Source organism: Mustela lutreola, chromosome 2, assembly GCF_030435805.1.
Source record: "Mustela lutreola isolate mMusLut2 chromosome 2, mMusLut2.pri, whole genome shotgun sequence".
Lineage (NCBI taxonomy): Eukaryota > Metazoa > Chordata > Mammalia > Carnivora > Mustelidae > Mustela > Mustela lutreola.
In genome coordinates this window covers 100,205,606-100,277,694 of record NC_081291.1, presented here as the reverse complement: position 1 = coordinate 100,277,694, position 72,089 = coordinate 100,205,606, and the positions used below count along the sequence as shown (strand labels likewise).

At 38.3% G+C, this 72,089-nt stretch overlaps 2 protein-coding genes across 4 annotated transcripts; one reads left to right on the top strand and one right to left on the bottom strand.

The window, feature by feature from the left end:
* Window positions 1–16,582: 16,582 nt before the first annotated feature.
* COPB2 (COPI coat complex subunit beta 2) lies at window positions 16,583–56,364 on the top strand. Of its 2 annotated transcripts, XM_059162772.1 has the most exons (23): window positions 16,583–16,731; window positions 27,871–28,008; window positions 31,286–31,372; window positions 31,759–31,885; window positions 32,747–32,895; window positions 34,742–34,888; window positions 35,728–35,827; window positions 36,881–37,023; window positions 37,272–37,471; window positions 39,090–39,200; window positions 40,900–40,988; window positions 41,073–41,179; window positions 42,484–42,627; window positions 43,263–43,393; window positions 43,668–43,875; window positions 45,608–45,718; window positions 46,707–46,921; window positions 48,383–48,475; window positions 48,568–48,748; window positions 48,912–48,980; window positions 49,130–49,201; window positions 49,449–49,592; window positions 54,943–56,364. In XM_059162772.1, exons 1-22 carry the CDS (start codon window positions 16,729–16,731, stop codon window positions 49,542–49,544), a joined length of 2,721 nt encoding a protein of 906 aa, XP_059018755.1. In that variant the 5' UTR covers window positions 16,583–16,728; the 3' UTR covers window positions 49,545–49,592; window positions 54,943–56,364. The 2 variants fall into 2 exon arrangements, with proteins under 2 accessions (XP_059018755.1, XP_059018754.1); XM_059162771.1 differs by lacking the exon at window positions 54,943–56,364 and having other exon boundaries at window positions 49,449–49,825.
* MRPS22 (mitochondrial ribosomal protein S22) lies at window positions 50,328–71,539 on the bottom strand. Of its 2 annotated transcripts, none has more exons than XM_059162774.1 (8): window positions 71,334–71,539; window positions 59,674–59,837; window positions 58,431–58,595; window positions 56,203–56,346; window positions 55,801–55,884; window positions 54,395–54,540; window positions 51,439–51,547; window positions 50,328–50,462 (listed from the first exon to the last, which is right to left on the bottom strand). In XM_059162774.1, exons 1-8 carry the CDS (start codon window positions 71,503–71,505, stop codon window positions 50,367–50,369), a joined length of 1,080 nt encoding a protein of 359 aa, XP_059018757.1. In that variant the 5' UTR covers window positions 71,506–71,539; the 3' UTR covers window positions 50,328–50,366. The 2 variants fall into 2 exon arrangements, with proteins under 2 accessions (XP_059018757.1, XP_059018756.1); XM_059162773.1 differs by having other exon boundaries at window positions 59,674–59,840; window positions 71,334–71,538.
* Between the last annotated feature and the right edge of the window lie 550 nt (window positions 71,540–72,089).

Genomic DNA, 72,089 nt, shown 5'->3' with positions numbered 1-72,089 from the left:
GATATTTGGGTCTTTCCTTCAGGTTTCAAAATTACCATTGAGCCCATCATACCATCTTTTCCTCCATGTTTTTGTTCTATTCATATTTATTCATGTTTATTGTCCTATTCATAATTATTATTATTATGTTTGTGGGTGGCTATTAGACACCACACTAAGCAGGGTTCTTGGTTCAAAATAACAGACATCAGTTCTAGCATTGATGAAGCACAGGGACTGGGGAAGAAGGCCTAACCTACCACAGAATCTGTTTGTTCAACACAGTACTATGGCCTCTGCAGGAGCCATGAGTATCAGGCTTCTGCATCTTGTTGGTAGACTCTGCTGCACAGGTGCATGCCCTCTATGTTGCTGGACTTAACCATGAATTATCACCAGCTGACCAGCCTTTCAAGATTCAGCATAGACAGGAGCACATTGTGAGTTGTACTGAGGTCACATGGCCATGCTTGAACTCAAGCTGCCAGAGGATGGGGAATTCCCTCAAATAGGAAGGGTATACAGACAACCAAAACTATAATACCCACTGTACATGAGTTAGAAAAAAAATAAAAGTAACCCCTCCCATGTGATAGCCAAATTTAAAAATAGATATTTATATATACACATATATTAATATATAGTATATAATATAATACCACATGCATGTATAAGTATTTTTTGGAAATCAATCAACAAACATTTATATATAGTAGGTTTGGATGTCCCAGTGAAGATCTTATATTCAACTCTTCAGTAATAGAAGACCAGCAGGAAATCTTTTTTTTTTCCAAGTTTTTACTCCTTTTTATTGAGGTATAATCATCACACAACATTAGTTCAGGTGTACAACACAATAATTTAATATTTGTATATAATGTGAAATGATCACACAATAAGTCTAGTTAACATCCATTTCCATACATAGTTACAGAGTTCTTTTTCTTGTGATAAGAACTTTTAAGATCTACTTTCTTAGCAACTTTCAAATATACAAGGCAGTATTATTAACTATAGCCATGATGATGCATATTACATTCCCAGGACTTACTTATTTTATAGTTGTTAAGTTTGTACCTTTTGATCCTCTTCATTAATTCTACCCTCCACCCTATTCCCTGCCTCTGGAAACCACCAATCTTTTTTTTTGTATCTCTGAGGTTGAACTTGTTTGTTTGTTTGTTTGTTTGTTTGTTTTAAAGATTCAACCTGTAAGTGAGATCACATGGTATTTGTCTTTCTCCTTAGACTAATTTCACTTAGCATAATGCTCTCAAGTTCCATCCATGCATCCATATTATTGTAAATGGCAAGATTTTCTTTTCTATGGCTGAATAATATTCCATTACACACACACACACCACCACCACCACCACCACCGTCTCTTTATCAATTCATTTACTACTGGACACTTGAGTTGTTTCCATATCTTGGCTGTTGTAAATAATGCTGCCATGAACATGGGGATGCATCATCTTTTTGAGTTAGTATTTCCATTTTCTTTGGTAAATACTCACCAGTGGAATTGCTGGATCATATGATAGATATATTTTTAATTTTTTGAGGAACCTTTATACTGTTTTCTATAATGGCTGCACCAAACTACATTCCCACCAATAGTGCACAAGGATTTCTTTTTCTCCACCTCCTTGCCGACACTTGATGATAGTTTAATAATAGCCGTTCTAATAGGTGTGAGGTGGCATCTCATGACAGTTTTGTGATAATTAGTGGTGCTGAGCCTCTTTTCATGTACCTGTGGTCATCTGCATGTCATTTTTGGAAAAATTGTTATTCAGATCCTCTGCCCATTTTTAATTGGATTGGTTTTTTGTTTTCTTTTTGTTTTTATTTTGCTATTAAGTTTCATGGCTTGTTTCTATATTTTGGATATTAACCTCTTATCAGATATATGATTTGCAAATATTTTCTCCCATTTAGTAGGTTAACTCTTCAGTATTTTGATGGTTTCCTTTTTTCCTTTGTTGTGAAGCTTTTTAGTGTGATATAGTCCCATTTGTTTTTTTGTTTTGTTTTGGTTTGGTTTGGTTTTTTGTTTTTGTTACCTTTGTTTTGGGGATCAAATCCAAAAAATTATCACCAAGACCAATCTAAAAAATGTTACAGCCTATGTTTTCTTCCAGAAGTTTCATGGTTTCAGGTCTTACATTCAAGTCTTAAATTCATTTTGAATTACATTTTGTGTGTGGTACAAGACAGTAGTCCAGTTTCTTTCTTTTGCACGTAGCTGTCAACTTTGTTCAACAGCATTTATTAAGATGTCTTTTCTCCATTGTATGTTTCTGGCTCCTTTTTCATAAATTAATGTGTGGGTTTATTTCTGGGCTTTCTATTTTGTTCCATTGATGTATGGGTCTGTTTTTATGCCAATACCATACTATTTTGATTACTATAGCTTTGTAATATAGCTTGAAATTAAGAAATATGATGCCCCAGCTTTGTTCTTCTTTCTTAATATGGGTCTTTTGTAGTTCCATGAAAATTTTAGGATTATTTGTTCTATTTCTGTGAAAAATGCCACTGGAATTTTGGTAGGGATTGCATTGAACCTGTAGTTTATTTCAGGTAGCATGGACATTTTATCAATATCAATTATTCCAGGGGTGCCTGGGTGGCTCAGTGGATTAAAGCCTCTGCCTTCGGCTCAGGTCATGATCCCAGGGTCCTAGGATCGAGCCCCGCATCGGGCTCTCTGCTCAGCAGGGCGCCTGCTTCCTCCTCTCTCTGACTGCCTCTCTGCCTACTTGTAATCTCTGTCTGTCAAATAAATAAATAAAATCTTTTAAAAAAAATATCAATTATTCCAAACCATGAACACAGAATATCTTTCTGTTTATTTGTGTTTCTTCAATTTCTTTCAACAGTGTCTTATAGTTTTCAGTGTGCAGGTCTTCCACTTTCTTGATTAAATTTATCCCTAGAAACTTTATTCTTGGTGATGCAATTGTAAATGAGATTATTTTCTTAATTTCTCTTTTGATAATTTGTTATAAGTGTATAGAAATGCAACAGATTTGTGTATATTGATTTTATTATATCCTTAGAAATCTTTACATGGGATTTGTTTTGAGTCCACTGACAAGTCCCAGTGATAGTACCATTTTTGCTTCCCTACACAGCTCAGCCCATCCTCTACCACACTTTTTCATGGCCCTTTTATTAAACATTTGCTTCCAAGCTAGGAGCTATAGAGGGATACAATATAAGCAGATGGGAAGATAATTAATATTTACTGAGTGCTCATTTATTATTAAGTTCTAATAACCTAGTTAACTTAACATTGTCCTTATAATAGGTAGAAGTATTACCTTACAGTACCCACCTGGTTTGAGGCCCAGCTCTACCACATATTGGGTGACCTTAAGCAAGTTATTTAACCTTTGTGTGCAACAGATTTTTCATCTATAAAGTGGAGATGCTCTCAGAGTTATTGGATGAAAAGCACCAAACTCTGTGACCGATGGTCAACTGTGAGATAATCTGGCATATTAAGTGTCTCCTCCTTCAAGAAAGTCTTTTGATATGATACTATATGTGGAAAACCCAAAAGACTCCACTCCAAAACTGCTAGAACTTATACAGGAATTCAGTAAAGTGTCAGGATATAAAATCAATGCACAGAAATCAGTTGCATTTCTCTACACCAACAGCAAGACAGAAGAAAGAGATATTAAGGAGTCAATCCCATTTACAATTGCATCCAAAACCATAAGATACCTAGGAATAAACCTAACCAAAGAGACACAGAATCTATACTCAGAAAACTATAAAGTACTCATGAAAGAAATTGAGGAAGACACAAAGAAATGGAAAAATGTTCCATGCTCCTGGATTGGAAGAATAAATATTGTGAAAATGTCTATGCTACCTAAAGCAATCTACACATTTAATGCAATTCCTATCAAAGTACCATCCATCTTTTTCAAAGAAATGGAACAAATAATTCTAAAATTTATATGGAACCAGAAAAGACCTCGAATAGCCAAAGGGATATTGAAAAAGAAAGCCAACGTTGGTGGCATCACAATTCCGGACTTCAAGCTCTATTACAAAGCTGTCATCATCAAGACAGCATGGTACTGGCACAAAAACAGACACATAGATCAATGGAACAGAATAGAGAGCCCAGAAATAGACCCTCAAATCTATGGTCAACTAATCTTCGACAAAGCAGGAAAGAATGTCCAATGGAAAAAAGACAGCCTTTTCAATAAATGGTGCTGGGAAAATTGGACAGCCACATGCAGAAAAATGAAATTGGACCATTTCCTTACACAACACACAAAAATAGACTCAAAATGGATGAAGGATCTCAATGTACGAAAGGAATCCATCAAAATCCTTGAGGAGAACACGGGCAGCAACCTCTTCGACCTCTGCCGCAGCAACATCTTCCTAGGAACAACGCAAAAGGCAAGGGAAGCAAGGGAAAAAATGAACTACTGGGATTTCATCAAGATCAAAAGCTTTTGCACAGCAAAGGAAACAGTTAACAAAATCAAAAGACAACTGACAGAATGGGAGAAGATATTTGCAAACGACATATCAGATAAAGGACTAGTGTCCAGAATCTATAAAGAACTTAGCAAACTCAACACCCAAAGAACAAATAATCCAATCAAGAAATGGGCAGAAGACATGAACAGACATTTCTGCAAAGAAGACATCCAGATGGCGAACAGACACATGAAAAAGTGCTCCATATCACTTGGCATCAGGGAAATACAAATCAAAACCACAATGAGATATCACCTCACACCAGTCAGAATGGCTAAAATCAACAAGTCAGGAAATGACAGATGCTGGCGAGGATGCGGAGAAAGGGGAACCCTCCTACACTGTTGGTGGGAATGCAAGCTGGTGCAGCCACTCTGGAAAACAGCATGGAGGTTCCTCAAAATGTTGAAAATAGAACTGCCCTATGACCCAGCAATTGCACTATTGGGTATTTACCCTAAAGATACAAATGTAGTGATCCAAAGGGACACATGCACCCGAATGTTTATAGCAGCAATGTCCACAATAGCCAAACTATGGAAAGAACCTAGATGTCCATCAACAGATGAATGGATCAAGAAGATGTGGTATATATACACAATGGAATACTATGCAGCCATCAAAAGAAATGAAATCTTACCATTTGCAACAACATGGATGGAACTAGAGCGTATCATGCTTAGCGAAATAAGTCAAGCAGAGAAAGACAACTATCATATGATCTCCCTGATATGAGGAAGTGGTGATGCAACATGGAGGCTTAAGTGGGTAGAAGAAGAATAAATGAAACAAGATGGGATTGGGAGGGAGACAAACCATAAGTGACTCTTAATCTCACAAAACAAACTGAGGGTTGCCGGGGGGAGGGGGTTTGGGAGAAGGGGGTGGGATTATGGACATTGGGGAGGGTATGTGATTTGGTGAGTGCTATGAAGTGTGTAAACCTGGTGATTCACAGACCTGTACCCCTGGGGATAAAAATATATGTTTATAAAAAATAAAAAATTAAAAAAAAAAAAAGCTTAAAAAAAAATAAAATAAAAAAATAAAAAAATAAAAAAAAAAAGAAAGTCTTTTAATCTCCTAAGGCTAATGGTATGCCACCCTCCTTCTTTTATCTTGGATGTTCCTTTTGTCTTTGGTTTTCAGCTTTTTCATGGAGCTCAATATAGGTAGTGAAGTTTATTGGACAGCAGGGATCTTCACTGTATCCGTAGCAACACCTAAAAACACAACACTTTCCCCACCTTGATCACTGCTTCCTGGGTTAGTTCTAGGTAACAGATGGATCACATTTATTGAGGTAGGATAGGAAAATTACCTAGACGCTCATTCACTGAGGCAACAGTTGTCATTGTGGGAGATACAGAGGAACTGAGGTGTTTTGAAGGACTAGCAGATTCACTTCTAGTTTGTGTTCATTCCAAGAGAAAGAGAGAGGTGTTGTTAATATTATTTAAGCCATCTTTATTTCTGAGCTCAAATAGGTGAATTTGCATAAATTAAAGTGTATGATGGAATTCCACTATGTAGTCACACGCTAAGGAACTTACCCCAACTTAGCTCACTGGTGAATCTCATTCAGGGTGGTACTATACACCCTAGCTTTTCAGTGAATTGCAAATGAGATCATTAGGGGATGAGAGAAGGGGAACATATCCAATCTGTGGAAAATGTTCTAGTGCTGTAATAAGACATTAAGAGCCCTATTCACAATAATCTTGACTGTTGGAAGATGTGGCTACACTTGTAATGCCTACTTTCCTAATGCCAAAAGCAAAATTTACATTCCATCTTAGGCAGACAATGTGCCTCATAGCAATGCACAGTTTGCATTTCCCTTTGGTGTCCCATGGATGCTTTCTTACACTGCCATTGGTCCCAACTTTTTATGGCAACATGGCCTTCCATGTCCAGGGTACAGGGGCTCTGTGTAAGTGCTGCTGACACCTGCAGAGTGATCATTATATTGTGTCATTAATTCTTCACTTGTTTGACCATGTGGCTACAGGCCACTAAAACCTGTAGCTAGGCTTCCACTCCTTTTTCTGGAAATGGAATTTGGAGTGCATCCAATCTTCCTGCTTTTTTTAAGCAGGCAAAATAATTTTATAAAATCCCTTTGAAGAGTAATCACCCTGGATATGTTTGTGAGGACAATGTTTTTAGTTTATTATCATAAGAGGCTCAAGCACCTCTAGGATAAGAATGGTGGTGTCTTTTATATCTAGCCCTAAAACTCTTCATGATTTCTGGTATGTTTGTTGAATTTAATTGTGATGTCTACATCATATATGTGGAGCTTGGGTTTTTAACATGGATTCCATAAAGTGTTGAAATTCTATGAAAATGTGTATCTGTATGTACATTTTTTTGTCCTTGGGGGAAGATCCTGCTCTAATCTGGGAATACTGGTAACGTCTGTTAACCTTTCCCTCATATTTTGATCCAGGTGAGGGGGACGGCAATGGCAGAGGAAATGGAGGGAGAATTTGAAACAGATGATTCAGCAGAGGCTGTGGGAGAGCCAAAGATGAGATATGCTGAAAGAAAATAGCATATGGGGCGCCTGGGTGGCTCAGTGGGTTAAGCCGCTGCCTTCGGCTCAGGTCATGATCTCAGGGTCCTGGGATCGAGTCCCGCATTGGGCTCTCTGCTCAGCAGGGAGCCTGCTTCCCTCTCTCTCTCTGCCTGCCTCTCTGTCTACTGTGATCTCTCTCTGTCAAATTAATAAATAAAATCTTTAAAAAAAAGAAAATAGCGTATGAAGAAATACGGGGAAAAGTCTTGCCAGATGTGTCAAAATGTTACCCTGCCACATCACCCATAGATGAGGTCACTTTTCAGGGACACTGGGAAGGGCTTTGGGGGGCACTTAGGTGGCTCGGTTTGTTGAGCAACTGACTCTTGATTTCCACTCAGGTCCTGATCTCAGGGTCGTGGAGATCCTAACACATTGGGTTCCACACTGACCAGGGAGCCTGCTTAGGATTCTCTCTCTCTCTCCTCTCCCTCTGCCCCCAACCCCCACTCACACACATGTTCTCTCTCTTAAAAAAAATATAAAAATAAAAATGTAGCTTTGATGTTACTGTTATACAGCTTTCAGGCAACAGTGAGCTAGGTTATTCAGATCAACACTCTTGCTAAAAACACAAACAAAAAATGTTGTTCAAATGGATTTAAATAAACACTACTATTTTATAATAACCAAAGACCTGAAAACACAATAAAGAATTTTCAGGTCAATATGTGGATGCTACCAAATGGTAAGAAGACTTCTGGATGATCCAAACCAATAATGGTGTCTGTCAACTCTGCTGTGGGCCCTAGGGGCTGGGTGGATGCCAAGACAGACCTGGGACCCATAGAAACTGATGAGTATTACAGACAACTTCTCCACATTAATACACATGCAGATTAAGGATAAGTCAGACCTCAGTCTGCCTCCCCTACCCCTCAATCTCAGGGGGCTGCCAGAAAGCGTGCGTTGGCAATTAGTAAGGCAAGAGAATTAAAAAGAAAGGGAAAAAAGTCTCTGAGAAGTTGTGGCCACAGATCACCCTCTTGTGGGCTTGTACTGTGTGTACACTTAACCTGGGTGAGTCAGAAACTTGTAAGCCATAAATTTGGTGTGAAGAGATCTCAACTGTTATTGCTCACAGTTGCCTGGCAAAACCAAAATAAAGGATCTGGGGGTAGAGGAGGGCACATCCAAACTAGGCTTTGGAGTACACCCATAAATAATTTAAGGAAAGTGGCCAGTTAATTCTTTAATCAAAAATAAGCAAGCATCAAGGGAATAAGAATCAGCAAAACAAGAGAGAAGAAATAAACCCATACCGAATTCAGCTATTGGACTCAGGTTTAAAACACAACTATGCCTATGTGTTTGTGGAAATAAATGACAATTTAGAAACAATTAAAGGAGACTATAAAAAGTTATACCCCATATCTGAAAAAGAACCAAACTAAAAAAAAAAAAAAAAAAGAAGACAGTAGTTGAAATAAAAACTCAGTTATCGTATTTGCGACACACTGACAATATAAGGGAGAAATAATGAACTGAAAGGTGGGGCAGAAGACCTTATATAGAATGCAGTACAGAGAGAATGAAAAAAAAAGATACACAAAATTGAGTAGGAGATGTGGAGGATACGGTACAAAGTTCTACCGTTGCCATGCCAGGAAAGAGAAACTAGCAGAGAGACTGAGAATTTCTCAGCACTGATGAGAGACATCTATTCACAGAATTAAGAGATTCACTGGATTCTAAGCAGAAGAGAGTGAAACCCATGCCTAGACAGCTCATAATGAAACTGCAGAAAACTAAGACATAAAGAAAATCTAAGAAAGCAACCAGAGAAAAAAGTTATCTTCAAAGGAGCAACTGATAACAGACCTTTAACAGCACATGGGAAAAGGGTACACTGATAAAGCTTTGACATGCTCAAAGAAAATTAGTGCTAACCTGGAATTCTACACACAACCGCCATTCAAAAATGAATTTGATCCCTTTTCTTAGTCTATGGCCCCCTTGAAAATTCTGGACACTCTGAGAGAGGCATGAAAAACCAGTGTTGATTGATTGCACTTTAAAAAATGATGGACTAGGGGGCACTTGGATGGCTCAGTGGGTTAAAGCCTCTGCCTTTGGTTTGGGTCATGATCCCAGAGTCCTGGGATTGAGCCCCGAATCAGACGCTCTGCTCAATGGGGAGCCTGCTTCCCTTCCTCTCTCTATGCCTGCTCTCTGCCTACTTGTTCTCTCTGTCAAATAAACTCTTTAAAATGGTGGACTAGGAGAGATGTTCATCAGAAGAGTATTTGAGAAAGTTACAGAACAAGATCTGTAGTGGAACACAGAGTTGGTGGGAAAGAGTGATAAGGGTACCTGAGAAGTTGAAATTGGCTGTCAAAGATGAACCAAACCTGCCTTATAATCTGCCCAACCATGAATATGATACTTGTTGGTGGAAAACAACTGCTTTCTCCTTTCAGTGATTCCTCATTTATTGATGCATTGAGGACCAGTTCCTTAACCTTACCTTATATGCAGGACGGATGCTCAAAATATTTGACAGTACTCAAAAGCACCCCACTCATCAAACAGAAGAGATTCCCGGCATCAGACCAGATGCCGGCTGTTGCACAAGACCAGGGTCCTGGGGCCCCTTGTGTTACTTGTTACCCCTTTAGTGGCTAGAATCTGAAGAAGCCCAGGGGAGGGACCTGATCAGCTAGGGTGGTGGAGACATTCAAAGTAGCTGTCATCTTGTGCTGGTATTTCAATACAGGTGTTGGCAGTACTAATACGTGGCAGCTGAATAAAAACACTGGGCTACCTTAAGCATCTCTCATCCTTCCTCCTTCTTGATCCCTGTCTCAACCTTTCCCTCTTGCATGTTTGTTTTTAAAGATTTCATTTGAAAAAAAAAAAAAAAAAGGTTTTGAGAGAGAGCACAAGCAGGGGGAAGAACGGAGGGACAAGCAGACTCCCCTCTGAGTGGGAAGCCCCATGTAGGGTTCAATCACAGAACCCCGAGATTATGACCCAAACTGAAGTCAAATGCTTAACTGAGCCACCCAGCACCGACTCTGCCTCTGCACGTTTAAATCTTCCAGCACAGCTGCTTCCTTGTCTAGTTTTATCAGGAACACCTTAAAAAAATCCATAGGAGAACTTTTTTTTAAAGATTTTATTTATTTATGACAGAGAGAAATAGTGAGAGAGGAAACACAAGCAAGGGGGAAAAAGGAGAGGGAGAAGCAGGCTCCCTGCTGAGCAGGGGACATGACCCGAGTCAAAGGCAGATGCTTAACCAACTGAGCCACCCAAGCACCCCATGGAGAACTTCTTTTTGCAAAACCTGTTTCATACATCCCCTGGAATGCTGGGGGATTGCATATTCTCTTTTGGCAAACTGTTCATTCCTGATATGATTATATCATTTTGTTGCACCTCAAATGGGCTTTATAAAATGAAAATCCAGGTTTATGCAGAAAATAAGGGGTATTTATTTGTTTTATAGTCAGATTCAGAATAGGCTTCCCTTTAATGACAAGCTCCTTTGCTATATATTTGCATAAAAATTTTTCACACAGTAAGTTTATGAGAGAAGTTAGGAAATACAAATAAAAGCACCTGTAATATATGTGTGTGTAAATAAAATTTATATATGATCCAGTTAGCTAACATCTGCTTTATATATAAACTTTTTAAAGATAAAGTTATATCTGCATTCTTTGTCAATGTACAATATGCTGAAGTAGAGCCATATTTAGCAAAAGAAACAATTTCTTCTTCCTAGCACTAGTACCTTTAATTTGATTTTAGTGATGGATCAAGCACTATCAATGCGAAGTTGTTTTGACATCAGATGAAAAGTCCTGTAGTAGTGCAGCTCAATATGATTTGGATTATCATCTTCAGGTACAAAAGCATATCAGGAGCTCAGAGCCCAAGGACTTCATTTTTTAAACCTTGGGCTTGAACTACATTTGAATTCAAATTCAGTAATGCCCTTAGATCAACTTGAGCTGACAAATTCTTTAGAAGAAAGTGGAATAAGGCAATTTGATGGAAATTATACCGTGCAGTGCCTTGTCACTCCAGATATTTCACTTTTACATTAAATTTTTTTTCAATTAATTTAAAGGTAACTGCTACATGCCAGATATCCAGGCTATTTGTCATTATTATTCGTTTATTTATATGCAGCACTGTCATTTACAAGGACATAATTCTTAAGGAAACATAATTGCTCTAAACCTATCAACTTGCTTATGTAAAACTTTGTAAAAATCTTTTCTCTGGAAAGAAAGTTTAAGTATTGGTTTTCCAAAAATGTTCGCCAAGGACCTCAGCATACCATGCACAATTGGGTCTCTGCTCCAAGTCCCATCATATCCATCAGGCTCCTTGCCCTAAGCCCTATGACCCTCAGGTTTGTACAGTATTATTCAAAGGATAATGAACCCTCATCCAAAATTTGCTGATCAAATATGGCTTCCAGAGAAAAAGTGATATGTGGGATTTAAAGGGAAGCCTATTCTGAATCTGAAAGTGAAATATGTGGGATTATTGCACTGATGCATAAAGTAAAAACACAGGTCTCTAATACATCCTACATCCTTTTGCCCTCCTTATTTGAAAAGAAAACCGAATCACACTAAAAAATTGAAAGAACCTTGGGGTGGGAAGGAATTTTGGAGTTCATTTTGTCCAACACTATTTGCAGGTAATGTAACCAAGACCAGGAAAGGTCTCCCCACAAGACAACCTTGAGACAGAGGTCTCCAGAGTCTCCAGAGTTGGTCAAGACTTAACATTGGTGGTCTTAGTGTTCTGTGTGAAGAGTGGAGTAGAGAATGTTCTGACATGTGGAACACTATGGAGGTCACTAAACAACAAACTCCCAAAATTCTACTACTATACTTACATTGTCTAGCAATTCCAATCTATGCAGTCCCCTCCTTCATTTCATTCCAAATTCATTTTAAACTCTGTCTCCTCTAAAAGTTTTTATTAAACATGAAGTTAATGCATTCTTTTAAAAGGTAACATTTATATCCACAGCAAAAACAGGACTAAAAATTTAGATTTTTATGCTTTCAGGTAGACAAAAGTGAACATTCCTTTATCCCCAAGCCCACATCACATGGAGTGAATTTGTTTTAACAACTTATAAATTCTTAGAAGGTAATCATATGAAATGCACAGCACATTGTAGTTAATTGATGCTTTTGCAATCAAAGCTTTTGCCTCCAGTGTTGGGCATCCACAAGCTTCATTCCTAGAATACAGCTCAGTGGTTCTTCAACTCAATTTAGTCTGCCGATGGTTGGTATGTCATTATGTGGTCAAAACTCTTCTTATTCACTTCATGCAGAAATCCAGCTGATAACCTTAACATTTCCTTTAATAGGGAAAGTAACTGACATGCAATGATGAATCAGTAATGGAGCATGAAGATTACCCTACTTAACATTCTCCAATGGTTCCCTAGAGCCTTCTCGATAAAGTCTAGTCTCCTTAAACTGGCAATCATGGACCTTCAAGATCTGAGCTTCATCTATCTTTCTAGTCCCATTTCTCAATTCTTCCCCTTCTTACTATCTGGCTCAGACATGCTAAACTACTTTTAGTTCTCTGGAAAAATTAAACTCTCTCTTCCCTCCACTTAAAATGCTCTGTATATACCCTCTTGACATTTGTTTGGATAGTTCCTACTCACGCTGCAAAGGTCTGTTTACTTGCATACATCTATTTGGAGTGTTACTATGAAGGAATGTCAACTACACCCTAAATACAGAAACAATCAATTCACTATCAGCGAGACATCAACATTTGCCTTTTCACACTACTCTTTTTTTTTTTTTTAAAGATTTTTAAAGAAATTTATTTGAGAGAGAGAATGAGAGAGAGAGTGCATGAGAGGAGAGAGGTCAGTGGTAGGAGCAGACTCCCTGCCAAGCAGGGAGCCTGATGCGGGACCCAATCCCAGGACTCCAGGATCATGACCTGAGCTGAAGACAATCGCTTAACCAACTGAGCCACCCAGGTGCTCCTTTTCACACTACTCTTTTGGTAAAATAAATTATATTCACTACTTCCACTTCCTTACCATCCAAGCATATCTTAACCTCTTGCAAACCTGCTTCCCTTGGCATTACTTAACTGAAAATACTTTTTTGAAGACTACTAGTGTCCTCATAATCATTTAATTTATTGGCAGTTGTTTTTTCCCCCCAAATACCAAATCTTCTTAAGTTTTCTAAAGTCATCTAGACTGCTGGTCAACCTATTATGTTCTCCCTCTCTTCTTTTTCTGGCATACCGTTTTCCTGTATGTCTTATTCTGTTTCTTCTTTGTGTCACTTACGGGCTCCACTTCTCTAATTAAATGTGTTCTCCAGGTTCATTAGACTCAAAACATTAGTATTAGGATGCCTCCCAACACTAACTCATAACAAATGCAAATCATTTGTGTATCTCATTGATTCTAGCTTCTTGGTGAAAAGGGAAGAAATACCAGTCCAGTAAAAAGAGCACTCATTTTGGAGATACACTTGGATTCATATTTCAAGTCTGTCACTCATTCTTGAACAGTGTGGAATGGAGGATATTACTTAACCAATTGGACCTCAGTCTCTCATCTAGAAGTTGGGAGAAAATAATGTCTTTTAGTATTACTGTATGAATCATAGTAAGCAAAGTGCAGATTCCAATGCTAGGTACACTGTGGGCACTCAATAAATTTTATTCATAGTTACTGTCATTTTCACACTTCTCTTAAACGTGTAGTATTTCACTGTCTCAATCCCTTCCTTCATATGCATGAACAAAAGGTAAATCTTACAGAGTGCAGATATGAACAGGTTTCTTTTCTGGCCAAATGATTCCGGATTATTTATTGAATCAAAGCCCAATTCCTCCCTATTTAAGAATCTTCAGGTTTTAGCTCCATCCTTCCTCTCCAGTCTTCTCCCTCAATGCCCTTCTAAATAAATACCAAGCAAACTGGACTTTTTGTGGTTCTCAAACATATCTCATACTCTTTACCTCAAAGTCCTGCTCCAATTATGCCTCCTTTATGAAACGGATACCCCCAGAATACTGGTACTTCTCGGGGTACTCATATTTGGCATATTATTTCGTTATTTGTACACAACTGACCTCCTTTTGAAGAGTGAAGCCAGGTTATTATTTGTGTGCCTACTCACCACTTTGCTATGTGATCTCACACACACACATAGATGTGTGTGCACAGAGGTAGAGGGAAGAAGAGGAAGAGTAAGGAAGAGAGAGTTTTATTGTTTCAAAATACCAACTGGACTTTTCTTCAAGGAATTATTTTCACTTCAAGTTTTTATGAAGGGGTGGTAATGGAATGGGGAGAGCACGGTGTGTATACAGAGTACTGATAGAGGCATTGCTGGCTGAACTTCCATTTGGAATTCCCTAGCAGCAGAAAAAAGGCAGGGTTGAAACAGTCATCCTAGAAACTGACCAGGTAAGACTTTAAGATCAGTTGATCAATTGCAATCAACCTCTTGGGAAACCCCTTACTAATTTGCTAAGCTTATCCATATTTGTTTTTCCCCAGAGCTATTTTCCTAACCTTCCAATCTCTTCTAAATCAGAGTAAACAAAAGATTTAAACCCACAGTTGAAAATATAGGAATATACACATATATTTAATGTTATTTTATGTATTTGTTCATATGTGAGAATCTTATTTCTTTAAAATGGAATTTCTCTCAGCCAAATCCAGGACTAAATTTTTATAGGTCTATTTTTCAGGCAGCACCTCATACAGTGCTTTAGGTATAATACACATTCAATATGTAATGGTTGAAAAAAAATGAATTTATAGGATACAGCTGCAGGACTTAATGTTGGTTAACTGCAGTGGGACAAAATGAGAAAAGATATAGTCAAAGTGAGTGTGACAATTGGGGGCTCAGCTCTCATCAATACTAGCTAAACAAATCCTTGGGTGCCCCATGGTACATAAAGTATTCCCAATTGAGTGCCTTGAGAATAGAGATGATGTCATTTTATTTTGTATTAATTGGTAGTGTGCCAAGTCTGAAGATACTTTCTCAAATGCAAGCGGATCCGAGAAACAGAAATATTGGCAGCTCCACTATTCAAGTAAATTAGATATAGCTTGCATTTGTAAAACTTTCAACTAATTCTTCTGATCCTCAATCACTTCACAGAGTAAACATTCAATTAGTAGTCTCAACTTACATTTCATAAGATAAAACTGCTGGCATTTAAATCCAGTTCCAGACCCGCTCTTCTACTATTAAATATCACAAAAACAGAATAGTAGAAATGGAAAGATCTTTAGAAATTATTCAACCTAATTTTTAAAAAAATTGACCGGAAAGAGAGCAAAGCCGGAGGGAGAAGGAAAAGCAGGCTTCCCGCTGAGAAGAGAGCTTGGGACAGGGCTGGATCCCAGGAATCTGGAATCCTAACCTGAGCCCAAGCAGACGCTTAACTGAGCCACCCAGGCACCCCAACCTTTTTTTTTTTTTTTTTTAATATGAGGAACTTTGAGGCCCATAAAGAGATCACATTAGCAGCAAAGCTGTCACTAAAAGCCAAATTACCTGACGCAGAGTCCATGGCTCCCTCTGAATATGTTTCTACACAGAGACCCAATTTTACAGTGTACCATTTGGGTTTCTACAGAGACCCAATTTTAGCCTTTCTGAAAATACAGAGGTCTTAAAAAGCCAAGGCTTCTCTCAGGCCAGAGGTACTCGTTCATATGTTGCAGTTTTTTCGATCCCTGTGGCTCAGCTCCTTATCGAAAAGGTACTCTGACGTAGTACAAAAAGCATGGGACTAAGAGGGGTAGGAATCCGGGATGAAACCCGGGCTCCAGCACTTACTGCCGGCCTCCGCCAAGGCACTTCCTGGAGCTACCTCAGATTCGATATGAGGATTTGAGAGGAAAGTACTCCTGGCACACAGCCGAAGATCGGTAAGTATTTGTTAAATAAATGAATAACACAGTGTATGCTCAATAAAGGGCGATCATGCATGTTGGAGTAGTCCCCATCTCCTCGGGCATCCTCCCAACCTCACGAATCTGAAGCTCCGCCCGAGTCCGGCTATTGCTTCCCAGCCTCACTCGGCGCTCGGCGGGGCTTGCAGAGAACTCGCTGGGTCTCGTACTCCAGCCTCGAGGCCTTACAGCCTTGCTTCACCTTCTCTCCCCCATCCCTCCCCTCAGAGTCCGAAGGACTCCAAGAGCCCTTCTCAAGGCACAGCTGCATCGAGGGGGAGCTCCCCCTGCCGTTAGCATCCAAAGGGACTAAGCATCTCGTTTTTCCAATTCATATATATATATATTTCTTTTTTCTTTTTCTTTTTTTCCCCTGTTTTTGTTATCTAGTTCTCGTCTTCTTTCAGGAACCTCAGATGATTTCTCCCGACGGTCAAGACCACACCCCGCCCTCTCTAGCTGCTCCAAGTCCGCTCCGGACAACTAGAGGGCCGCGTTGCCTAGGAAACTGGCGAGGACGTTGGAAAACGTCAGCCCCCGCGGCGCGTTTGCGCAGGTGCTAAGATCCTGGCCTCCACTATCGCGAGAATTGCCTCCCGGAAGTTCCACGTCAGTCAGTCGGCTGGTCAGCGGGTCGGTGAGTCTCTCAGGGACTGCGTCGCTTGTGGCAAGTGAGGGCTCACGGACTCGGACCAACGGAGCGATGGTAGGTCCAGACCCTGCAGGAAGGAGCGGGGCCTCTTGTCTGAGGCCAGTTCTTGGGCTTCTGGCCTGGGGGCTGCGGTAAGCAGCGGCCTGGGCTCTCGTTGCGGCCGCCGCCTCAGGCCTTGTGGGGTCCTGGTCTGGGTTGAGTTCTGTGAGGGAGGCGGCGGTGAGGCCCAGAAATCGGAGGTGGTGTGGAGAGGCAGTGCCGGGGCTTTGCCAAACCTACTCATTGGGCCCTTAAAACGGCGGTAGCTGGTCTTAAACATGCTATAGTATGCTATAGTAGTGGGTGCTAACCACAAACTACAGTCTTAAGCAGATAAGAACTCCTTCTGAAATTAGGTAAAGTGTATATGTCAAAAGAATTTAGAATGCTTTGGGATCCCACTTTAAGTTTCTAGGGGGCAAGGAAGGGTTAGGACGTTGCTTCTAAAACTGACGTGGTTTTCTGCATTTGCAAATACAGTGGCTGGTAAGAATGGCAGTCGTGACAGACAGCACTTTTATATTGTCCGTCTCACCCCCCAAAATACCCTAAAGTACTTTGGCTCAAGAGTGTTGTAATAAGAAGGAAAAACTACAATAGTGTAAGAATATCTTTTCTGAAAAAATATAAGAAAGTTAGTATTTTATTTTTAAACGTTTTCCTGCCCACTCTTCTTTTAACTAGGGCTTGGAGACGTTGGAGATTAATTAGTCTAAATTCTGTATCTCGTAGTTTAAAACTTAAGTTTGTGTAAGGCTAATTGAAACAGAGTTGGAATTACAACAGAGACTGAATCCTTAGGGAAACTGGTGAGAGTTATGGCTCCTCCTAGAAAAATGGATTGAGAAGCACACAGTGTTGCAAAAACTTCAGTGGTTTCACTCGGACACCACGTTCCCCCCATTCTTACCTGAACTTCCGTGGGTCCCCAGGTTAAGAGCCCTTTAGCAAGATCTCAGGTCTCTTAATTATTCTGCCTCCTGTTAACCAGTGATCTGGTCTGGAGTGTGCTGTGCTTTCAGGAATGGACATTTTATAGTGAAATATCCTTCATTCTTTAATACATTTAAAATTTTTTGTATGAGATACAAAATGTGGATTTATTTATTCATTTGTTTTCCATAGAGCGTTTACTATGTGCCCATCCACTTTGCTAAACATTTGCCTCCTAATTCTTAGAGCAGCTGGGAGAATGAGTTATAAGTAATGTTTATGGAGTGGTTATGATAGGCCAGGCACTATTCTAACTGCTTAACACTGAATTTAATTCTCATAACTCTCAGTTGTAGATAAAAGTATTAATCCTCTTTTACGTATGTCAGACCTCAGAGAAGTTAAGTGAACTTGTTCAGTATTGCATATTTGAAATGAGTGGTAGAACCGAAATTTGAATTCAGCATAATTCTCTAGACCTCGATTATACCATCTGTCCTTAAACCCCCATATCCAAATATATAAGATGTTGTGGAGGTAAAGACCCCTGAAGAGCATCTACTCTATAAAGCAAAAAGAGACTTGTATATTTAGCTTCTTAAAGCTAAATTAGCTTCTTAAATTGGCTTCTTAAAATCCCTTAAGAAAGGATAGTTCTGGCAAGGGTAATCCAAAAGATTATATTGGTGGCAGTAATTTAAGCTGAGTCTTAAATGCATCCAGCTTTTGGAAAATGGAGGGAGACATTTAGAATTAAGGGTACAGTATAAATATCTTTGTATTTTGAGAATATCTAATAGAATGTCTTATTCAAAGTAGCCACTTAAATGTCGGGTGAAATTACAGCAAAAGATCTTGGCTCTGCTTTTTTAACTGGGATTTGTGAATTGGAGGGTATTTCGAGGTGCACTAGGGTTGCTTAGTCCCTCAGCCCACCTTTTCAGAGCATCACTTTTACTCAGTAATCATTAAACATCCGTATGGTAAAATATACACAATTTATAAGTGATGGATTTCCTCATTTGCTATAGGAAAGTATGAGATGCGCTGGCTTACATGAAAGCCCCCATTGTTCCTGGCACACAGAAGACACTTCATGTTTGTTCACTGTAAAGAGACCAGTAAAAGGAGTTGATATTTGTCATGCTAATAAATGAGGCAAAATTAAGAAAAGGATGAAGTAAAAGGTCCTGCTTCCCTGAATGACCAAGAACTGTGAGGATGGTGGTTTGAAAGTAGAATGTTTGAGACGAAGAGGAAGGCATGGCAGGGGAAACATTTTTTTGATGATTGTAGAGAAGAGCCAGAGAATTCCGATGTTTTCAAATAAATCTAGGGTAATAATAAGGTTGGAAGTAGTAGATGAGTAAAAGCCTTGTGAGGTGTTTGCTTTGTCTCAGGAAATGATCTATGCTGAAATTATCTAGTGATCTTCATTTTGTGTTGAAAAGTAACCCTAAATTTCTATTCCACTCATGACCATCGTGGAAGATCACAAAAAGATTCAGTGGTAACTTGCCAAGTAAACTTTTAGGTGTGTTTAAAACCTTTTGAAGGGGAAACATATTTTAAATCAGTCTTCCCTCATCTGTGTCCAAGAGAAAATTAAGATTACTGAACTTGGCGTCATTGTTTATAATGAATTAACTTTTCTCTTAGAATGGTATCCTTGGGAGAATTGAGAAAATACTTATTCACATCATTTTCTTGTCTGTTTAGTTGAATCCAGATTGGAAAAAAAGCGGTTTTAAACTAGTAGCATTTTCTGAATGGAAAGTATTTTAATTTTTGTTTAAAATGGTTCTAATTAAGTTAGAATTAGGTTCTTTTATTCGATTACTAAGTAACTCACTAGTTAGGTTCCCATTTAAATTACATTAGGTTCCTATGACTAAAATCCATTAAAATGCTATAAACATTCCTCTTTGTCTCCAAAGGCCCTCATGGACATGGGTATAACCTGTATTGATCACACATCACATTCATCTACCATTTATTAATATTATTGCCAAAATACTTTTCTCCAAAGAAATCAATTTTTTTTATTGAGGTATAACTGACATAATGTTATAGTAACTTCATGTGTACAACATAATGATTTACTCTTTGTATATATTGTAAAATGATCACAAGAGTAAGTCTAGTTAATATCTATCACCATATGTGGTTACAGTAATTTTTTTCTTGTGATAACTTTTAAGATCTACTCTTAGCAACTTTCAAGTATGCAACACAGTATTTTTTTTTTTTAATTTCTTTTCAGCTTAACGGTATTCATTGTTTTTGCACCATACCCAGTGCTCCATGCAATACGTGCCTTCCTTAATACCCACCACCTGGTTCCCCCAACCTCCCACCCCCCGCCCCTTCAAAACCCTCAGATTGTTTTTCAGAGTCCATAGTCTCTCATGGTTCACCTCCCCTTCCAATTTCCCTCAACTCCCTTCTCCTCTCCATCTCCCCTTGTCCTCCATGCTATTTGTTATGCTCCACAAATAAGTGAAACCATATGATAATTGACTCTCTCTGCTTGACTTATTTCACTCAGGATAATCTCTTCCAGTCCTGTCCATGTTGCTACAAAAGTTGGGTATTCATCTTTTCTGATGAAGGCATAATACTCCATAGTGTATATGGACCACATCTTCCTTCTCCATTCGTCCGTTGAAGGGCATCTTGGTTCTTTCCAGAGTTTGGCGACCATGGCCATTGCTGCTATAAACATTGGGGTGCAGATGGCCCTTCTTTTCACGACATCTGTATCTTTTGGGTAAATACCCAGGAGTGCAATTGCAGGGTCATAGGGAAGCTCTATTTTTAATTTCTTGAGGAATTTCCACACTGTTTTCCAAAGTGGCTGCACCAACTTGCATTCCCACCACCAGTGTAAGAGGGTTCCCCTTTCTCTACATCCTCTCCAACACTTGTTGTTTCCTGTCTTGCTAATTTTGGCCATTTTAACTGGTGTAAGGTGCTATCTCAATGTGGTTTTAATTTGAATCTCCCTGATGGCTAGTGAGGATGAACATTTTTTCATGTGTTTGATAGCCATTTGTATGTCTTCATGGGAGAAGTGTCCGTTCATATCTTCTTCCCCTTTTTTAATATGATTGTCTATTTTATGTGTGTTGAGTTTGAGAAGTTCTTTATAGATCCTGGATATCAACCTTTTGTCTGTACTGTCATTTGTGAATATCTTCTCCCATTCCGTGGGTTGCCTCTTTGTCTTGTTGACTGTTTCCTTTGCTGTGCAGAAACTTTTGATCTTGATGAAGTCCCAAAAGTTCATTTTCGCTTTTGTTTCCTTTGCCTTTGGAGACATATCTTGAAAGAAGTTGCTGTGGCTGATACCGAAGAGGTTACTGCCTATGTTCTTCTCTAGGATTCCGATGGATTCCTGTCTCACGTTGAGGTCTTTTATCCATTTCGAGTTTATCTTTGTCTATGATGTAAGAGAATGGTCGAATTTCATTCTTCTACATATAGCTGTCCAGTTTTCCCAGCACCGTTTATTGAAGAGACTGTCTTTTCTCCACTGTATATTTTTTCCTGTTTTGTCGAAGATTATTTGACCATAGAGTTGAGGGTCCATATCTGGGCTCTCTACTCTGTTCCACTGGTCTAGGTATCTGTTTTTATGCCAGTACCATGCTGTCTTGGTGATCACAGCTTTGTAGTAAAGCTTGAAATTAGGTAACATGATGCCCCCAGTTTTATTTTTATTTTTCAACATTTCCTTAGCGATTTGGGGTCTCTTCTGATTCCATACAAATTTTAGGATTATTTGCTCCAGCTCTTTGAAGAATACCGGTGGAATTTTGATCGGAATGGCATTAAAAGTATAGATTGCTCTAGGCACTATAGACATTTTAACAATGTTTGTTCTTTCGATCCAAGAGCATGGAATGGTCTTCCATCTTTTTATATCTTCTTCAATTTCTTTCATGAGTGTTCTGTAGTTCCTCGAGTACAGTTCCTTTACCTTTTTGGTTAGGTTCATTCCCAGGAATCTTATGGTTCTTGGTGCTATAGTAAATGGAATCGATTCTCTAATTTCCCATTCTGTACTTTCATTGTTAGTGTATAAGAAAGCCACTGATTTTTGTACATTGACTTTGTATCCTGCCACGTTGCTGAATTGCTGTATGAGTTCTAGTAGTTTGGGGGTGGAGTCTTTTGGGTTTTCCATATAAAGAATCATGTCATCTGCAAAGAGAGTTTGACTTCTTCATTGCCAATTTGGATACCTTTTATTTCTCTTTGTTGTCTGATTGCTGTTGCTAGGACTTCTAATACTATGTTAAACAAGAGTAGTGAGAGTGGGCATCCTTGTCGTGTTCCTGATCTCAACGGGAAGGCTGCAAACTTTTTCCCATTGAGGATGATATTTGCTGTGGGTCTTTCATAGATAGATTTGATGTTCAGGAATGTTCCTTCTATCCCTATACTTTGAAGCGTTTTAATCAGGAACAGCTGCTGGATTTTGTCAAATGCTTTTTCTTTTTCTTTTTCTTTTTTTTTTTTTTTTAAGATTTTATTTATTTGACCTAGAGAGATCATAAGCAGGCAGAGAGGCAGACAGAGAGAGACTGGGAGGGGGAAGCAGGCTCTCTACTGAGCAGAGAGCCCGATGTGGGACTTGATCCCAGGACCCTGAGATCATGACCTGAGCCAAAGCCAGAGGCTTAACCCACTGAGCCACCCAGGCGTCACCCAAATGCTTTTTCTGCATCAATTGAGAGGACCATGTGGTTCTTCTCTCTTCTCTTATTAATTTGTTCTATCACATTGATTGATTTGCAAATGTTGAACCATCCTTGTAGCCCAGGGATATTCGAATCCCACCTGGTCATGGTGGATAATCTTTTTAATGTGCTATTGGATCCCGTTGCTAGGATTTTGTTGAGAATCTTAGCATCCATATTCATCAGTGATATTGGTCTGGAATTCTCCTTTTTGGTAAGATCTTTGCCTGGTTTGAAGATCAGGATAATGCTGGCTTCATAAAAAGAGTCTGGAAGTTTTTCTTCTGCTTCAATTTTTTTTGAAACAGCTTCAGGAGAACAGGTGTTATTTCTTCTTTGAAAGTTTGGTAGAATTCCCCAGGGAATCCATTAGGTCCTGGGCTCTTGTTTTTTGGGAGGTTTTTGATCACTGCTTCAATCTCGTTACTAGATAACGGTCTATTCAGGTTGTCAGTTTCTTCCTGGTTCAATTTTGGGAGTATAGTTTTCCAGAAATGCATCCATTTCATCTAGGTTGCTTAGCTTAATGGCATATAACTGTTGATAATAACTTCTGATGATTGTTTATACTTCCTTGGTGTTAGTTGTGATCTCTCCCTTTTCTTTCATGATTTTATTAATTTGGGCTTTCTCTATTTTCTTTTGGGTTAGTGTGGCCAATGGTTTATCGATCTCATTGATTCTTTCAAAAAACCAGCTTCTAGTTTCATTGATACATTCTACTGTATCTCTGGTTTCTACCTCATTGATCTCTGCTCTAATCTTGATTATTTCCCTTCTTATGTGTGGAGTTGGTTTGATTTGTTGTTGATTCTCCAGTTCTTTAAGATATAGAGACAGCTGGTGTATTCTGGATTTTTCAATTTTTTTGAGGGAGGCTTGGATGGCTATGTATTTCCCCCTTAGGACCGCCTTTGCTGTATCCCATAAGTTTTGGACCGAAGTGTCTTCATTCTCATTGGTTTCCATGAATTGTTTAAGTTCTTCTTTGATCTCCTGGTTGATTCAAGCATTCTTAAGTAAGGTGGTCTTTAGCTTCCAGGTGTTTGAGTTCCTTCCGAACTTTTCCTTGTGATTGAGCTCCAGTTTCAAAGCATTGTGCAACACAGTATTTTTAACTATACCTTATATTCCCATGACTTAATTATTTTATTACTGGAAGTTTGTACTCTTTTACCCTCTTCATCCATTTTGCCTACACCCACCTCCTGCTTCTGGCAACCACCAGTCTGTTCTGTGCATATATGAGCTTGAGCTATTTTATTTTTTTGTTTTAAGATAATACATATAAGTGAGATCATACAGTATTTGTCTTTTTTCAACTTACTTTACTTAGTATAATACCCTCAGGGTCCATCCATGTTGTCACAAATAGCAAGGTTTCATTCTTTTTTATGTCTGAATAATATTCGTGTGTGTGAATCTTTATTTTTGTGATCTTCCACAATGATCATGAATGGACTAGAAATGTAAGGTTACTTTTCAACACAAAGTGAAGATCACTAGATAATTTCAGTGTAGATCATTTCCTGAGACAAAGCAAACACCTCACAAGGCTTTTATTCAACTACTTCCAATGTGTATATAATAATACATATGCAAAAAATAAGTATTATTACACACATATATAAATATAATAATACATATATGCAGTGAAATATTATGTATAATATGTATATATTGCATACATTTTCTTTATCCATTCATCTATAGTGGACACTTAGGTTGTTTTCATGTCTTGGCTATTGTAACTAATGCAGCAGTGAACATGGGGGTGCATGTGTCTGGTTTTTTTGTTTGTTTGTTTGTTTGTTTTTACTTGACAGATAGGTCACAAGTAGGTAGAGAGGCAGGCAGAGAGAGAAGGAAGCAGGCTCCTTGCTGAGCAGAGAGCCTGATTTGGGGCTCAATCCCAGGACCTTGAGGTCATGACCTGAGCCAAAGGCAGAGGTTTAACCCTCTGAGCCACCCAGGCGCCCCGGTGCACATGTCTTTTCAACTTGATGCTTTGATTTTTCTTCAGGTAAATACCCAGAAGTGGAATTGCTAGGTCCTATAGCCAGTTCTCTATTTTTAATTTTGAGGGGACCCTCCACACTGTTTTCTGCAGTGACTGCACCAATTTACATTCCAAACAATAGTGCATAAGGGTTTCCTTTTCTCCATATCCACACTGATATTTGTTATTTCTTATCTTTTTGATAATAGCCGTTTTAACAGGTGTAAGGTGATATCTTATTGTGGTTTTGATTTGTGGTGTTTAGTGACATTGAACATTTTTTGTGTACCTGTTGGTCATCTGTAATCTTTCTTTGGAAAAATGTCTCTTCAGGACCTCTTCATATTTTTTACTTGGTTAATTATTTTGCTATTAGGTTGATGGGTTCTTTGTATATTTTGAATATTAATCACTTATCCAGGTGTATGTTTTCCAGTTATTTTCTCCCATTCACTATGTTGCCTTTGCATTTTATTAATAAGTTTGCTCTGCAGAAACTTTTTACTTGATGTAGACCCACTTGGTGATTTTTGCTTTTATTGCCTTTGCTTTGGTGTCAGATCCAAAAAGATCATCACCGATGTCAAGGAGCTTACTGCCTGTTTTCCTCTAGGAGTTTTATGGTTTCAGGTTTTACATTTAAGTCTTTAATCCATTTTGAATTCATTTTTGGTATAAGATAATGGTCCAATTTCATTCTCTCTCTTCTCTCTCTCTCTCTCTCTCTTTTTTTTTTTTTTTTAAGAGAGCACAGAGAGGGTCAGAGGGAGAGAGAGAATCTTAAGCAGGCTTCACACCCAGTGTAGAGACTGACACGGGAGGGAGCTTAATCTCACAACCCTGAGATGATAACCTGAACTGATATCAAGAGTCAAGACACTTAACCAACTGAGACACCCAGGCACTCCTCTGTTTCATTCATTTGCATATTGTTGTCAGGTTTGCCCAACACCATTTATTGAAGAGACCATCCTTTGCCCATTGTATATTCTGGGCTCCTTTTTTGTGGGGTAATTGACCATATATGCATGGGTTTATTTCTGGACTCTCTATTCTGTTCCATTGATCGTTGTGTTTTTATGCCAATGCTATACTGTTTTGATTGATATATAGTTTTAGGATTACTAAGACTTCATGAATAACACTTGTTCAGAATATTTTCTGATAGGACACTAATGACATGGGCACAACCTTGTGATTTAGTAGATATTTTACATTTAATTACTAGATTCTCTGTAAACCAGGCATTCTCCAAGTGTTATCTGTAGTCTCCTAGGAGTCCCCCATAGTCTTCTAGGAGGTTCCCTATGTTGATAATTTGCACTATTGCTGTAAAACAAATGGAAGATAAAACTGAACTGCTGGTATAATGTCATCAAATTGAACTAACAGTACATTCCTTATTACCACACAATTTTTTTAAATCCAGTTTCACTTAAGAATGTCATTGATGAAGCAGGAAAAAACGCTAGTTTTATTACATCTCGATACTTGAGCCTACATCTTTTAAATATTCTTTGTAATGACATGAGAAGTATGCATAAGATACTTCTGTTGCATACTGTTAAGTTACAAGCTTGCTTGAAGCAGTGACTGACATACTATGTTTGTTCAGACTTGATTATTTGGCAGACATTTTCTAAAAACTGAAAGACATTTGCTGGTCCTTGACATTATTTGTTCCCAGTGATAAAATTGGTGCTTTGAAGTGAAAATTAGAATTTTAGAAAAATTCTATCATTAAACTGTTTAGATTTCTAATACTTGAAGATTTATCCGTTGTGGTAGATGGTGATATTAATGAATGTGACTTTTTGTTATTATATAATGAAATGTGTCAAATTTGGAAGATTTGCATAATTCATTGATTCAGAATTTTCCAAATAACCAATGCATGATGTTACAAAAGATGCATGTGTTAGAGATCCATTCAAAATACATAATAGGCCAAGAGATTTCATGTAACAAACTATAAAAAGTTCATAAAAGGTTCATTTATGTGCTTTCAGATTTCATGTTGCAACTAACCTTTAAGGAACTACCACTTTTCAAGTTTTGAAAAGTGAAGAATATTCTATTCACAACTATTTAAAAAAAGTTAATTAGAGTGCCTGGATGGCTCAGTCGGTTAAGCATCTGCCTTCAGCTTAGGTCATGATACCAGAAGCCTGGGATCAAAGCCCCTAATCTGCTCCCTGCTCAGCAGATGAGTCCTGGGATCAAAGCCCCTAATCTGCTCCCGTCTCAGCTCCCTGCCTACTTCTCCCTCTGCCCCTCCACGCTCATTCATTCTCTCTCTTTTAATAAATAAATAAATAAATAAATAAATAAATAAAATCTTTATAAAAATGTTTAAAAGTTATTAAAATATTTATCTTCGGTCACCTGGATGACTCAGTCAGTTAAGCTTCTGCTTTCAGCTCAGATCATGATCCCAGGGTTCTGGGATGAGTCCCTCATCAGGCTCCTTGCTCACTGGAGAGCCTGCTTCTCCTTCTGCCTGCTGCTCCCACTCTTTGTGCATTTTCTCTCTCTCTCACAAATAAATTTTTAAAAATCTTAAAAAAAAAAAAAAGTTCTCTTTCTCCAACTACGTGTCTTTCGAGGCCAAGTTTTTTTTTTCATATATGTCAGCCAAAACAGCATATCATATTGAAGCATAATATATTGAAGGCCAAAGCAGATATGAGAAACCAGCTGTCTCCTATTAAGACAGAATGTTAAAGAGTTTTGCAAGAATGTGAAAAATAAAATTGCCGTTCTTCTCACTAAATTTCTTTTGAAAATATAGTTATTTTCATTAAAATATGTTAAGTCAACATGTAATGAGTTTATTTTTATTTGAAAATGAATTAATAGGAGCACCTGGGTGGCTCAGTGTGTTGAAGCCTCTGCCTTCAGCTCAGGTCATCATCCCAGGGTCCTGGAATCGAACTCCACATCAGGTTCTCTGCTCAGCAGAGAGCCTGCCTCTCCCTCTCTCTCTGCCTTCCTCTTTGCCTACCATTTATTTAAATAGTTTAAATAAATAATTTAAATAATGAAATAATTTAAATAATTAAATAATTAAACAATAAATTAAATAATAGTAAATAAATAAAATCTTTTTAAAAAGAAAATTAATACATAAATATTTTTAACTTGTTTTGGTTTTAATGTTTCAATATGGTAAATATCAATAGATACAACCTATGTAAGCAAAAGCTTTTTAGGAAATTTTTTGGAGTGGAAAGGGGTCCTGAGCCCAAAAAGTTTGACAACCACTACTATAAATTAAAAAAATTTAAATACTCGTATGTTAGTATGAGTGAAGAGGTGGGTGCTGTAGACTTGAAACTGAATCTACAGTTCAGCAAAGTAAAAACTGAATTTTTTTGAAGGCCTGTTAATGCACTGTTTTTAGTTAAGATCTCAAACATGATTTATTTGGCATAGCAATTTAATGTTATGAGGGCTTTTTATGTTGTTTCTTCTTAGCCTCTGCGACTTGATATAAAGAGAAAGCTAACTGCTCGATCTGATCGAGTTAAGAGCGTGGATTTGCATCCTACAGAGCCATGGATGTTGGCAAGTCTTTACAATGGCAGTGTGTGCGTTTGGAATCATGAAACACAGGTAAGAATTTTTAAGGACTTTTTAGAAACAGTATGTTAGACTGTGTTTATAATGCAAGAGAAGACAGAGAGTCCAATAGGTGTGCAGATTGCTTTCTCAAATAAATTAGTACAAAGTATTTTCAGGAAAGAGAAACTAACAGTTACGGGGTTATAGCTTATGGAAGAAACCGTTTCAGTCTTGTTATATACAACACTTAAATGTTATATTCTGATAAAAGTTAGTATTATCTTTTTGAAATAAAGGAAAATGCCACCAATATAAGGTCACTTGCTATAGATAAAGATTGAATAGTACTTAATTTTCTGTTCAGTCAATATTTTAATGATCTTAAGAATGGGATTTTTAATTTTATTTTTTCCCAAATAATTGATGTAATGATATGCAGGTAACTTTCAATCAACTATTCAAATTATAGAGTGTTAGAGAAATTATTTGTAGTCAGCTTTTGATTACACATATGAGAATATGCGTTATACAGATTATCTGCCTTAAATGCTTGTTTTGCTCTTTATCATCTGAGTAAATCATTTATCCTTCAAATTGGTTTATCTCTTATTTTCCAATCTTTGTTGATGGTTCTTAATCGTTTCCCTTCAAAATACAGAACATATAGTGGGCACTAGCTCATATAGTTATGTGTCTACTTACACAATCATTATTTTCAACATGTAAAGTTAAGTTCTTAATAGCCAGACAAAATTCACATTGAGTAATTTAAAATGGAAAAATAGGCTTAGGAACTAAGGTCAGTAATAACTCTAAAAACACCTTTACAGTCTTATGTCCCTATAATGGCACAGAATGACTGCACACTAAAGCAGGACCCCATCAGTAACATCTTATAAACATTAACACTTTGTTCCCTGCTTTATGCCAGTGCTGATAACATTGTCTGACACATAGTAAGTACTCAATAATTGTTTTTTGAGCTAAGGAATAATCAGTATTCCATTTATCACTATTTGACTATATCAGGATTTCTAACCTCTACAATTTCAGTTCTTCATTTTGTGAATCCATTTGTCTTAATGCAAATAGTATGCATGCTAACTGCTTTTTTTGATCCACTTCTGTTTTCACAGACTTAATATCTTTGTGATTTTATGCTTAACAGACATGTTGGTGCCTCCCCCAAACCCCACCACACATCCTAATTCTTCCTAGGGATCCCTTCTGGCAACTCCATTTAGCCATTTCTCAGATCTGTTATTTCACTGTGTTATGTTCTAAATCCCAGCTGTACTTCCCTTAACTTTCTCTCGGTTTTACTGTAACGTAACTCTCTCTGGTTCATCCAGTTTGCCTCTTTTTTTCTTTTGTGCCCTTCTGTGCCCTCTGGCAGGGCCACCTGCTTCCACTTTCAAAATTCATCTTGTTGGTAACTTCTGATTTCCTTCTTTCCTTCAAGAATGGAGTCCTGGGATGGATAGGGATTATACTAGTCTTACTTTCCACAGTTACTACAAGTGCCTATTTGACAGTGAGACTTACAGTAGATACTGAGTAAGTCTTTGTTTAATGGTTGGTCTATTTTTGGTTCTATCTCTTTTTTTCCCTCTATCACCAACAGAAGTTAATTGCCACTCATGTATATTAAGAGCAAAATTCTTTAAAGAGGCAAAACGGTTTTGGAAGTGAATTCAAATGTACTTGAATTTCAAATAAGTCTTTGAGGTGGTGAGTGCAGTGGTTAAAAATCAGTATGTTACAGTTTGAAGCCATCCTGCTTAAATAAATGATGTGGGCAAACCTCTTAAACATGTTAAGACTCAGTTACTTACCTAAAATGAAGATGATATTGTTGCCTTCCCTATATCACAGGATTGTCAAAAGGATTAAATCAAACTAGATAATAATATTGTGTAAAGTCCCATACAAGTGTTAGTCATTATTTCCCTAACTTACATTAAGTTATATTGAGTAGCATTTCTTCCTCTTTAGATTGTTTAGCTTCTATAATGCAGAGACCATCTCTCGTGTCATTTGTATCAGCCACAGCACTTAACCGTGGCCACTTAACTGTGGACCTTAACCGTGACTGTTCTGCAGCTGCTTTATTTGTACTGCTCAGCAGATCCCTGGATTTGTTGGCTCCTTATGAGCTTTTGTGCATTTTTCTGACATCTTACAGATTGTATGTTGTTTCTGCTCTCTGTATGGTAGTCAGCTGATAGCTGTACAGGTTAGAGCTGATGCCCCCATTTATTGTGTTTGTGTGAAGAATCTGTGAAGTCTGGCTTCAGAAGGCCAAAGTAGGCTCAACAGTTCTTATGAACCAGTCTCTATTGTTTCTTTTTTCTTACAACTTTTTTTTTTCTAAAGTATAGTTGACATAAATATAACATTAGTTTCAGGTGTACTAGTTTTGTTTCTTTTTATTTAGTGTACATGGTTAATCCGTAAGATTGTGCTGTTTTTCATTACTCTCTGGTACAAAAAAGAGAGATTGCAAAATGATAGTTTGAATCTCAGAATCTTAAAAAATAAGGCACCATAGTGGGAAGACAAAGACATGCATTTATCCCTGTTCTTTCTAAGAGGCTCTTTCAGTTTTCTGCTTTTATGCTATATGTATTATTCCATTTTGAGCAGCTTGAAGAGACATCTAAATCACTGTGTTTTCATGCTTCACTAAAAAGAGGTCAATAGCATTTATACGGAAACATTGCTAAAGTGTTCAAAAGAATTGGATCTTGTTTATGAGTTTATTTTGTGAGTTGATAGGTTTAATTTTAAAAAGAAAAAACTAAGAGCCAATTCATTCAACAAATAGTTACTGCACACTGGTTGTTTGCCAGCCACTGTTCTAGGCTCTGGGAATACAGTGGTAAACAAGATTCTTGCCATTGGGGAGCTTAGTAGAAAAATTAACATTAGACACATAATGAAAGTGCTATGTTATGAATGGGGAGTATAAGGTTCTGTTTGTGGGTTTTCAGGCAGAGGGCACAGGAGGAGCAAAGGTAAGAGTGGGAGTAGCCAAAGGTAAGGCTAAGAAGATAAGGAAGGGCAGGCTGGAGCACAGAGGATCTGGAATTCCATCTTGTGGAGATTTGCTTTCTTTTATCCTTTATAAGCATTTTAATTTTGAAACTGTTAAAGAAAAGAAGATTGGTCTTTTTTCTTCATTTGATTGTTGAGCTTTTGTGTTTTAGCCTGAGAATATTTTTAAATTAGGAATGATCTAAATAATTGGATATTTTAAATGTGACACAGTAGTTTTTTCAGTTATTTTCTCATAACTCAAAGTATATATTCTTATTGAATTTTTAAGACATTGGTGAAAACATTTGAAGTGTGTGATCTTCCTGTTCGGGCTGCAAAGTTTGTTGCAAGAAAGAATTGGGTTGTGACAGGAGCGGTAAGTAATTATATGAATTTCTAATTCCTTCAGTTTCTTAATTGGTCAGTGATTATGCAAATGATTTTGGTTCTTGATTATTAATTAGTCTAATGTTTTGAAGCATAGACTTTATAACTTGAGCCTATAACTTTTTTTTCAAGATTTATTTATTCATTTTTTAGAGAAAGCAAGGGAGGGGGTACAGACGGAGAGGCAGATTCCCAGCTGAGTGCAGAGGCTGATGTGGGACTCCATCCCGGAACCCTGAGTTTACTTACTACCCGAGTTTACTTACTTACTATCAAAAGTCAGGACACCTAACTGACTGAGCCACCCATGCGCTCCTACACCATTTTGCACAGTTTACTTTATAACAATAATAATTTCTAAATTTCCATTTCTAGGATGACATGCAGATAAGAGTGTTCAATTATAATACTCTGGAGAGAGTTCATATGTTTGAAGCACACTCAGACTACATTCGCTGTATTGCTGTTCATCCAACACAGCCTTTCATTCTGACTAGCAGTGGTAAGAGATGACTCCTTTTGATCATGTGCATCTCTTTCAGTAATTCATTTTCATTCAGTGAGACTTGCAATTCTTTTACTGCTGTTACATGTGGAGTTCTAATTCTGAGCAGCCTTTAAACTATTTAAGTCCATTACCGTGCTATCAGTGCTGCTTGCTTTTGTATTTAATGAAATATCAACTCTACTTAGGATTTGTGTAGCAATTGTTCCAGTTTCTGTCAGGGAAGTCCTGAAGGTCTAGATGATTAAACATCTGCTGAACAGAAAGCTAATTTACATGCTGGTGGGTGAGTTTTTGCCAGATTGCTACATACCCTCATCACTTTTTTCTTTATATTCAGGCTAGTTTGCTCTGTGGCATTATATCTAGAACAGTGAACTTTTGGAGGGTAATTAAAACAAGTTGTACTGATTTGGTAATAGCTCTTTGAAACATTTTTAAGTTAAAATTGAGAAGTAATTCAAAGCTTTTTTCTTTCATCATTCTTATAAGAGAAATGCTTGTTCCCTAGTCACTGCCATCATTATTCAGTCATACTTAGATTCTAATCAAACTTGTGTTACTCTTCTGTCATTCTGTAAAGCCCACTTGAGTCTTTCTTAAAATTTTTCATGAAATTTTTGTATTTACTAGTAGTAATTTCTCTATCTTATCTCACCTCTTCTGTAGGGAGTTAAGTTTATTCTTAGGATAAATAAGGATTTTGAAAAATTTGTTCAATTCTGATTCTATTTCTTTAAGCCTGGGAATGTATGATTTCTCTTAGATTTGCTGCCTTAAAAGGCACAAAGACTGCATCTTAGTTCTAAATGAAAGAAATATAAATGGCAACTAACTTGAGACTTTCTTTTGGCCTAGATGACATGCTTATTAAGCTCTGGGACTGGGATAAAAAATGGTCCTGCTCACAAGTGTTTGAAGGACACACCCATTATGTTATGCAGATTGTGATCAATCCTAAAGATAACAATCAGTTTGCCAGTGCGTCTTTGGACAGGACCATCAAGGTAGGGTGCCTGCTCTTTGTATCCATTATGTTGGTGAAATGTAGTTGTTTGAGATATTTTACTACTGGCTGCCCATGAAATTTATTCCTGCTTAGAAGTTTCTCTTAAAAGCTCATATTGAAATCAAAATAGGACTTGTGGTAACTTGATGCTCTTAACAGGAGGAGTGTTTTTCTGTGTCAAAGCAATATATTCTAAGACTTTTAAACTACTGCAAACCCAGAATAAGAAAGATGCTAGTATGGCCTCTTCTATTTCCTCTCCTTTTTGTGTATTTCCTCTATTTCCTGTTTCCTTTTAGTGTATTCATTGTTGACATCTGCTGATTATTAATCTGTTTTACATTAAAATTTCTTCTGCCTCCATTCTCTTTTCCTTACTGCATTTCTCTGTACTACTGCCAGGTATCTTTCTAAAACATGGATTTCACCTTTCTATTCCCAGTGTAAGAGTAAAGTTCCACTACCTTACTGTTGAATATGAGGGTTTCCAAGACTAGCCACAGCTAATATTATATCTCCTATAATCCTGGTCTATCCACCATTCTCCAGAAATGCCACGAATGTACATAGACCCTCATTCAACTGTTACCTCTGCTTGCAATGCTCTTTATTCTCCCTTTTTTACTTTTTTTCTCCTCTGGAAAACTACTCATCTTTCAAGGCTCAGCACAATTACTTACTCTGAGAAGCTCTCTTCAGACATCCATTTCACCTCTAGACAGAGCCAATCATGCTCATCCCATTCCTTTCATTCCTTTTTGTCTTTATTATGCCCTTCATTTTGAGCGATAACTAATATGTCTCCAGAAATCTTTATCCCCCAAAGTGTTGATCTTTGGGCAGGAACTGGGTGTCACCCCCACTCCCTCAAACAGATACTCGGTAGCAAGCAACACAGTGCTTTGCTTTTACTAAATGCTTAATACTTGTTGCATGAGTGGTAGTCATACTCCCTTTTCCATTACACTATTTAAAATGTCTCTATATGCATACGTTTAAAATGCTATATTGCACTTTCACTTACGTGTGTATGCTTACATCTATATAACATTCCTTTAACTTACATAAAATGTTATGTTATTTGTCTGATAATTGAGTATTAAATGATATCTGTCTAAATATCTTAGGGTTTTGACCTTACTTTTTTTTTTCCCTTTTGCTGGATTGTCCTTGCTTTTGACATAGGTTGAAAACTTAGAAATTAGTTTCGAACTTTCTTCACTAAAAGGTGTATCTTGAGAACATAAATTGTTTTATCTTTGGCTCAAGTAAAGTTTGTTGCATACAGTCAGTGGTAAACATTGTTTATGCATCTTTATACTTCCCACAGAGCCTCCTTTGTAGGAGGCACTCAATAATTATTTGTAAAGATAAATAATACTAGTGCTATGGTAATGTTTGACTACTTTTCCATACTTTAAATGTTTTAAATGTTTTGTTATGTGGTCATTTTCTCTTTTTAATATACCTTACTAAATTAACTTTCATTATCTTTATATTAAAATTCTCATGAAAGCATTTCTTACTGTTCTTTAGACTATAACCTGTGGATCACTGGGATGTCTGTTAAAAATCTAGATTCCTGGGGAACTATAGGGATAAAGAGAAATCTCTAGAGATAAAGCCTGGAAATTGGCATTTTTGGAGAATACTGTAGTTATTCTGCCCCCTAGAAAGTCAAGTAAAGTGAGAAAGAACAGAAATAAATGGTTGAAAGAAATGTACATTCTTTAGTTTTCCTGTCCTGGGCTTTGGCACTTTATATAATATGTCAGAAGTGTGATGGAGCTGCCTTCTGAAAAGCAAGGCCCCTATTGACTGGCAGATGCTGTTGCTCTTTAAAGGTGTGGCAGTTGGGTTCTTCCTCACCAAACTTCACTCTGGAGGGACATGAGAAAGGTGTGAATTGCATCGATTACTACAGTGGTGGCGACAAACCATACCTCATTTCAGGTGCAGATGACCGTCTTGTTAAAATATGGGACTATCAGGTACAATTTCTTCATAATCTTACTTTATCATATGTTAGACATGGATTTCACTGTTTGTTACAAGACAGTTAAGACTTGGGTTATTGAACTCTGTTCAGAGCATAATAACTTAAGTCTTAAGTATTTGCCTCTAAACAGTAGTCCTAGAGTTCTCCATAACAATGAAAGAAATGCCTATTGAGATTTTAAAATAAAACGCCATTATGTTTATTTTTTACTTAATAGTAGAAATTAGAAATTTAAATATTTCAACTAAAATGAAGTTACTACACCCTCTAGTATCCTCACTGGTAGACTTCTGTCCATATTTGAAAACTAGCAGATAAATGAATAATACCATGACGCCATGTTACAGACGTTTTGCCACATAGACTTTGTAAACCTAGTTATCACTTCTTGTTAACTATGCTTTTTATCTCTCAGAGACAGATTGAATTTCTGTTTTGTTTCTCACATCAAAATTTCCATGAACAGTTAATAAAATGAGGCCTAGAAAATCACTGTTACTTAGAACCTTATTCAGATTTGTGTTTAAGTACAGGATAAAATTATTAAAGATACTATTTTAGATCTTTGGGAGAGAAAATATTCATATGAAAACCAGATCTTTTGAGGTGTTTGTGTTTTTTTCTTTAAATATGATAGTTAAAATTCTATTTTCCTGTGTTGTCAAGGAATTAGAGAAATTATGCAGGTAAGATAATTGTGTTTCAGAATTTCTGTATCAGAAATTATTTAGATTAAAATAACAGCTCTCATTTTTATGTATCTGCAAACTGGAAAAATTAAGGATGAGTTACTTGTTTTTCACTAAAAATATTTTTGTGTCTTGATTACAGAATAAGACATGTGTACAGACACTGGAGGGACATGCCCAAAATGTGTCTTGTGCCAGTTTTCATCCTGAGTTGCCAATCATCATCACAGGGTCAGAAGATGGTAAGTTCAAAATGTATGTTTATTCTTGTACTTGTAATTACTAAGTAGTTATTTAAGTCAGATAGTGCCTTGCATTGTAATTGGAGGTTTCTGAGAATTTTGCTCTTTTTATTAGATAGAATATTTGTGCTGTAACAGAGCAAAGGGCCATTGTTATCTTCTTCTTCATCATCATTCTTTTTTTTTTTTTTTTTTTAAGATTTTATTTATTTATTTGACAGAGATCACAAGCAGGCAGAGAGGCAGGCAGAGAGAGAGAGAAGGAAGCAGGCTCCCCACTGAGCAGAGAGCCTGATGCCGGACTCGGTCCCAGGACCCTGAGATCATGACCTGAGCCGAAGGCAGCGGCTTAACCCACTGAGCCACCCAGGTGCCCCCCCCCCCTGTTTTTTTTTTAAGATTTTATTTATTTATTGGACAGACAGAGATCACAAGTAGACAGAGAGGCAGGCAGAGAGAGGAGGAAGCAGGCTCCGCGCTGAGCAGAGAGCCTGATGTGGGGCTCGATCCCAGAACCCTGGGATCATGACTTGAGCCGAAGGCAGAGACTTTAACCCACTGAGCCATCCAGGCGCCCCCTTCATCATCATTCTAATGCGTTTTGACTAGTACTTAAATAAGAGAACCCAGAAGTCCTAGAGAAAAACTGTGAAAAAACCAGTCAGTGGTTTGGAGTCCAAAAACCTGGGGTCATATTCAGGTGCTGCCACTTCATGCATATGTGGTTTGGGCAGATTATGAAATGGGAACAGACATATCCACCTCATAGGATTATAGTGAAAAGAAAAGATCATGTGTGTAAAGCACCTGCAGGTTCATAGTAGTTACCGTGCTGAGAAAATTCATTATTTTACATGGAAAATCACAGTTCTTGGTTTCTTACAATTTTCTGTTAATTTATGTTGCTTCATAAAATTACCTATATAGACTATAGATCAAAAAATTAAGCTGCCAGGAAACTAATTAAAAAAAGACTTCCCTTTGGTCGGTTCACCTGACACAGTTCATCGTTAGATATTCATTAGAAGGAAATATTCACATTGTTCTCTTTAGGAACTGTGCGTATTTGGCATTCAAGCACGTATCGCCTTGAGAGCACGTTGAATTATGGAATGGAGAGGGTGTGGTGTGTGGCCAGTCTGAGAGGGTCCAACAATGTCGCTTTGGGCTATGATGAAGGGAGCATTATTGTTAAGGTAATCTCTTATTATACTCTTTCTGAGCAAAATGAACACAGTGGAAGCAGTTTTCCTTATGTTTTAGTACAGTCATCTTCTAAGTTACCAGTTTTATTAAACTGGCTCTTCTTTCATTAAGCACAAGAGATTAAGCACTGGATTAAAGTGGAAGAAAGGAACCCTCTGTTAAATGAAAATAGAAAATGTTTATTTTGTGGTTTTATATGGTTTCTTTTATTGCTAAAAGCCATTTGTCATTCTTCCAGCTTGGTCGGGAGGAACCTGCCATGTCCATGGATGCCAATGGAAAGATAATTTGGGCCAAGCATTCAGAAGTACAGCAGGCCAACCTAAAAGCAATGGGAGATGCTGAAATTAAAGATGGAGAAAGACTGCCACTAGCCGTCAAGGATATGGGCAGTTGTGAAATATATCCCCAGACTATTCAACATAATCCTAATGGGCGGTAAGCCATCACCAGAATCTGTCCTAGGCTTCTGAGTATGTTAGAGCAGAGCTTGCGTATCCACAGCATATACCACCCTACACTGTGGTGGGCATTCCTCATGAGCTTTTGCCCTGGAATCCTCAATAGAGCTGCCGACATACCAGTCAGTTGAGTTGGCATGCAAGGTGAAAGCATATTTGCCTTTCTGGCTTTGTCCCACTGTACAACTTTGAACAGTTAAATAGTTTTTCTATTTATTCATTTTAAATGTGCTGGGTTTGTATTCTTGTGCTGCTTTGAGGGCAGGTATCATGTCTTATACTGAGACAGTAGGTGCTCTAAATACTTGCTAATTAACTTAAGAAGAGGTGACTCTTAAGTATTTGTCTTTTGAAAACATTAGGGGATTGATAATAATTCTGCTTCTTATCTATAATTTGAACCATCATTTTTGTTTCTTAAGATTTAGAAAGCACCAAACATCTTGAGTTTCAAGCATGAGTTTAAACCTGTGCATCTTTAAAAGTTACTTTACAGTAGATCTGGGCATCTTACAATTCTGTTCTGAGTATCGAAAAAGACAAGCTTTGTAAACCAAGTATATGAATTGTTTAGTAAATGTTATCCATAGTTACTTGTAATATAATTTCCTTAGGAAGATTAAGAATGCATTGTATATTTTTTCCCTTAATATCATAAAACTTTTTTTTTTTTTTTTTTTGCATCTTACATTGGTAGTCCAACAGCAACCAGTACAATTTTTTTTAAAGGTTTTAATTATTTATTTGACACAGAGAGAGGGAGAGAGCACAAGCATGGGGAGAGGCAGGCAAAGGGAGAGGAAGAAGCAGGTTCCCTGCTGAGTAAGGAGCCCAGTGCAGCATCCCAGAACCTTGGGATTATGACCTGAGCCGAAGGCAGATGCTTAACCAACTGAGCCACCCAGGCACCCCAGAGTAGCACCTTCTTATGTCTTCTTATGGTATAAATGTAATATATTTATATTTATGTATATAAATATAATGTATTTGTATGTATAACATATATTATATTTATATATATTTGTATAAATATAATAAATATACCTTCTTACAGTATAAATGCAGTGAGCAAAATGCTAGGCATTTTGATTCTCAATAAATATCAGTTGAGGGGCGCCTGGGTGGCTCAGTCAGTTAAGTGTTCGACTCTTGATTTTGGCTTAGGTCATGATCTCAGTGTTGTGAAACGGAGCCCCACACTGGGCTCCAGGGTGGTTATAGAGTCTGCTTAAGAATCTCTCACTGCCCCTCCCCACCCTTGAAAATCAGTTGAATTATTAGAATCTTGGCCCTTGTGCATCTCCAGCCATTCTTATCTTCCTGTCCCACGTATCCTTTGTTTATAAGAGAGGGCCACTGCAATAAGATTTCCAGCAAAACCCTATCTTTATGTTTTTGGAATTGTTGTGTAGAATATTTATGTCTAGTTCTGTATTTGAAGAAATGTATAACTTTAAAAGATACTAGATTCAGTTATAACAGTCAACTAAAGTGGCATTTGTTATTAGAAGTATTTTATTATGAAGATGAGCATTGTTTCATAACTTCCACATGTTATTGATCCTACTTCTCTCCCTGGCTTCCATAATTTCCAGGTTTGTTGTGGTGTGTGGTGATGGTGAATATATCATCTACACAGCAATGGCATTGAGAAACAAAAGCTTTGGGTCTGCCCAGGAGTTTGCATGGGCCCATGATTCTTCAGAGTAAGTTTTGGTTTGTGCTCTCCAGCTAGCCCTGACTGCATGCAGATAGGTGATCTGTGTGCAGCTGTATGAAACATGTTCCAAAGGCTCAGTGTTGGCTGTGCTTCTTTGTGTTCAAGAACAGTTCTCACCAGTGCTGCCTTTGCCCTTTCTGTATTCATTATTCAGCAAGCTCACTCAGGCTCATCTAATAATCCATTAAATTAGGGGCCCAGCACCCATTTCCTTGATGGAACCCTTGACAGGGCCTGGTGCTTATAGATGGGCTCAAGACAAAGGAGGCTCTCCCTTTGCCCTGGAGTCCTGAGGTGTTGCTAGGTCCTGAGCTAGTTGCGAGAGAGTGTAGTCTGATGTCATCTTGATGAGAACTTCATTGAATCTTTTTTAAAACTCATTTTCTGTGATGTTATCCAACTCCCATTATTAAATTCTGTCTAAATTTTGAGTATTCACAAAATATTCTTATTAAAAACAGGAAAAATCATTTAACTCTGAATTATCATACTAGGTGCTAATTAATTATCATTATTTGTACTAGATACTCGTTACCGAGTGGTTCCTTTTGATTCCTTTTTGGTGCATATAATAAATATTAGGGCTTTGGTTTTTTCTGACCATACAACTGAGTTACATCTTCCGTTTTCTTAGTTTTGTTTTCTCCATATATTGTATTGCCCCTGCCCTCAACAGTGAGAAACCTGAGCCTCAGTTTTGCATATAAGGTGCATGTTTTTAAGTTTTTTAACAGTAAGATATACTGAGGTAAGAATTTGTTTTGATCTTTTCATAGATTTCCTAAATACATTCATACATGCACTGTTCCAAATACTAAAATGTACTTTGATATCATCTTAAAAAAAATTACAGTTCATGGATTGCCTCACCACTCTTAACATACCTCTCTGTTTTGATAATTTGCTTTTTTTTTTCCTCTTAATCTTTATCTAGCTAAGGCCCTTTCAGCATCTTTCCTGTCTTGATAGGAACACTCATCAGATCACTTCCTTAAATACTCTTGATTATCCAGCAACAGCCACAGTCCCTTTTTTCAAGAGGCCTGAATATACACAATGTTCTAAATAGTTGCCAGAAATGGCTGAGCCGCTTGTTAAAGTTTTTATCTTTAAGTCATCTTTATTGAGTTGTAATTTATACAAAATTAAATGCACTACTTTAAATGTATGTTTCAGTGAAATTTGGCAGATAGATACAGTCTGTAACCACCAGCACAATAAAGACATAGAACATTTCTGTCATCCCTGGAAAATCCCTTTGTTTTCCCTTAACAGTCTTTTCCCTGGCCCCAAACACTGATTTGCTTTTTGTCACCATGTGGATTAGATTTGTCCTTAGAGTTTAATATAAAGGGAGTCCTACAGTATCCACCCTTGTGTCTGGCTTTTTTTGCTTAGCATAATATTTTTGAGATTCATCCATATTGTTGCATAAATCAGTAACTGATCCCCTGTTCTGCAGAGTAATATTCCATTGTATGAATATATCATAGTTGGTTTAATCACTCACTTTTTGAGGGATGATGGGTCTTTTTCAGTTTCTGAAATAGTTGTAAACCCTAATAATGTGTGTAATAGTGTAAAACCCATAATTCATTACTCAGATATATTTGAAAATATTTCTAACATTTTATGGAAGTATGGTTTGGTATATAATATGCCATGTTTTCCTTCCTTCCCGCCAGATACGCAATAAGAGAGAGCAACAGTGTTGTAAAGATATTTAAGAACTTTAAGGAAAAAAAATCATTTAAACCAGATTTTGGAGCAGAAAGTGAGTGCTATTTATTTATGACACAATATTAGAAGCTTTTCAATGGCTCAGAAACATCTAAACCAAAATCCTTTTTCCTTTTAGGTATCTATGGAGGCTTCTTACTGGGAGTCAGATCCGTAAATGGCTTAGCTTTCTATGACTGGGACAATACCGAACTCATACGCAGAATTGAAATTCAGCCCAAACACGTGAGTTTTCCCCTCCATTGTTACTTCTGGAGTGTGCACCTTTGCGAGGAACTGTCGGTCCCTGAGGCAAATAAGTGTCTTTGTACCCAGCTGTCCTGGTTCCATTTGTGTTGGACACAGTACCATTTACTTTAAGATTGCTTAGAAAATCAGAATTGTATATGAATGAGGCAGTAGACATTGGGTATTTTGAAAAGCACCAAAGGTTATACAAATGTTATACAAATATATTCATATTTTATTTTATTTTTTTAAAGATTTTATTTATTTATTTGAGAGAGAATGAGTGAGAGAGAGCATGAGAGAGGAGGTCAGAGGAAGAAGCAGACTGCCTAAGGAGCTGGGAGTCCGATGCGGGGCTTGATCCTGGAAGTCCAGGATCATGACCTGAGCCGAAGGCAGTTACTCAACCAACTGAGCCACCCAGGCGCCCCTGTTATTCATATTTTAAATGGCATTTAACAGAATATAAAAAGTATACTTTCAAGACAGGAAGTCAGGGAGCTCTTGACTTGGAAAGGCTTAGGAGCCCCATACCATTCAGAAAGCCTTTTCGGGCTTTACCTGATGATGGCTGTTGAAACTTCAGATAAATGCCTCTAGTGACAGAGCTTTCTACCTTTGGAACTGCCTGCTTCTTTGACCACTTTTCATTGTCACAAAATTCTTTGGAGACAAATCTACCTCCCTAGCGTCCTGGTTGTGTCTTTTACAGCATGCAGTCTGAGTGGGGACTAGGGCCCCACAGGGCAAAAATTGGTTACTGAGTGTAAAGAAAATTCACTCTTTATCTATAAAGCATATTTATATGTATGTATATATGTGTATGTGCTATGTATGTATAAGCATATATATAATATCCATGGTATTAAAACTTTATAGGTGAGGTGAGGTGAGGAAAAAAAATGTCTAAAAAGGTTACTGGGTGTGTGGGTGGGGATGATAATGAAAAAAAAAAAAAAGGCTGAAAAACACTTTTCTAGAGCAATAGGGACTAGGCTACTGCTGCTAAATTATAGCACGTTCAGTGTCTACTGACAGCTTTCCTTCCTGTTTTCCTTGAGTCTTTCCATTTCTAGGCTAAAGAGTGAGGCACTGCCCTGTCCACCCTCCAAATAAATACAAATATATACGTACATATGTGTGTAAATGTATATCTATATATACACTGTATGTACTACATAAAATTGTTAAATGCATACTTACTACCCTAATATAAGAAGACAAGTCTTGTTAGAAACAAAGTGTATGCAGTTTGTCATACCGCTTAGAAATCCCAAACTGTTTTGTTTGCCATGTTGTAGATTTTCTGGTCTGACTCTGGAGAGCTTGTTTGTATTGCCACTGAGGAGTCATTTTTTATCCTGAAGTATCTGTCGGAAAAAGTCTTGGCTGCACAGGAAACACATGAGGGAGTTACTGAAGATGGCATTGAAGATGCCTTTGAGGTAATTGACCAACACAATTTTAGCTTTGTTTTTACTGATTTATATTCATATAATAGAACTTCACTGATTTTAATATTTTATTAAGTTAGGTTTGGAGAAAGTAACATTTAACTAATTACAGTGAAATGCAAAAATTAAAGTCTTATCTGAAAGATCAGAGTTTGAAAGTATGTATGTTTAAAAGAAATTTGTACTTTGATTTTAGGAAGTTTTTAGATTCCTTTGGTATCTTTTAGTAAGGAAATTAGAAGGTGCTTTGGTCTTAAGACAGTTTACCCAGAGTGATTTAAATGAGCTCTCAAATGGTTAAGTTAAATCATCTGTTGTGGAGATGGTCCTGGAAGATTTTATGAAATACTTCTCCAGTTTCATGTGTGTGAGTTTAGATCACCACTTTCTGGATCACAGCTCTGATGCAGCAGTGAGAATCTACATTACAAATATACTCAGCCAGGAAATCTGTTTTTTACATGGAGAAAGAAGATAGAAATTCCAAGGAAATATTTTCTTTCTTAAAGTAGGCTCTTACGTTGTATTCCTTATTCTACCTTATCACCCCCAGTCATACTCAGTTTTTGTTATTGACAGGATTTCTAATACTTGTAAGTTCATAATAGACTATTTTTTCTTTGCAGGTTCTTGGTGAGATTCAGGAAATTGTGAAAACAGGGCTGTGGGTAGGCGATTGCTTCATTTACACAAGTTCTGTGAACAGATTAAATTATTATGTTGGAGGAGAAATAGTCACCATTGCCCACTTGGATAGGTAACTGAGTATTGTTTTGCTTTTGTCTCAAGCATCCTAAACTTAGAATTATGCTTTTTAAACAAAATCTGTTGCTGGCTTGTAGCAGCAATAGCCTTGATTTTTCATTGTATAGTTTTAGTACGTTGGCTGTTGTTGATCAGAACTGTTTCAATCAAAGTGAGATTTTGAGCAAGAGGCAGGTTTTTTATGTGTGTGTCAGAGAGAGAGAGAGTGTGTGTGTTTACCTACTGATGTGGGCCTACTCCTAAATTAATTTCTGTTTCTGTTATAGGACAATGTATCTCCTGGGCTATATTCCTAAAGACAACAGGCTTTATCTGGGAGATAAAGAACTGAACATTGTTAGCTATTCTCTGCTGGTTTCAGTGCTGGAATACCAGACAGCTGTTATGAGAAGGGACTTTAGCATGGCTGATAAGGTTCTGCCTACCATTCCAAAAGAACAGAGGACCAGAGTTGCACACTTTCTAGAAAAGCAGGTAAGAGTTTTTTGGTTTGTTTTCTTTTTGGGTGGTTTTTTTTTTTTTTTTCCTCCTAAACCTATTGAAAAGAATGTTAGTATAGATTTGAAAACTGTTTCTTTATTGCCACTTAATGGCAGTGGAATTTCTCCTGTAAACTTAAGTTACTTACTAGCCTCTTCTTTGTCCTTTCTTAATGCCCCAGTAACTTCTTTTTTTTTTATTTTTATTTTTTTTATTTTATTATTTACTTATTGAGAGAGAGAGGAGACAGAGAGAATGCACACACATAGGGAGGGAGAGGGAGAAGGAGAGAGAGAATCCTTAGCAAACTCTGCACTAAGGCAGAGCCTGATGCAGAGTTTAATCTCACATCCCTGAGACCATGATCTGAGCCAGATGCTCAACTGACTGAGCCACTCAGTGCCGTAACTCTTAGTGCCTTCTTTAAATGTTTAAAGCAAAGAAAGAAAGAAAGAAAGAAAAATGTTTAAAAGTGATTATCAGTCTTCTCTTTCTGGAGACTTCTTTTTTTTTTAAAAAAAAGATTTTATTTATTTTTTTGACAGATAGAGATCACAAGTAGGCAGAGAGGAGGAAGCAGGCTCCCTGCCAAGCAGAGAGCCCCTTGTGGGGCTCGATCCCAGGAGTCTGGGATCATGACCTGAGCCGAAGGCAGGGCTTTAACCCATTGAGCCACCCAGGCGCCCGTTCTGGAGACTTCTTTTCCATTTTATCAATATTTTAATTTCCATCGTATATTTTCCCTCTCTATGCTAGCAAGCCTTTTTTTCTTTTTTCTTTTCTTTTTACTATGGTAAAATATACATTGCATAAAACTTACCACCACTGATACGCCCCTTTCTGAATGGAATGTTTTTAAATCAAATTTGTATGTGCACAAAGTGTAAAGTTCTGCAGAACTTAAGAAAAACAACCGCACTTCTTTTCCTTTCTCACACCTGCTTCCTAGAGGTAATCATTTTTATTCTTTTGGTTGATTCTCTTGGTGTTGATTTCTACATCTCTAAATAAAAGCCAGTTTTGATGACTCTATGGAATGTGGAAGACCGTTTTAGATTTTCTGTCCCCTGGAGTGCTTGCTAATGAATAAACTGGACATAAGACCAACAGTGAAGTCTAGGTAATAGTATCCTATCCATGTCAGGACCTGCAAGCAAAATGTCTGCTGAATGACCTACAGATCAGAGAAAGTTGGAAGAAAGCTTTCACATTTGACTTGCTTTTTTTTGAGGGACTGGACTAGATAATCTCTAAGCCCAGTTTATTGAGTAGATTAGGAACAGCTAGGTCTATACCACTGTGCCTTTCTTTTTTTGAAATGGCTCTTGTTCACTCAACTTTCCAAAATCCTTTTCTTTTTGACATTGGTTTGCTTTTGCATTATTGATTTTGCTAGTTTCATTTTTTTTTCTTTTTTAATTTTACTAGTTTTACATCTGTTTGTTCAGCATCAGTTACCTCCTGCTGCTTAGAAAACAGCACTGTGGGACTGAATTTTGTCTGTTGGTTGGTTCTTACCAATTAATTTAGTGAGTGACTCCTTAATTTTTCTGTCTTCTCATTAGAGTATTTTGTTACCTATTACTTTTGTTTAGGCAGTGAGGCTATGTGTCAGCAGGGTAGTCTTAGTTTGAGAGAGATAAATAAATGGATGATTTGCTGTGTACGCATACCAGATATATATGCATACAGAGTGCACACACACTTACATCTGTTCTCTGTTTAGGGCTTCAAGCAGCAAGCTCTCACAGTATCCACAGATCCAGAGCATCGCTTTGAACTTGCTCTTCAGCTCGGAGAACTGAACATTGCATACCAGTTAGCAGTAGAAGCAGAGGTATGTAATAAGTCAGGATTTTTCATAACTAATGTAAAGATTAGGAGGTACTTCTTCGTGTTTAGTGTAAGTTTTCATTGAAATTCTCGGAAATGCAAATTAGTAACTCTCTTTGGTGAGATTATTGCCATTCTTTGATCATCTAAAAATGCATTTTGTTAGTCTTTACATAAATTAAATGTTTCTATTGGAGATATATTCTTAGTATCTTATTTAAGAAAAAGTGTTTTCAATAGTTTATATGAGATCTATTTTGTAAGATAAGAAATAAGATACAAGATACAGTAGTCTGAGAACTCTTTTAAAGAGTATAGACAAAGCAGTAATTTGCCAGTATCCCAAACTTCTGAGAGAGTTGTTGGTTTTAAATAAAGATTTTAATATTTTGACATAATTCAATGACATTTTAATAAACTATTATCTATTGAGGGCCCACCAGCTCTGGTTTAAGGCTAGCATTTATTGGTAAATTCATTTCAGATGTGCTAAATAAATTTCAGCTATGTTAAGATCATCCAAATTTGTAGCATTTGATTTTTGAGAAGCTACAAGTGACAGATGATATTGTTGAATATTTAAGGATATAAAAACAATCTTCTGCTCTTTCAAAAAAGGGTATTAAATCACTCATTAAAATAACCGCAATCTAATTACCTTAAAACTCCAATTAGATAGTATTACTTTTAGTTTTACCGTGTAATTACAAAATAAAAATATAATGGGTTGATGATTATTCATGCATCATTAAAATTGATTTGTGTTTGAATTAATTTTGTATACACGAATAACTTCCATTTTCTCATTACACATTTTGTCATTCCATTCTTATTTTGATTGATAGAACTAACTTAATAGGCACAGCTCAGTATATGTATGAAATATCTCCCATTGTCAGCATAGTAATACTCAGGTTACAAAAGAGTGTTGATGTTGAAAATTCAAATGTTTATTTCCGTAGATGTTTTAACTTGTAAACTCTTTCTTACAGTCAGAACAAAAGTGGAAACAACTTGCCGAACTTGCCATCAGTAAATGTCAGTTTGGCCTTGCCCAGGAGTGCCTGCACCACGCACAGGATTACGGGGGTCTGCTGCTCTTGGCCACTGCCTCTGGAAATGCTAGTATGGTGAACAAACTAGCAGAGGGTGCAGAGAGAGATGGCAAGAATAACGTGGCATTCATGAGCTACTTTTTACAGGGCAAGTAAGTATTTTACCCAAGATCTAAGAGAGATGGTAATTTAAAACACTAATTTCTGCACTGACTTTGAGGGTGCTTTAGAGAGGAAGAATGAACCTGGAAAGAGAATGGAGAGAGTTCTGGCCTTGCTTCTGGCTAGTGGGGGCAGTCAGAGGACAGTGCTACCTTGGTGGCATTCGCCTTCAATAAGGGATGCTTTTCACATATTTGATCTAAATTGAGCAAAATGAGCTGTTTAGGGAGGGTGTGGACTGAGAGAAATGTTAAACCACTTTCTCAAAGCCTTGCCTCTCCCGGGCTGAGCCATTTTATTTCACCATGGCAGGAAGCTATTCCCCTGCTTCCATAGTACCCAGATGGCAGTAGCTTTGCCCTAATTGGATAGTTCTGACCTGTGCATGGCAAGAATAAAGGGAGTTGAGGATGATGTCAGGTGCTTCTAGAATTGCATCTAATTGTAAAGTGTAAAAAGGTCATATACTTCTGAAAGTCTAGCGGTTAGTGCAAATCAAATCATCTCAGCATTAGTTGACCATATTAAGAAATCAAACACAAAAGTGTTTAATCCTTGCTCTAGTGACTTTTCTAAACCTCACACTTTATTATAAAAACTTGGTGCACCCCAATGTGTATCATAATAGATGTATTTATAAATTTGTATACTTGTAGGAATAGGCCCATAATTTAAAAGCCAAAAAGTGTCCTGAAAATAGTTCCTTAAAACTTATCTGATGGCAAAACCTGAACTCTGAAGTACTATTATTAGTTGCTTTTATGCCACTCGTTTTTTAGCACATCCATGCATGTGTTATTGCAGAATATTAACGTTTATGACTTTTATTTGATGCTGAGGAGGTGTGCTCACTTCAGCAGCACATTTACTAGAATTGATACTGAGGATGTTAGGTAATATATAGTATATGTACTATATTACCTTTCTAAAACCCAAAACCCTGTGTTTTTTTTCGCCAAAACCCTGTGAATTCTAAAGCACATTATATACTTTATCAAACTTAGAAAAAAAAATTAAAAAAAGAAACAAATTAAGAAAACAGACACCAGGACATTTTCTGGCTGGGCAGCACTGGATTGTCCAGCACAGCTCACATTGGAGAATTGCCCTTGTTGACCCCACCTGTAAAACTAAGTTTCTGCTCCTGAAAGCCTTTAAAATGTGCTTGTCTAAGCTGCCTTAGCTGGTCTTAAAATGCCCAGTTAACTTACTTTAAACAACTCCTAAGAAGAAGCTATCAGGAGATTGAAAATGGTCACAAACCTGCTCTGTCCTTCATGCTTATGGAGTACATTGAGGACGTAAACACCCTGGTGATGACAAGTAAATGGCTCAGTGACAGAAACGAGGTGTATGTGTGGAAGCTGGGGAAAGCATACTCACCTTGCATTGCTTAATCTGCATTTCTTTGTCTATTCTTGGTAATAGTGCCTCTCCTTTTGAATCTTTAGGCTTGATGCTTGCCTGGAACTCTTGATTAGAACTGGCCGACTGCCAGAAGCTGCCTTCCTGGCCCGGACTTACTTACCCAGTCAGGTTTCAAGGTACAGACTTTTAGTTTTAGGAACAAATGTTTCAGGTAAAAACTAGAGCACACTTACTCAGTCTCTCTCTGGTTCCATAATCTCTACAATAGGGTGGTGAAACTCTGGAGAGAAAATCTCTCAAAAGTCAATCAGAAAGCTGCAGAATCCCTTGCCGATCCAACAGAGTATGAAAACCTTTTTCCTGGATTAAAAGAAGCCTTTGTTGTGGAAGAATGGGTGAAAGAAACACATGCTGATCTGTGGCCAGCCAAGCAATACCCACTTGTCACGGTGAGTCTCCAGGCAGCCAGACCTCATTTATTGTGACTAAAGTGTAGAAGTGCATCACACTTTACATACATTATTGTTGGACTGAGAGCTAATATCTGGGATTTGGGTCAAGTTTAGAGATGAACTGACTTCAGAATATTTCATCATTGCTTTATTCTGATAGCCAAATGAAGAAAGAAATGTTATGGAAGAGGCAAAAGGCTTTCAGCCCTCAAGATCTGCAGCTCACCAGGTCAGTAGAATATTGAATGAGATAATCTGGTTAAGATTTGTTCATTTTAAGTACCTTCTCCCACTTCCTAATCCTAACAGCTTCCCTTGGGGGAAAAGTATTTGAACAAATTCCTTCATCTTTGTCTGTGTCTCCACTTGGGCTTTCAGGAACTTGATGGGAAACCACCTTCTCCTACTCCAGTTATTGTGGCCTCTCACACAGCCAACAAAGAAGAAAAGGTACAGACGTCATACCCAGATATTCCAGGGGAACCCCATGCTCACTCCTCCTTCTCTCCCCATGAATGGTTGCAGGATGGGCAGGCCTCTGCATTTTAAGTGATGTAATCACTTTCAGAGCAGGGGCTTTGCAATGAGAAAATGCCCCTTTTGACTATTGCTTTGGTTCTCTTTGGATCATGAATCAGAGGTAACTTCAAAAGGTTATCAGAGATAACCAAGTGCTGTATGACTCTTTTCTTTGCAGAATTTACTTGAACTGGAAGTAGACCTGGATAATTTGGAATTAGAAGATATTGACACAACAGACATCAACCTAGATGAAGACATTTTGGATGATTGAGTGTAATGTTTCTTGAGAACCCAACTCATAGATCATTATTATGGACAGGTATTGATTGCCACCTTGACCGCCATGCTTTGGACTCTGAGAAATTCCTTAGATTTTTATATGAAAAGGCTGAGTGTGGCTCACTGGGAGCACAGTGCTCTTCTCATCTTAGGAGTGGTTTATGTGCAGCATCTAAATCACTGTTTCCTTGTTAAGTAAAACAAATGTGGGCTTTGATTTTTTTCATACGGTCGTTAGACCATATCTCATAAAATCTTTTGAATTAATGAAAATACTTGAAAGCTTCCTTTCTAAATTAGGAAAATAAACTTCTAGTTTTAGAAGGCTAAGCCAAACTGTACCTCATCTAGAGATCAGCTCACATTCTCCTAACCCTTTTTTTTTGATGTTCCCCCATGCCCAAGTCTACATACTTGGGTTTTTATGCCTCACCCCAATTTTGTGTACTTGCTTCTTGAATCAGAATCTGAAACCCAGCTCTTCTAACCTTGTTAAGCTGGGCTCTGTTTAAACTACCTGTTTGGTAATACAGAAAGATACAAGTACTTTTTTGGTCTTCAACAGTGTACCTGTCTGATTAGAGAAATTCATAACCAGGCACTCAAATATATTACTCAGTTATCTCCTTTAAGCCTAGGAAAATGAGTGGAGTAACAAGGTTTTCTTTGTATTTCTGTTAGAGGCACTATTAAAAAAAACAATTTTATATAGGGAACTCCCATCATACTTTCAATTTTGACAAACATTCAGCTCAACATTAACAGAGAAAGCAAGTTATAATTTAGTAAAATGAAGTTTATTTAAACAATGTTTTCAGGAAGCTGCAGAATGGCTAATGAATGTTTCTTGGTAAGCTTGTAGTGTTAATTCTATATATGCTCCCTTCTGTGCTTCTGTTTTTGCAAAGATCTGTTTAAAAAAAAAAGAAACTCTTTTAAGCAATAGACATATACTATTTATAAAGTTTTCCATTTCTGCATTAGCAAGTTCAGTTTAAAAAGTTCCAAGGTTCACAATTTTTTTTTCTGATTATAAAACAATAAGCATACTACATGGACCAAAAAATAGTATCCGACACAGTTCAAGCCACAGTTATTCTAAACATCAGAAGAATCCTAATATGGCTGCCAGCTCTCCTAGCTTATTTCCAGAAAAATAAAACCTGACATTGCACCTCCTGCTAGATCAAAAAGTAATATCATTAGCTTTTAAGCTAAAAAATATTTTCCCCAAAAGCAGTTTGCTTTATCTGGCCTATCATAGAAAACCAAAATTGGTACCATGGTTTCTCTCCACTCCTCCTAGGGGGTAATCGCTGGTCATTTTTATCCTTAGAACTGCTTTGTAGTATGCCTAAAATAAGATTGGGAGAGAAGCCAGACCAATAAAACCATGCCTATTCTGCACCTTAGAAGAGATGAAAATATACCATTACAGAGAAATCTGTATATGTCTATGGTTTTGAGAGGCATGCACTTCCAAAATGATAATGCAACTAAGGCTGAGTAATATGTAAGCACCACCTTCTCCCCTTCTGGACAGGAAAGTGACCACATTCTAGGACAGGAAGGTGCACTGGGAACATGTGTCTGCCTCATCCTCCACCCTATCTTGCTGGTGACTTGATCACCTCAAAGAACAAGGGGGCTGCTGCCCTACTATCTGAACTACTTGGACTCCGGCTGTACCTCCCCCCGAACCCCATCCCATCTGTTACTGTTTTCAGATGAAGAAATGGGGGGGGGCACTCTAGTAACTATTTCAAAATCACGCATCTCGTGTATATGTGAATCTGTTTAGTTACCATTAGATATGCCCCATTTCAGAATTCTTCCAACTCAGTTTTATCACAATACAACAGACAGTGTGGGAAAAGTCCCTTTACCTTAATTAAATGTACTCCCTCAGCAGCCTGCTCCTTGGCCTCCTGAGCTGACTGGCCATCTGGATGGAGGAGGTGATACAGCTGGATCAAGTTGGTGGCATCATCAATTCTAGTGGGAAAGGATTTACTGCCATCAATGGGTTTTCTGCATTTATAAAAATGTGTCCCAACTTAAAACTAAATTACACTTTAAACTTTCCTTGGGCCAGACATTTTTTAAGCCTTTAGTTTTGTATTTTCAAAGACATTTTTAGAAAATCAGCTAATCTTCATATCCATTCTGCAGTAGGCAGGGCAGCAGTCAGTACAGGCAATACCGAGTTTATGAAAGTGAATATATTCTAAATGTGACTGGAAACAGAGAATTCTTTTTGGAAACAGAAAATCACTTCTCATAGAAATAGCAGTTCTTAATGTTAGATGGCTGGTATGCCAGCTCACTTCACAGGCAGATAATAATGTAATCCAACTCAGAGGGCAGGAATATTACCTTCATCCCATAAAAACTGGAGGCTGGTGGTCAGGGGATGCTCAAAGCCACTTGCCTTCAAGATCATTAGCAGTGACATCTTCTGCTAACAGATTTTCATTAAGACTCTGAATTAGTGAATAAATGCCTCCACAAGAGGCCTCCTAGGAGTCCAAGGAAAGACTCCCAGGCCACGAGTCTATTCACAAGAACCCATTAGTTAAAAATGAGCATTCTAGCAGAGTAAATCTGAAATTATGCTCCTCAGTCAGAAGGAATGTCAGGTTCTACTTTAACAATCTAGAATTCAGTTCTGGTGTGTACTTAACTTTTTAGAAACGTCTAAACAACTTTTATCAGCATAAAAAAACCTTGGCCTTCCCCAAACCAGTCAATCACTATCTTCTCACATATCCAACACCTGCCTACCATTTGCCACCCAAAGCTGAGGGGGTAAATACCCTTTCTAAAATGCTTGTGCTTTTGAGGTTGTGAGTTACTGCTTTCCAGCTGTGGGGGTAGAGGGATAAAGACACCATAATTCAGTGTCTCCCCAGCTATCTCACTAATTTTCCTGTTTTCCTATTAAACCTGGCCTGTGCAAGTAAAGAACTTCTCAAGCGATAGTGAATTCAGAGAAATGCTCTAGGCTTATCCCAAGGCCCATTCACTCTCAAGGCCATCTTCTGAGAGAATGAGAAACCAGGGCTGTTCTTACAGTAAAATTTTTCAGGGAAAAATATTGAGACATGTTCATTACAAATGTATGTGCTTGTTATATAATCTAACAAAGTCCAATAAACATGGCAACAAAAATTCCTCAAATAATAAAATCCCCTTTGGAGCTCAGAAGCATGTGGTCTTGTAAAGAGCTTAACTGGGCTTCTACATTTAGATTTTTGGTTAGGGCTTCATTACATTCATGGTATAGTATAATGCCTGCATCTTATTGAACAAGTTAGTTCCACACCCAGCCCATATTTGAAAATAAGAGCAAATAAATTTACATGTTCAAAAAGATTTTAAAAGAATCTCAATTACGAAAACCAACAGTGAGACTTAAGTCTGAAATAAACAAGTAGAATCTCAGTTCTACCTTGGGTTCCATTCATTGAGGACATGCACCCTCTATTGTCTAGTCTGGGATTTGCAGCACGCTGTCCCGTTCAGAAATCCCGCAAGAATGGTTTTACTTAATGCAGAGCAGGAAGATTAAGTACTCAAAACTCCCTCCCAGTATACAAGTAAACTGCTTTGGATGTAAAACTTGCATGTGGTAATGAGTATTACTATAATATAAATTAGTACAATTTGATAAAGAACTTTAATGTTCAGTTATACATTCCTTACTCTAATTGTTTTTAGAAAATGTTAGATGTGTTTATAATAAAATCATTTCAGAATGAGTCCATCTAAAAAATTTTTATAAGAAAATTCATTCACAGGAGATGTCATTGCTAAATCATCTGAAAACAGGTCCCATTTTTTGAGTATCCCCATGACCATCAACCAGCCCCCTACTTACCTCTGAATTGAGTTACACTACACTTGCTGGTGAAGTGAGCTGGCCTGAAGACATCTATCATTAGGAATGCTGCTTCTGTGAGAATTGGTGCTCTTTTTCCAAATATGGAATGTATTTCTTAGATAGTATCTGTGGAACTTTCTATTTCCAAAAGCCTTAGGAACTTTATGTGAATAGCTTAGATCAGATGATACGGAGGATATGCTGAGTCACAGCGCCTTAAAGTCTGAAGGTGGCAGGAATCACTAAACCCTCTTGCAGTTCACACTCTTGAGTCAGTCAATGACTTTTTGTAGAAAGTTGACTTTCTTAGAGCCACACTGGTTTCTTTTTCTTGTCATTTTGGTAGTTCTAATCCAACTGATAGATACTCAGAACAATTTTTTTAGTTTCATCACAAGTTGTTGTTTCAGCTAGAAACCTGGGAGCTCACCAGTTAAAATACCTACATGTTAAAATATAGTAGACATTCCTTGTTTCGTGTAACTCTGGGAAAAAATATAATTTTTTTAGTGCCTTAAAAATCTTGCAAAAGCAAGGGATATCAAAAGCAATAATATTTTCATAAATTAAAGGATTACTTTTACTGAAAAGCCCCAGGTGCACCACAAAACAAGCACCTGCTGGAGATTATGTCTTTACATTTCCCATTTAATCCCCTTTGAGTGTCTGGAAAGTTCACTGATACCCAGGAACACTGGTAAGGCCCAGGATAAGTCAGTATCCAAGGTGTGTAATACAGATCCACAGCCACTTACTCTTTCAGAGAATCTAGCCGTATTTAAATAACACGAAAGCAAAGACAGAAAAGTGGGTTGTGATGGAAGAACCAACCCATAAATAAAGGAGGTAAGTGAAAAGTGTTTTACTGGACAATACACTGAGGAAAAAATAGCTCAAATACAGATTTACTGTATTTATTTACTGTAAGAATTTCTTTTACTTACTAAGCTCGTACTTACAAATCTCTTTGAATCTGATCAATCAGTAAACCATCAATCTTTTTCTTATTTACAAGATACCAAGCCATTCCGCCGAAGTGTCTTGTTGAACGTAAAAGGTCATACTTTCCATGTTTATCTATGTCTTCATAGGTCTGATGATGAATCTATTCACATAAAATGCAGTTTTTTTCAGAAACATTAAAAGTAAAAGTGAGCATTACTTGATACACATTTACTTGCATGAATGTTGCCCAAGAAAGGACCAGTAAACCAGGCCTATTTACATCTGCCTCTACTCTGAATAACCAGTAGGTATGGTTTAGATCAACCCTGCACTGTAGAAGTGTAGCCATATTGCAAGTACTTTTCAGCAGCCAACCACTATTTATGAAGCACCTATTTTATATATATGTAGACCACTAGAAAATAATGGACCACCATTATCTTGGTCACTAGAAGATTAAAAAATAAAAAGTCAAGCATATTTTTTCACTTATCCATTTTTCCCCAATTCAATCAACTACCCCTTTCCACTTTATTAACTAATGCTCCTTCCGCTCTTCCAGACTGATCATGCCAACTAAGGACTACAATAAGGGCATTCCTGTGTTCAAAAGACTTTCAAAGTCCTGCTGAATGAAGTCCAGATTCTTGAGCCTAGCATCTGAGGTCACCCATGACACACCTCTATTTACTTTTCCAGTTTAACCTTGAACACCTCCCATACATAATACACTGCATATATAAGCAATAGTCAGATGACTGACCATTTGCAAGCACACTGTTTCCTGCTTGTTGTTCACACTGTTCCCTCTCGCTGCCTGGAACACCTCTTCTCATCCAACTTCACGATGTTCCCTGCCCTTCTAGAACCCTGTCCAAGATCCCTATGAAACCTTTCCTGAAAGGACTCTGTAATCTTCTCTTAGCACCTAACATCTTAAACCTAAGGTGATAATTATCTGCATACTTATCTGGCACCCTTTCCCACAATCACTTCTGGACTGCAAGCTTTGACACAGCATACCGTACCATAGTTTATGTCGTCAATATACTATCTGCAATACTGTATGAAGAAAGCACTACATGATTGCTTACTAAACTAAATTGTAAGACACATACATTACATCTTGGCAAATTTTAGTAAATGACTCTGTTCCTATATGATAAAAGAGAAGCAGCTCTGTAATCAAGTTTGGGTCCCTAACGCTACCACTTACTAGCTGCAACTTACAGCAAGCTATATAGAATGCTCCAATCTTAAATTCTCCCATCCTTAACTCAAGGGCTGCTGTGAGGATAAAACATCTGATGAACATCAGGTGCTTAATAGATGTTCAGGTATTTCTCTTCTCTTCCCCTTATAAAAATCTTACTCATAACCATATTTAAGTTCATACTTAGAAACTATAAAATATACTCACCTTAATATATTCAGTGGAATCTGGCTCAAACTGGGCAATGCAGAGATTGAGGACATCAACATGCCGGTCCTGGCTGAACATGGTCTAAAACCACACAGCACAGATGGAATTAGATGAGAAAAACATCAAAGTTCAACACCTGTCCTGCTGTCGTGACAGATGTGCTCATCCACTTCTGTGCCCAATAAGTGAAATAACACAGAAATAACACAGGCTTCAGAACTGTCACACCTAGATTCAAACCCCAACTAAGCCAATTGCAAGATATAGAGAACAGTAGACGAGTCATCATCAGAAACAGGTATCTGTGTTTATCAAAGCAGAAGCCCTGCAGCACCAGAGCCAACCTAACTCCACAAAGAAACCATCACCACTGACTCCAGGAAACCAAAGTTGCCTTACCTTAAGATTTTCTTCCTTGAAAATTACTGGTGTTAAAACTCTACGGCCTTCTTTTGGGAAATAAACTTGTATCATCCTGTCCCGTTCTTCCCAAGAGGCTTTGCGTAGCCTCCCACTTGGTTCTCTGACAACAATAAAACGCTCCTGAAATAGAAAACAAAATCAAGGGTGGGTGTGTGAAGCCTTATTTCTAGTTCCCGTGTTCCACTAAGCACCACTGTAAGAATAATTTGCAATCAAAATACAAAATGCAACTGGGAGATGCAAAATGCAATTGTATATGATTTCAATAATAATTTTAAACTTCAAGCACTTTGCAAGATTTGATACTTCCTTCACTAATCACTGCTGTGCCTCTGACAATCAAATCTAAAATGAAAGTATTTGCTAGTGGCAACTACGGTCCTAAAGTGGGTTTAATACATAAAATGGTTCAACTGAAAAAAGCTGGTCAGAGATTCGTCTAAATCCATTTCAGAGCAAAGAAATGCTATGAGACCTTTCAAACTGCTTCACTTCCGCATCACAAAGTCTCACAGAAACAGACTTTACTACTTTGTGATCTACTTCTAAAGTCCCTGGGGTAAAAGAAACAAACACAGGAATATGGAGTCTTAATTCCACATCTCTATAATTCCCCAAACTGGGATGAGACAAATGTGTCAAAGAGACTGTCCACCTGCCTCTGGTCTCCTCACTCTTCCAACTACCAAATCCTAGGTTGGTGAGATCCTTTTCCTCTGAATTCCACCTACTGTATCTTCCATTCAACTGGCAATTTATCATAAGCTAGATTCTTTTTTTTTTTTTTTAAGATTTTTATTTATTTGACAGACAGATCACAAATAGGCAAAGGCAGGCAGAGAGAGAGAGAAGGAGGAGGCAGGCTCCCTGCTGAGCAGAGAGCCTGATGTGAGGCTCGATCCCAGGACCCCGGGATCATGACCTGAGCCAAAGGCAGAGGCTTTAACCACTGAGCCACCCAGGCGCCCCTCATAAGCTAGATTCTTGATACTGCTCAGATACTGCCAGAGAATTGAAAAAGGGCAGGAACTGTTGACTATAATTCTTTGAGATACCCAGTGACTTACATAGAATTTTGCACATAGCAGGTAATTAATACACATTTGATTACTGTATAAATTAACCAGATGGTACTAATTTTCTACTTTTCAGAGGTGTAAGAGTCACTGAATGGGTTCTGAGGACAATATAATTAAAACTTTCATCAAGTACTGCAAATAGAAAATAACAGATGTCTAAATACCACAGTTATTCCTCAAAAGGATTGGCAATTTGAATTCTAAGTTCCTTTCTCCCTTTCAGGTTATAAAATGCTCCCATAAACACCCTTCAAAGCATTCCAAACATATAGTAAAGCACCCCAGAGCAAAAAATTTTAATTAAAATGAAACTCTGTGATCCCTGTTTATCATGTCAGGTGTAGAGGTGGTTGATGTACAGATAAGGACATGGCTCAAATCATGTCTTCTGACCATAATCATAGATGATAAAAAGATTAATGGGGGGTGGTCTTTCTCCCAACTGTAGTGTTACATAGTATTTTACTGCATTCTGTGGGCTGAATTGTAAGTCACTTGTTTCACTCTTAATTGAAAAGATTCAAACACAAAACTGATATATTTTACAAGTACCAGAGTGTTCTTTTGGAATTGGCCATCAAGGGAAGAGGAGCTAGAGGATAAAAACCACAACAGAAGAAGCAAGTGGTGTCTGAAAAGTACCTCCGGAAACCTGTCATTCTTTCTGCAAATTCTGAAAAGTGAAAATCCTATGGAAAGTTTGGGTTTTTTGGCATCCTCAAGAATTTACAAGAAAGAAACCATTTTCTCAAAATGTTTCAGCTAAGGGAGTTAGTCTAACCGGCAGAAAGAATCCCCTTCTCTCACTGCCTTGAAGATTTGTTTGTGGTTTGGGGGTGGGTTTGTCTATAAACTACCACTGTCTCGGCACACCTGTCTCTTTCTTGATCCGGAATAAAATGTGTCCATAATCTGTAGGGAAATGGTAACATGATGATGGACTGATCTGCATTTCTCTTCTTCCTTATGCTGGGCTGGATTTTCCAGAGGGTCTCACCCAGCCACAGGAATTCCGGTTTGAAAGATTCAGAGACAGGTGGGTCACAATAATGTTGACCCTTGTCCCTCAGACCCATCTCCACATATTTCAAATAAAGATCATTTTGCAATTAGACATATACTCACCCGATGTGGTATGCTATATGATATATCAGTAAATACGTATTTGGCTGTTTCTGTTCCTTCCAAAATCTTATCTTCAGCTAACACATCATTTATTGGTGCTCGTTCTTCCAGAACTGGTGGCATTTTTAATCGTACTTTAGCTGCCTCAATTGCCTTTCTTGTAGCCTAATGAAATAAGATATTTCTTAAGGAAAGCCGCAAGGTTGCAAGCCAGAAGGATCATCTGACAAAAGCAGATACTGATAAAAAATGCCAAGAACTACAAAGAGAAAAAGCTCTAGCCCCAAATCAGTGAGTGAAAAGGCTCCTGGGCCCTGGCCTTTGCCAACTCTGTGGTGTGGCTGAGAGTACCACCTACAGGTTCAATCATTCTCACCATGGCAAAGGAATGCTTTGAGACAGCCAGGCCACAAAAGCTGCTTGAAATACAATAAAGGATTTCATCTATTGTGTGTGTACTATGCACCATATATCGTTCAAATACTCGGAATGTATTTGGCTCATTTAATATCCACAAACTACCTTACGAGCTAGGTGACCCTGTTATTTCATTCCATGGAAGAGAAAATAGGAGCACAAACATGTGAAGTAAATTGCTAAGAAGTTGTAGCACTGGGATTTGAACCCTGGCCACTCAACTTCAGAGCCCATGCTCTTAACCACTGACCATACTGCTCCAAGCCATACTGTTAGCAGTGATTACCTCTGAGAAGTAAAAATGATATTTTTACTCCTCACGTGATACACTACTGGATATCTGAATGTTTTGCTATGACTGTAATTTACTTTGAATTAGAAAAAGGAGCAATAACGCTTTACCTATTCATACATCAGAGCATTTTCCACAAAGCGCTCATACCCATGACTCCAGGAGGACTGATGCCTACAGTAGTCTATGGTTCAGCAGGATCCATAATCCCACCAAAGCATCATCCTCAAAGCAGCTTTTTTCAAGGAAGAAACCTGAACCAGGCAGGACAAAGAATGGATACTCAGGCAGGTTTGGGAGCAGAGGAGGTTCTGCTTGGACATGTAGGCCTGACCCATTAGCCCCAGTCCGTCTAATTCTGGTCATGCTCCCTGTTTCACTCTGCCTGCCTGTTCCCATTTCTTAGTCTGTGCCTGGAACTCTCCACCATGAGTGCCAACGGAAAAGCAGCTACTGGTATCTGGAGGGACCTTTGGAAATCTTGTTTAACCCTTTAAAGAAAGGTATTCTATCAGTATTTCTGTATTCACGTACCTCCTCCAACTGTGCCTGAGTCATCAGCTTATAGGTTGGTGGCTTCAGTTCTTGTATAGATGGCTTAAAAACCTTCTGCAAATCCAAGCCTGTCATCTTGATGAGTATGTTTTGGACCTCCTCATCCATGAACGTAGGTTTCTTGTTCTGTGAGCTACCAGATTCTGCTAAAATAGGTTTCAGTAAATAAGATGGTAAAAATGACAAGCCAACAAGATCTCTAAACAGAAGAATTAACAATAGAAATTAACAAAGTATCTACCTCAAAATGAATAATGTTAGTACCTATGAAATCCATTCATTCATTCCTTGATAAAATTTACTGAGCATTTACAATGATAAGACTATTGCCAAAAGGGCACTCAAAATCTAGTAGAGAAAGAAACATAAAAAAGTAATGGCGGGGGGGCAAAATGGTGGAGAAGTAGGAGACTCCGTTTCAACCAGTCTCCTGAATTGAGCTAAATATCTACCAGAACACTATGAACACCCATGATATCAGCCTGAGATATAAGACTATACACTTCTGGATTGGGGGGGGGGGTGGGAATCATCAGTGAAGAGATGCACCTTGCCTGGATCATGGTTGATATATTCAGTTATACATCCTCTTTTCCACCCCTCACCAAAATGACTAGGAGGAGGAACACCCAACAGAGGAAAAATTCAGAGACTGTGACCTCTGCCACAGAACTAGTGGATATGGACATAAACAATATGTCAGAAATAGAATTCAGGGTAACAATCATCCAGGCAATAGCCAGGTGGGAGAAGACCATTAGTGGCAACATAAAATCTCTATGGGCGGAAGTGAGAGCTGATCTGGGCAGAACTTAAAAATGCTATCAATAAGATCCAATCTAATCTAAATACTCCAACAGCTACAGTAAATGAGGCAGAAGATCAAGTTAGTGATCTAGAAGACAAACTGACAGAAAAGGAGGATCAGGAAGGGGCCTGGAACAAACAGCTCAGAAGCCATGAAAACAGAATTAGGGAAATAAATGATGCCATGAAACATTCCAATGTCAGAATTATTGGGATTCCTGAGGGGGTGAAGAGAGAGAAGACTAGAAGATATAGTTGAACAAATCCTGGATGAAAATTTCCCTAATCTGGGGAATAGAACAAGTGTTCGTGTTCTAGAGGCAGAAAGAACAACCCCCAAGATCAACAAGGGATCAACAAGGGTAGAAAGACCTCCAGGCACATAAATGTGAAATTCACGACTCATAAATTCAGAGAAGATGTCTTAAGGACAGCTAGGGGGAAGAGATTCCTTGCGTACAGAGGGAGGACCATCAGAATAACATCAGACCTGTCCAAAGAAACCTGGCAAGCCAGAAAGGGCTGACAAGACATGTTCAGGGCACTAAATGAGAAGAACATGCAGCAAGAATACTTTATCCAGCAAGGATGACATTCAGAATGGATGGAGAGATAAAGAGCTTCCAAGACTGGCAAGGTTTAAAAGATTATGTGACCACCAAGCTGACACTATAAGAAATATTAAGGGGGGGGTCTATAAAAGAAGAAAGAACCCAAGAGTGACACAGAACAGAAATTTACAGAGACAATTATGGAAACAAGGACTTCACAGGAAACATGATGTCAAGAAAAACTTATCATTCAATAACCACTCTCAACATGAACAGCTTAAATGCTCCCATAAAATGGCACAGAGTTGCAGACTGGATAAAACAACAGGACCTGTCCATACGCTATCTACAAGAGACACATTTTGAACCTAAAGATACATCCAGACTGAAAGTGAAGGGGGATGGAGAACCATCTTTCATGCCAATGGGCTCAAAAGAAAGCTGAGGTAGCGATTCTCATATCAGATAAACTTAACCCTGGGATGCAAGGGAAGTTCAACATTTGCAAATCAATCATTGTGACAGAACACATTAGTAAGAGGAGAGAGAAGAACCATATGGTCCTCTCAATTGATGCAGAAAGCATTTGTCAAAATACAGCATCCTTTCAAGATTGAAACTCTTCAAAGTACAGGGATAGAGGGAACATTCTTCAACTTCATAAAATGTATCTATGAAAAACCCACAGCGAATATCATTCTCAATGAGGAAAAGCTTACAGCCTTCCCTTTGAGATCAGGAACATGACAAGGATGCCCACTCTTGCCACAGTTGTTCAACATAGTACTAGAAGTTCTAGCAATAGCAATCAGACAACAAAAAGAAATAAAAGGTATTCAAATTGGCAAAGAAGAAGTCAAACTCTCTCTTCACAGATGACATGATAGTAGTTTATGTGGAAAACCCAAAAGACTCCACTCATACAGCAATTCAGTAATGTGGCAGGATACAAAATCAATGCACAAAAATCAGTTGCTTTCTTATACACTAAGAATGAAACAACAGAAAGGGCAATTAGAGAATCGATTCCATTTACTATAGCAACAAGAACCATAAGATACCCTGGAACAAACCTAAGCAAAGAGATAAAGGATCTGTACTCAAGGAACTACTGAACACTCATGCAGGAAACTGAAGAAGACAGAAAAAGATGGAAGACCATTCCATGCTCATGGATTGGAAGAATAAACTTTGTTAAAATGTCTATACTGCCTAGGGCAATCTATACTTTCAATGCCATTCTGATCAAAATTCCACTGGCATTTTTCAAAGAGCTGGAGCAAACAATCCTAAAGTTTGTATGGAATCAGAAGAGACCCCAAATTGCTAAGGAAATGTTGAAAAAGAAAAACAAAGCTAGGGACATCATGTTGCTTGATTTCAAGCTTTACTACAAAGCTGTGATCACCAAAACAACATGGTACTGGCACAAAAACAGACACATAGATGAATGGAACAGAGAAGAGGGGCCAGATATGGACCATTAACTCTATGGTCAAATAATCTTTGATAAAGCAGGAAAAATACCCAGTGGGGAAAAAGACAGTCTCTTCAATAAATGGTGCTGGGAAAATTGGACAGCTATGTATGGAAGAATGAACCTCGACCATTCTCTTACACCATACACAAAGATACACTCAAAATGGATAAAAGACTTCAATGTGAGACAGGAATCTATCAAAATCCTAAAGGATTTTATCCTAGAGGAGAACATAGGCAGTAACCTCTTCAACATGAGCCTCAGCAACTTCTTTCAAGACATGTCTCCAAAGGCAAAGGAAACAAAAGCAAAATTTAGGGACTTCATCAAGATAACAAGCTTCTGCACAGCAAAGGAAACAGTCAACAAAACAAAGAGGCAACTCACGGAATGGGAGAAGATATTCACAAATGACAGTACAGACAAAAGGCTGATATCCAGGATCTATAAAGAACTCCTCAACACACACAAAACAGATAATCATGTCAAAAAATGGGTAGAAGACATGAACAGACACTTCTCCAATGAAGACATACAAATGGCTAACAGACACATGAAAAAATGTTCATCATCACTAGCCATCAGGGAGATTCAAATCAAAACCACATTGAGATACCACCTTACACCAGTTAGAATGGCCAAAATTAACAAGACAGTAAACAACAAATGTTGGCGAGGATGTGGAGAAAGGGGAACCCTCTTACACTGTTGGTGGATATCCAAGTTGGTGCAGCCACTTTGGAAAACAGTGTAGAGATTCCTTAGGAAATTAAAAACAGAGCTGCCCTATGACCCTGCAATCACACTACTGGGTATTTACCCCAAAGATATAGATGCAGTGAAAAGAAGGGCCATCTGTACCCCAATGTTTGTAGCAGCAATGGCCACAATCGCCAAACTATGTAAAGAATCAAGATACCCTGCAATAGATGAATGGATAAAGAAGATACAGTCCATATATGCAATGGAATATTATGCAGCCATCAAAAAGAATGACTACCCAACTTTTGTATCAGCATGGACAGGACTGGAGGAGATTATGCTGAGTAAAATAAGTCAAGCAGAGAAAGTCAATTATCATATGGTTTCACTCACTTGTGAAGCATAAGGAATAACAATGGAGGACATTAGGAAAAGCAAAGGAAAAGTGAATTGGGGGAAATCAGAAGGGGAGATGAACGATGAGAGACTGTGGACTCTAAGAAACAAACTGAGAGTTTTGGAGAGGTGGGGGAGTGGACGGATGGGTGTGCCTGGTCATGGGTATTAAGGAGGGCACATACTGCACCACATTGGGTGTGGGCATAAACCATGAATCTTGGAACACTAAAAAAATAAAATTAAATTCTAAAAAAGTAATTAAGTAGTGTTTGGGTGACTCAGTTGGTTAAGTGTCTGCCTTCAGCTCAGGTCATGATCTCAGGGTGCTAGGATCGAGCCCCACACCCAGCTCCATGCTCAGTAGGGAGCCTGCTTCTCCCTCTCTGTCCCTCTCCCTGCTCGTTCTCTCTCTCAAATAAATAAATAAGAATAAAAAGGTAATTAAGAGGCACCTGAGTGGCTCAGTTAACTGTCCAACTCTTGGTTTTGGCTCAGGAGGCAAACTCAGGGTCGTGAGATCAAGCCCTGAATCGCTCCACACAGAATCAGCTTGAGACTCTCTCTCCCTCTTTCCCTCCTGCTCATGCTCTCTCCCTCTCTAAAATAATTTTTTTTTTTTAAAGTAATTAATGTGGAGTGCCTGGCTGGCTCAGTCAGTAGAGCATGTGACTCTTGATCTCGAGGTTGTAAGTTTGAGCCCCATGCTGGGTACAGAGATTACTTAAAAACAAAATCTTAAAAATAAATAAGGGTGCCTGGGTGGTTCAGTCGGTCAAGCATCTGACTCTTTATTTCAGCTCAGGTAATGACCCTCTGGGTCATGGGCTCAAGCCCCACCACAGGGCTCTGATCTTGGCAGGGAGTCTGTTGAGGATTATTGATTTCCCTCTGCCCCTCACCCTACTCACACATGCACACATGCTTGTGTACTCTCTCTCACAAATAAATAGACCTTTAAAATAAATAGCTAATATAATAGTATTAATAATAATAATAATAATTTACAGAGTTGTCTCTTAGATGCCAGACATTACATACATTTTTAGGAATGTTTATAACAATCCACAAAATAGATATTGATATCTCAATTTTATAAATGAGGATACTGGAGCCTGCCTAAAGACCAACTAGCTGTTAAGTGACAGTCAACATTTAAACCGAAGTTTGTTTCTAGGGGCACCTGGGTGGCAGGGGAAGGCAGAAGCCTCTGCCTTCAGCTCAGGTCATGGTCTCAGTGTCCTGGAATCGAGCCCTGCATTGGGCTCTCTGCTCAGCAGGGAGCCTGCTTCCTCCTCTCTCTCTGCTTGCCTTTCTGCCTACTTGTGATCTCTATCTCTCTGTCAAATAAATAAATAAAATCTTAAAAATAAACAAACCAAAGTTTGTTTCTAGATACTAGATCAACTCTAATCTTTCCTGGTCCTCCCCAGTGCAAGAGCTACACTACTCTTGGAGCAGAGAAGGCCAAAACAGCAGGGTCTGGAAGGCTTCCCATGGGGCCTGAAGAGGACAGAGGGAAAAAGGAAGAAAATTCCAGGCTACAGGGCTGCAACTAGGAAACACAGGCTTGGATCATAATGTGAGACTAAAAAGGCCATGTGGGGTCATGGAAGAGCCTTGGACAGGTGAAGATACCCAGATATCACCTCTGCCTAACACAGTTTGCCCATCCCTTTGCCTAACTTCCTCTATTTCCACTACCATTAGGAAAGGGAGGAGAAAAAAAAGTACCATTCCTTCCCTGCCGCCTCTTCTTCTACTAGTCCTATAAATGCTAGTGGCCCTAAAAATTCTGAACTATAGCCTTCTTTTCTCCCTTCTTACATTCTGAGATGATATCCTACCAACCTGTGACTTTAATTATTTTTATATGCTGGAGACTCTAAAATCTGAATCTTCAGTCAACATCTTCTATCCACCTATCCCATGTACATCTCACATGCACTTCAGTATTGCCAAACCAGAACACATTAACTTTCTCCTGTCTCAAACCTGCTTTTCCTATCTTAGTAGCATCCAACAAGCCATGGGGACCAGAAACTTCTTAGTCATTCTTGACTTCTCCTTTACCTTCCACATCTAGCCAACAGCAGTTATAACAATAACAGCAACAATAACAACTAATATTTGTTAGATATTTACTATATGCCAGTATTTACTGAGCCAAGTACCTTACATATTTAGCACACTTAATCCTTACAACCACCCCAGAAATACAATTATCCCCATTTTACAAAGAAAGGACACTAAAACACTGCATATGTCTATTATACCTCATAAATCTCTCTTTAATTCTCCATTTCCCACTGCCACTACCCTGATCAAGGCCATCCTCATCTATTGCCTTAACCTCCTTACCAGTCTCCCTGGCTCTATTCTGACACCACTATAATGGTGTCTATTCTGACACCATTCTCCATAGAACCAGAGTGAATCTCTTAAAAATGTAGTCAAAACCACAGAAAAGATTAACAAAACTAAGAGATGGTTCTTTGAAAAGATAATAAAATTGACAAACCTTTGGCTAAATAGACTAAGCAAGGAAAAGGGAAGACATAAATGAACAAAATTATAAATGAAAAAAAGTCATTGCAACTCACACTACAGAAATACAAAGGATTCTAGGAGGCTAATATGAATAATTATGTGGCAACAAGCTGGACAGCCTATAAGAAATGGGAAAATTCTTAAAAACATGCAACCTACCAAGACTGAGGAAGAAACAGAAAATCGGAACACACCAATTACTACTAAGGAGAGTCAATCTGCAATAATAAATCTCCCAACAAAGAAAAGCCCAGAAGCAGATGGCTTCACAGGTGAATTTTACCAAACAATCCTTCTTAAACTCCTCCAAGAAACAGGAGAGAACACTCCCAAACTCATTTTACTAGACCAGCATTGCCTAATACCAAAGCCAGACTCTACAACCATACCATTCTGAATGCACCCAATCTAGTCCCTTACCAAAGCTAGAAAAGGACACTGCCAGGAAACTACAGGCCAATATACCTGATAATCATAGATGTAAAAATTTCAATAAAATACTTGCAAGTAAATTCAGCAGCACATCAAAGGATCATTCACCACGATCAAGTGGAATTTATCCCTAGGATGCAAGGATAGTTTGACATACACAAATCAATGTGATACATCACAATTAACAGACTGACAGAAAAAAATCATATAATCATTTCAACAGATGCAGAAAGCATTTAACAAAGTTCAACATTATGATAAAAGTTATTAAGAAATGAGTTATGGAAGGAATATACCTCAACATAATATATGCTATACCCACACTACCATAAAAGACTAAAAGACTTCCCTCTAAGTTCAGGAATAAGACAAGGTTGTCTTGTATTAAACATAATGCTGCAAGTCCTAGCCAATCGATTAGGCAAGAAAAAGAAGGTACCAGAATTGGAAAGGAATAAGTAAACTTGTTTCTTATTAGTTGCAGACCACAGGATTTTGTATGTAAAAAATCCTTAAAAATCCATCAAAAAACTATTAGATCTAATGAGCAAATTTAGTAAAGTTGCAGGATACAAAATTAACTTTTAAAAACTGGTAGCATTTCGGGGAACCTGGGTGGCTCAGTGGGTTAAAGCCTCTGCCTTCGGCTCAGGTCATGATCCCAGGGTCCTGGAATCAAGCCCCGCATTGGACTCTCTGCTCGGCAGGGAGCATGCTTCCTCCTTTCTCTCTGCCTGCTTCTCTGCGTACTTGTGATCTCTGTCTGTCAAATAAATAAAAAAATCTTTTTTAAAATAAATAAATAAAATAAAAACTGGTAGCATTTCTATACTAACAAATTATATGAAAAAGAAAGAAAGAAATCCCACTGAAAACAGCATCAAAAACAATAAAATGCTTAGGAATAAATTTAGTCGAAGAGGTGAAAGATCCCTATACTGAAAACGAAAACACACTTATGAAAGAAATCAAAGAAGAGGAATGAAGGGAGGATGGTGGGGTGGGAGGATTCTGAGTTCACCTCATCCCAGGGCACACTGAGGCAACAATTACAAATACGGCCACTAACTCTGAAAATGAAATGTAGTAGCTGAACAGATCTTCTGCAGCTAGCCATAGAATGGAGGCCATATCAAAAAGAGTTGGCTGGGCGGAAACATATTCAGGAACCAAACCCCTGACTCAACTAACCATAAACAAGAAGGACATCACAAGCAGAAAGGAGCAAGAAAATCAGACCCCGAGACTAGATTCCTCCAGCCCTGGGACCCACACTGGGAAAAGGAGTTCCCATAAGGTCTGGCTCTGAAAATGGATAGAACTGATTTTAGACTCTGGGAGAGCCAGAGGTGAAAAACCTGAGATACTGTCCATAAAGACCCAGCATGCTAAATAACTCACCCCAGACACAGCACAGAAGCAACAGTTGGAAAAGTGCCTGGGCATATGTTAAAGAGATTAATAACTAATCTGAGGACATTTGCCAGAGAACCGGAATCTGCAGGAAACTCCTCGGGAAATAAAAGTGCTGGTGGCGCCATTTTTCTTGCCCTCCCCAAACAAAAACAAAAAAAAAAACTTCCCAACAAACAAAAGACTAGATGGATTCACAGATAAATTCCACCAAACATGTAAAGAAGAGCTAACACCTGTTCTCCTCAAACTATTCCAAAAAAAATAGAAGAGGAAGGAGCTTCCAAATACATCCTGTAAGGCCAGCATTACCGATACCAAAACCAGAAAGAGAGACAGAGAGAGAGAAAGAAAGAAGGAAAGAAAAAAAACAACCACAGGCCAGTATCCCTGATGAAGCCACATTCACACGATCAATTAATCTAAGACAAAGAAGGCAAGAATATACCACAAAGAAAAAAAACAGTCTTTTTTTTTTTAATTTATTTATTTAACAGAGATCACAAGGGAGAGAGACAGAGAGGCAGGCAGAGAGAGAGAGGAGGAAGCAGGCTCCCTGCCCAGCAGAGAGCCCAACACGGGGTTCGATCCCAGGACCCCAGGACCACGAAGACAGAGAGGCTCAACCCACTAAGCCACCCAGGTGCCCCAAAAAACAGTCTCTTTAATAAATAGTGCTGGGAAAACTGGACACCTACAGGCAAGAGAATGAAAGTGGACCACTCTCTTACACAATACACAAAAATAAACTCAAAATGGATTGAAGACCTAAATGTGAGATCTGAAGCCATAAAACTCCTAGGGGAAAAAAAAGGCAGTAATTTCTCAGACATCAGTCATGGCAATATTTGTCTAGATGTATCTCCTCAAGAAAGGAAAACAAAAGCAAACATAAACCATTGGAACTACATAAAAATAAAAAGCTTTTGCACAGCAAAGAAAACCATCAACAAACAAAAAGGCAACCTACTAAATGGGAGAAGATACTTGCATATGATGTATCAGATAAGATACATCGTATGATGTATCAGATGTATCAAATAATATCTAAAGAATACATAAAGAACTTAATAGAAATCAATGCCAAAAAACCAGTCTGATTAAAAATGGGTCAAAGATCTAAACATACATTCTTCCAAAGATGACATACAGATGGCAAACAGACACATAAGGTGCTCAATATCACTAATCATCAGGGAAATGCAAATCAAAACCACACGGAGATAACACCTTACACCTGTCAGAATGGCAAGACTCAAAACGACAAGAAACAGCACCTTACACCTATTAGAATGGCAAGACTCAAAAAGATAAGAAACAAGTGTTGTCAGGGATGTAGAGGAAAAGGAACTCAGCAGCATTATTTATAACAGCCAAGACATGGAGACAACAAAGTGTCCATTAGTGGATAATATAGTTGTGGGGTGTGTGTATGTGTGTGTAATGGAATAAAAAAGGAGGAAATTGTGTCATTTGGGACAACATGGATGGACTATGAGGGCATTATGTTAAGTGAAATAAATCAAGCAGAGAAAGATAAATACTGTATGATCTCAACTATATGTGGAATCTTAAACAAACAAGAACTCACAGAAAAAGAGATCAGGCTTGTGGTCTTATGATTACCAGAGGAAGGGGCACTGGATGAAGGTAGTCAAAAGGTACAAACTTACAGTTAAAAGATAAAAGAATTAGGGATATAATATACTACAGGATAATATAACACTGATGAATAGCATATATGAAGGTTGTTAAGAAAGTAAATCCTAAGAGTTCTATCACAGGGAATATTTTTTTTTTCTTTTCTTTGTACCTGCATGAGAGGAGAGATGTAAACTAAATTTACTGTAGTAATAATCTCATGACATATGAAGTCAAATCTTTGTGCTGCACACCTTAAATTTATTCAATACCGTATATTAATTATATCTCAATAAAACTGAAAATTTTAAATGTACTCAAGAGTCATGCTTAAAACTCACCAATGACTTCCAACTTCATTTAGAAAAGAAACTAAGGTAGTCTGCTTACTTCACTGTGTCTCCTACTAAACACTGTCCTACCCCAAAAGGCCAAAACTAGTCTTCTACTTCTTTTTTTTTTTTTTAAGACTTTATTTATTTATTTATTTGACAGAGAGAAATCACAAGTAGGTAGAGAGGCAGGCAGAGAGAGAGAGAGAGGAGGAAGCAGGCTCCCTGCTGAGCAGAGAGTCCGATGCGGGACTCGATCCCAGGACCCTGAGATCATGACCTGAGCCGAAGGCAGCGGCTTAACCACTGAGCCACCCAGGCGCCCTAGTCTTCTACTTCTTATACTCATCCCAGGCACCCAGGTTGGGTTACCACTTTTATCAGATATTTCTCACTTTAGATATGACTGCGAACTGGGTACCTACACTCAAATTTCAAAAGCACTCAAATTTAATGTGTACAAATAGACTTTTACTTCTGCCTCCCTTCCAATCTCATCTACTCCTGCCTTTTCTTCCCTCACTTCCCCTCCTCCACGCCCCCGCCCAAAAAACCAAACAAACAAAAACAAACTGTTCCTACAATTAATCTCTGTCTTGGTATAAATAGGACTTCTCTCCTCCACTCAACCGCTCAAGCCAGAAACCTGGGAAGCAACACTGATTTCTCCTTTTAAACTTAAAGCCAAAGCCATAACCAAGCCCATCAATCCTGTCTCAAACATGTGTTTTCAAGCCACAAGTGTTCAGTCTCATTGCTGAACTTTTGTTTATGTTGTTTCCTCTGTTTTAAATGTTTCTCGTGCTTTATTTTTTTTTCAGACATTATTGCATTTTATTATTTGTATAGATGTATTTGTATGTATATTTCTCGTGCTTTAAATGTTCTTCTCTCTAGCATGGTTAGCCAGGTCTCAGATCTGGTCCTAATTTCCAGGAACCCTTCCCGTCCTTCCCACCTAGTTTGAGTGCCACTCTTATGTGTGTTCCCCTATCGCGGCCTGAGTCACACTGCATTGTCAGTTCCCCACTGGGCCGAGAGTTCCTCAAAGACAAGCCAGTTCAGTTGGCCGTATCCCCTAAACGTAACACTGTCCTTTGCAAGGAACCGAGCTCAGGCGCTGCTGGTTCATTGAGTTAAGGAATGACAAGGGCAGGCGATGACTGACCCTGCAGGTACAAGGTACAGAAGGGAGCCGGCTGGCCTAGGGCGCACTGGCCTAGTGAGAGCCGGGGACGGTGGTGCAGGATGGGGTCCTCGTGGTTCTCGCCAGCCAGAAGCAGGCTCTAGGTCTCCCAGGAGAACGTACCAGTGGACGTCAGACAGGTCACTTACCCGCCTCAGAGGCAAACCGACGGCATGGCAGTCCCTCCCCGCAGGGCCCGGGCAGTGGCTGGAGCAAGGCGCGGAACTGGGGCCGACTTCGGGCCGGGAAACAGACCTGGTCCGCGCTCCGGGAACCTGTCAGGAGGCTCCACAACAACACAGACCCTCTGACGGTCGCCATGATTTTCCGCGAGCCACCGGCGGCGGAAGCGGCCTTGAGGTATTTCGATTCTCGCGAGGTTCGCGCAGCATTCTGGGAAATGTAGTCTTGTTGAGGCAGGGCTCCGAAACGTCACAATTTTTTTGTAAACCTCTTCTTTACACGTGGAGGATGCTCGTGTCCTCTGTATGCATAGAGACAAAGGTAAAACTTACATCATCTCCCTTAAATGCTCTTTTTCCTGGACCTTTCCTTCGTTTCCATGGCTCTAACAAATTTCCATTTCCTGCCCACACTTTTTCTCCCAGCCCCAGGCTTAAATCCAACGGCCTATTCATTCGACTTATCCATTGAAACTTGCCACAGACCCTCCCGCACTACAGATGTAACTCCTGATTCCAAAGCCTGATTATCAAAACCGCCTTCATCCCCACCCACTCATACACCTCATTCTGTCTCAGGACCTTACTTCTTTACTTCATAGCCCTTTTCTCAATTTATGATTATTTTGCTTATTTTTCTTATCCCATGAAGACGATCACTCTACATATTTTACTGTAGTGTCACCTAACCTGGTACATCTCTATGCACAGGACATAAATGAC

Coding starts and splice junctions, on each gene's coding strand:
- COPB2 (XM_059162772.1), top strand. Junction 41,180..42,483: donor TTGAAATTCAGCCCAAACAC/GTGAGTTTTCCC, acceptor GCCATGTTGTAG/ATTTTCTGGTCTGACTCTGG. Junction 48,749..48,911: donor AGCAATACCCACTTGTCACG/GTGAGTCTCCAG, acceptor TTATTCTGATAG/CCAAATGAAGAAAGAAATGT.
- MRPS22 (XM_059162773.1), bottom strand. CDS start 71,505: ATGGCGACCGTCAGAGGGTCTGTGTTGTTGTGGAGCCTCCTGACAGGT. Junction 56,347..58,430: donor CATATAGCATACCACATCGG/GTGAGTATATGT, acceptor TTTCTATTTCAG/GAGCGTTTTATTGTTGTCAG. Junction 50,463..51,438: donor AGGGAGTACATTTAATTAAG/GTAAAGGGACTT, acceptor TTTTTTAAACAG/ATCTTTGCAAAAACAGAAGC.